Source organism: Panthera uncia, unplaced genomic scaffold (assembly GCF_023721935.1).
Source record: "Panthera uncia isolate 11264 unplaced genomic scaffold, Puncia_PCG_1.0 HiC_scaffold_231, whole genome shotgun sequence".
In the NCBI taxonomy this organism is placed as follows: domain Eukaryota; kingdom Metazoa; phylum Chordata; class Mammalia; order Carnivora; family Felidae; genus Panthera; species Panthera uncia.
Window position 1 is genome coordinate 15,906 of NW_026059031.1, and position 63,948 is coordinate 79,853.

The 63,948-nt window shown below is 36.7% G+C and overlaps 1 pseudogene; it reads right to left on the minus strand.

Moving 5' to 3' along the window:
• Positions 1 to 15,544: 15,544 nt before the first annotated feature.
• Positions 15,545 to 60,597, minus strand: LOC125917730 (ferritin light chain-like; annotated as a pseudogene).
• Between the last annotated feature and the right edge of the window lie 3,351 nt (positions 60,598 to 63,948).

Here is a 63,948-nt window from a genome sequence, read left to right on the forward strand (position 1 = left end):
TTCTGGTGTTGGTGGTAGGAGAGGAGGAAATCCAGCCTTTTTTTGGGTTCCGTGATTATTGGAGGTTTCGTGTCTGCAAGAGAGCAAGGTAATCAATGTTACTGGATATTGATAGAGATCGTGTCACAGTCATGAAGGACCTTACATGCCAGCTGATAGGAGGTGAAGTATATAAAAGATCATTCATTACAAGCTGCAGGATTTTTGCAAAAAAGGGAAATGGAGTATAATCTTTGTATTCATATATTTAACATTCTGACTTTTGATTACCTTAATCAGGTAAAGTCATGTAAGTTTGGTTGAAGAACAAATTGGAGAAGCAGCTGTTCTGGGGCTGGAGGGCAGATGCCGTCAGGTTGCCCGGGACTCTGTTTCACTGCCATCCAGAAATCTCAGCTCTTCCTCTTGACCTCATGAAAACCTCATAGGAACTGTGTTATTCTGGTGTTATTATTTTCTTTTCCGGATATAGAAATTAATGATACGGTAGGCTATGATGTTAGCCATGAAAGCAGGTCCTCTAGAAGATTTTTGCACACATTCTTTGCTAATGCTAAGGATTTGCTACCTAAAGTAATTTGGTGCCACCTGAGAAATTGGTGGTGGAACCTGTACTTCTAAATATTTTGACAAGCAGTTGGCAGTGAAAAGGTGTTGCGTGGAAAATTCGTGACATCACATATATACTTATTTGAGTACATTCTAGTAAATAATACACTAGTCCACTGGCATTCCATCCGGGTTGAACTTGATAAACAAAAATCACTGATGAAAACTCCAGATCCTTGCAAAGATGCTTCTGGATATACTGAGGTCTGTTTTTGCTCAGTGTACAAGGGAAGTTAACGCACAATTGGGAAATGTTTTCTGTGGAGAGGAAGAGTTCAGATGATCAAAAATTCCAGACTATGGAATGCCCATGTTCAGAGGTTGTCAAAACAAATTTTATAGTTACCAGGAGGGAGGTCACTTTCCTCCCGAATTTCTGAGAAGAAATTGCTGCAAGTTTGTAACAAGGTATTATACTGTTGTTTGCAAATTAAAGGAAAAGGAAAGGCTTATTTGGGGGCATAATAATTTATTCAACTAAAAATAAGATAACATTTTCTTCAGCATTAAATCCGCCATAAAATTCTCTGGAAGTATGTTGAAAGCCTTAGTGAAAGTAAGAAGAAATAGACATTAAAAAAATGTTCTCTTTTTTCTCTTGCCATAGACTATGAAGACAATTCTGAAAAATATCAGCAAAATAATAGTTTTTATATGTGTTCATATCAAAATAAGAATTTTAATTTGGACTATATGCATATATACTATGTTTAAGGCTATGTTCCACCTCAATAAAAGAAAAATTCTGCCCTCGTGAGTGTTAAGTCACCTCTCCAAGTCCAAGACCACAAGAAAATGTGTATATTAAATTTGAGCAGGCTAATGGTTATGATTTTATTAGTAACTCAACTCTTGGTATCACTTTCAAAGAAAAAGAGAAAGAGAAAAGGAAGCTTTAACATTTAATATTTACTTGATTCTTTCTCAATAAGTAACTCGAGTTTTTTCTAGAGTTTCTAAAATTCTGTCCCAAGTACTACCTAAGGCCCGGGGCCCAACTCAGCGAAACTGTGAGGTCTTGCCACCAATTGTGCCAGAGTCTGGAAAGTTGGCTTTAGTATTATAGATAATACTATAAAATCTCAACCCCAATACTGAATGGTAACATTTTGGTTGAAACTGTGCTTAGTAAACTCGGGTCTAAGAGACAGTATAAAAGAAAATCAACATCAGGTGGTTTAATCATTTCTTCTTATCTGTATTTTTTCTTTGCTTTGTCTTTCTGGGAAAGAGAATCATGTAAAGATGAAAACATTTAATGAGGTGAAAATTTTATGTATGTATGTATGTATGTATTTATTGAGAGGGAAAGAGAGAGAGCAACTGAGTGAAAGGTAGAGAGAGAGAGAGAGAGAGAGAGAGAGAGAGAGAATCCCACAAGGGGCAGAGAGAGACAGAGACAGAGAAGCGGGGCTGCCCTGAAGCAGGGCTCATGTTTTTTTATCCAAAGCGGGGTCAAGCTCTCCCGACGTGGGACTTGAACTCACCAACCGTGAGTTTATGACCCGAGCCAAAGTCAGATGCTTAACGACTGAGCCACTTAGTTGCCTGAGGTAAGAATTTTAAGGATAGCTGTAATACAGTTTGAATCTGAACATTCCTTGGATATATTATATGGCCATACGTAAATAATACACAGGTTGACGTGCATCTGTGGCATTTCTAATTGTTTCATCCGTCTGGGTGGATATGACGTTTCTTCCCTCACCTGTTTCCTTCAAAGTCAGAAGAACATTAGAGGAGCCCGCTGTTTTTCTGACCCAATTCTACATTAAGAATTCCATATAAAGGCGCATTTGGGTGGCTCAGTCATTAAAGCATCCGACTTCGGCTCAGGTCATGATCTCAGGGTTCATGGGTTCGAGGCCTGCATCGGGCTTTCTGCTGTCAGCACAGAGCCTACTTTGGAACCTCTGTTCTCTTCTGTTTCTGCCCCTTCCTGGCTTGAGCATGCACTGTCTCTCAAAAATTAATAAACATAAAAAACTTTAAAAAAGAATTCTGAATAAAGAATAAAATGAGAGGTTATACATTGGCTATGTGGATTTAACTCCAGGAAGAATGATTTGGGCATTGTAGATGTATAGTGTATGCATTTGGAAAGTCATTTAATTTCTTTAAGCCTCAATTCTGCCTAATAATAAATATAATAATTATAAATAATTATAAAATATTTATAATTATATTTATAATTATAAAATAAATATAAAAAAATAATAATTATAAAATTAGCCTATTTTTCTCTTTCAGCTATGTTCATTGTGTCAGTTCTTGCTTTACTCCACCTGAGACCCCATAAATGTGCAAGAATGTGTGAGTGTGTGTGTGTGTGTGTGTGAGTGCAGAGTATAGAGTAAGAATGATTACTCAGTAATCAAATGGAAATACATAAATGAATATATACATCCATATATATGTGTACTATATGCATAGCGTGTGTGTGCATGTGCGTGTGTGTGTTTACACTATGTAATCAGGTAATTTACATTGACTTATACGATGTAGTCACTGATGGGTCATATTAACTCGCTGTGACATTTCTAAATTAGAAAGTGTTTGCTGTGCCAATAGTAAGAGAAACTGAGCTGTGCATGCACACTGATCACCAGGAATATTGGAGTGAAGATACGGTGCATGAACTAGAATGATATTTCTATGCCATGTGACCAAACTCTGAATTCTATAAAAGAATATGAAACTGCACCTCTACCCAGAGAAAAGACTGCAATGAGATTCCAACCAAGAAAAATGTATCCTGGCCAAGGGAGGAAAAATGGCCCATAGCACACTAGCTGCTGTTAAATAAATGTCATGCCTCTATTTTTCACAGATGAATGAATCACAAATTGACTTAAATAAAATTATGCATAAGGCTTTGTTTTTAAGATTGTAAATAGTTTGCTCAGTTGATGAGATAATTACACATAGTGTCTATATTAGAACAAATACGTGAATCTTGCAAACAGAATTTTTTAAAATTAGAGCAGAAAAGGAAATTTACCTTTCTTCTCTTATGTATATTTCAGGGATAAAAGTAACACAGAGAAAAAAGAATTTTGCTTCATAATATGCTGTATTCTTTCAGATAGGCAATAAGACCTAGAGCTGAGCGCATGTGGAAGTAATGGCAGTATTATTAGGCTATCTCCCAGGACACTATTTTTTCTACTTCTTTTAATTAAACCATCTTATCAGTTCCTTTATGCTTTTCCAAAGAATAAGAAATAAAAAAGCAGAAACCCTAGCAGTTTATCAGAGTGCTAGTGGATACGTATTTCTCCTCCAGTTACCACAGATTGCTTTTATATCTGTAATAGCATTTCCGTAGCTTAAAATATAATTTAATGACACTTCCTTATGATAGATGGGAAAAAAAAATGTTTGCTTAAGTTTTCATCCCTTTCTGCTTCCTACTTGATATTTTCAAAATTCCAATAATTTGCATCAACCTGGTTGTTAAGATTTAACTTTGAAAGTCCTTGAAATTTCTATAGGTTTCCATAATACGATCTGTGTCATAATTAAAGAAAATAGTTTATTTTTCATGTTTTTTCAAAATTATGTAATATACAAACACAATAACTTAAAGAAAATTATAACATTGGAGATAAAACTGACCAGCTTCTACCTACCCACTTCTTTTTTCTTTTGATACAATCGTATCTTAACTGGTATATATTATTTTATTAAAAATAAACTTGTAAATGAACATATATGTTGGCATAGAGAATTTATAATATTGTTTTATGTGATTTACACATTTATATCAATTGAATTCTGTTTTTGCACTATTGAACAACTCTTATTTTTATGCAAAAATTGCTTTTAGATTTATCTATCTATCTATCTATATCATCTTTTATTTACCCAATTTTCTTCTGATATATGCTTAGAGTGTTCCCAATATTTTACTATTACAAACATTGTAGCAATGAATATCTATGTACATTTTCATTATTTTATGTACTGGTGATTTCTCTAGAATAGATACTAACAAGAGAAGATGTTAGGTCACTTTTTTTTTAACAGTAGTCACATTTTGAACTTTTTTATGTGTTGCCTAATTGCTTTACAAATTGGTTGATCAATTTCCATTCTTAGGGAGAGTATCTGTCAGTAGTTAGACTATAATTATAGTGACTTTTTTCCAGCCCGAAGGACAAAAATATTATCTCCTTTTTTTTTTAATTTATCTGGTTATCAGTGGTATTGAGTGTCTTTTCATTTACTTATTAGAGTTTGATTAGGTTTTCTAAAGTTGTAGGTTCATATACTGTCTGTACTCTTTTGTTGGGTGATTTTTTTTTTCTTATTTATATCTAGGGTTAGAGCAATTATTTACAAGTCATTTGTGAGGCAAGTATTTTGTCCCAGGCTGGTTTGTTTTAAAACATGAAATTGACTTATTCTTAAAAAAAAAAGTTTTTAGTTACATTTGCATGTCTTTCTCTTTGCTATTGTGCTTTTCAGTTCTTTTAAAAGAAAGCCTTCTGTCTCTCATTGCTGGCAGTTTGCTTAAGAGCTCAGTTTCTGAGGCAAGAAATTTGAATGCTTAATTCAAATCCTAATGCAGTCCCTTATTATCAGTAAATTTACTAACCTCTCTGTTCCATAATTATCCTTTTCCGTAAATTGAATAATAAAAAATGATAAATGAATTTCCCTCCCTACTAGGGTTATTGATAGAATTAATGTCCGTATGGCACTTAAGAGTGTCTAAGATATAGCGAACACTATAGAAGTATATTATTTTATAATCATTTAAATGTTTCATCTCCCATATTTTAGGTCGTTAATTCATCTGTAATATACTTTTGGGTATGTTGTATTATAGTCATATAAGTTTATTTTTCCCGTAGGGATGATCAATTTTCCTAACAGCATATTTAACTAGCTTATTCTTTAACCACTGCTTAGTGCGTCCTATTCTGTTATTCCTTACCACCTATGCATAGATCAATTTTGAGTTCTCTATTCTGTTCCAGCAATCTATTTGTCTAGTACTATGGCAAGATCACACTGCTTACATTTTTAAAACTTTACAAAATATTTTGATATTGGGCGGGGCACTGACTCTTTGCAATACTGTCTTTTCATGAGTGAATATGGTAGATTTCTATAAAACTTAAAAAAAATTAGGCATGAAACTTCAACTATGAATTATGGATATTATGGGATAGAAGTGCTGAGAAAACTTGTCAGACACCTAGTCCAACTCCCTCTTTTGACAGATGAAGAAACTCATACTGACAGAAGTATAAAGCTTATATTTCAGGATCATTAAGGTAGTTAACGATTTAGGACATAAACCTAGATGATCTGATTTACTTAATTTTTTTTTTTAGTCATGTATTTGGCTTAACTCTCTTGCTTTTTATTTAATATTCCATTACCCAGTACTGAGTGAGAGGGTCTGTGCATAGCAGATGAATAAAATCTATCTTTACCACTGAGGAGCTCAGAGTGGAACAGGAAGAGATGGCGGAAGCTGACAGACACTTTCACTGCTACCTGATAACTAGTAACAGAGACTACGAACAGGAATCTAGCCAGGAGCAAGCAATCATTTGTGGAGTCATGGGAAAGGAGGTATTAGTTAATGTGCATATTAAACAATGGATAAGCTTTCTTCAAGGAGAAGGTTGGAGGGAAGGAATCTGAGCACACCAGGAATAACATCATGGCTGCATCGATAAACATGCTGTGCCCAGAGTTAGAGGAAATTTGTCCAAAGAATTAGGTGACATGTTGAAGACAGAGATCAGCTTGGGCTAGATGAAAATGCATAGAATGCCTTTTAAAAAGAGTTTGATTTTTTTTCTGTAGTCATTGAAAAGATACTAGATATAAAGACAGTGATGTAGATTTGCAGTTTAGGAAAATAGATGTGGATTGGAAAGAAGAGACCATAGGTGGAGGGGTAAGTAAGAAGGAATTAGATCATGGAGCGCCTGGGTGGTTCAGTGGGTTAAGCGTCTGACTTTGGCTCAGGTCATGATCTAGCCATTCCTGAGTTCAAGCCCCACATTGTGCTCTGTGCTGACAGTTCAGAACCTGGAGCCTGTTTCAGATTCTGTCTCTCTCTCTCTCTCTCTCTCTGCCCCTCTCTGACTCACACTCTGCCTCTCTCTCTCTCTCTCTCAAAAACTTTTATTTTTAAACATTAAAAAAAATTTTAAAGAAGTAATTAGATCCTTAACTAAGGCATTTGTAATAGAAACGAGGGAGATTGTGTTTTGATAATACCACTTATAGACCTTGAGAGTGAATAGAGTGTCTGTGTAGGGAAGTGGTATTTGGCTTTGAGTGAACTGTTATTTAATAAATTAGTAGTTATAGGAAGAATAAATTAGGGGGAAGAAGGGAAAAGAAAAATGAGATTCATTGAACACAGATGAAATGTGGAGTACCGTTGAGCCTTTTCAGGGTTGCAGTTCAAGTGGGCAACTGGCAAATTGGATCTGGAGTATTCACCTGGGGCACAGGTAGCAAAGAGCTGGATTTGAAATCACGGATGACTGGCATTGCCTCAAAGAAAGGGTTTAGATCAGTATGAAAAGTGACCTGAAAATGGAATCCCAGGAAAATCCTGAGCCCATAAGGGCCAGACAGAGGAGTAGAAAATAATTAATAAAGGCCGATCAGAGGAGTAGATGGAGTAACAGGGGAGAGTGCCATTGCATGAGCCAGGTAAGCAACAACCATAGTGTTTTCAGCTCCCCTTTTTAAAAGGGCTCACATTTTATGCAGTGAATGTATCTACAATGACAAATTCATTGACTCAGACAACCTGCACAGCAAGTTCCCTTTAGAGTCCCGTGTTTTGAATTTTGGGACATTTTAATTCTAGGCTTGTTCATAAGATGGCCATAATTTATCTTCTCAATTCCTTTCTCTTGTAGCAGTAGAATGTTTCATTTCCTTTAATAATCATGCTTCAGACTTTCAGTCTTAGCCCACGTTACCGAGTAGCACATATTTTTTCCTATTCAATTTTCATATTTGATGTAGTCACATAAGGGTACTATAAATAATAAATATGTATATATCTATATAATATGTCTACATCCCGTGGATGACATTCCTATTGTCATTATGTTACCGGTAATTTATGCCTTCCTACAGATGGAGGAGTTCTGGTGTGGCACAGCTGAGCAACTTTCTATTGGTAGCAGGGGTGGATGGTAGAACCTTGTGGGTTTTTAATCCAACAGACCGTGCTGTCTCTATTGCTCTTTTCTTGGTCATTGGGTATGTAGCACCATCACTCCAAGTACCTCCGTCTTTATGCAATTAGAAGCACACTAATAGACACAAAAACCTTCATTACCCAAAAGTGCTTAAATCATTTCCCTAATAGCTTCTCTGCAGTACAGCGAGAAGCCAGTGCTGGGCAAGGGCTAAACATCTTAAAGTTTCTGAAAATACCCATTAAAAATTTCAGACAATTTTATTTCTCTCTAATGAATACGTGTTTCAGCACATTCAAAATCACATTACCCTATTTCTTCAGGCAAACCTTACAGGCAAAGCCCCCACAGGCAGACCAGCTGAGAAACAAGGCTCAGAACCTTGGGAGATACACAGCCCTTTCCCATTGCCTGCTGGGTTGTTACTTGAGAAATTCACTAAAGGAGACACTTCAGGGCTACCAGGTTGGATGGCTTTTTAGACAATTGTAATTCTCCGTTATTTTGTTCAAGAACAGCCTGTTGTTATTTCCTCTCTGGTGGCAGGAGCTGATTAAGTCAGCCTACACCGGTACGAATTGCTGACCTGCTAAATCTCCTCCAGAACATTTCTTTGCTTTGCCATTTGTTTTGATATTCATGAAATTGTTGGAATTGTGGTTATAATAGTCCCGCTTGGGCTAGTTACCTCTACTTAGTCATTTCAAAATGGTCTCCTTTTCCCATCTTGTAAAACTCCTGAAATTAAAACACCCTGGGTGCTTCATATGAGAGTGGCAGACCAGCTCTGGTTAAATCTAGGTGTGGTGTGGAGAATGGCAGCGAGAGGGGCTTCTGCTCAGCTCTGCCAGGCCATCTGTAGTGGACATCTGCTCTATTTGCCTGCCCAGAATCCATTCTCCCTTTTCTCTGGTATCAGCATCTAGGTGATTTTTCTTTCTGGTGAAAACACCCCTGCCCCTGTCTTGATGTAGGTGATTTGTGTGAGGTTAAATTTTCAGCTTCAGGGCAGTCATGTGACCAGGCACCAGGCAGAAAATGAGGGGACCAGTTCAAGGATGGCAGGCTTACTGGTAAATCTAAATGTGTGCTGACTGTACCAAAAATACAAGAAGGATACCTAACTTGTAGGGTTAAAAAATGGTACAAACACTGGTCAGAAATTACAGATTCAAGGAGAAAGTAATAGAATAGATTTTACGGAATCGGATTTTGTGGAATATATAGGCAACTGGAATAAAACAGGTTTGTGGTGAAAGTATTCATGGGCTCAAGGTTGGTATTTCTTTCCAACTTTGCGTGGTTTCTTCTAAACCTAATCCATTTTTAATCTACTTTTTCCTCACCCATATGTTAGTTGATATAGCTAGCTCATTAAGAGTGACAACATTTAAAAATTTTTCTATTTCCCCATTATGCTTTATATATCAGCTTGCTTCTCTTAGAAAGAAAGCAAGGAAAGAGGTAGGAATATCTTTCTTGTCTTTTGTCCTAGGAATCCCCAAATTACTCTACGAAAAACCCATTCTTGGTGCCCCTCCCCACCCTACTCCAGTCAGTAGTTTGGGTTCAGAAGACAATTGCTTTTATTTCAAAAAGTTCTTGGCGTGGGTGTTTTTTTGGTCTCACTCAATTGCTTCTACTTGGTGACTTGTTTATGTGACCAATTGCAAGACTCCTCTCTTCTCTGGGCTTCTCTTCATAAGGTCATTAAGGTCAGTGTTCTCCAAGGGTACTTCTAACTCAGGAATTCTGTGATGGTGATGCAGAGGCTAGCAGTCAGCTGGCCTTACCCATACTTGTGGAACAAGAAAGGGGAAACACTGCTTAAGTGTTAGGTGGACACTTGTTCTGGAGGAATGTCTTGCCGTCTTTGGTGAATTGATCCACTCACTGTTTAGATTGGAACTGTTTTTTTTTAGTGGTCACTACACAAAAATGCCTGGCCTAAGTGGTATCCTTTCCATTAACAAAGAAGAAAAACTACAGGAGCCAAGAAAACGAACTTTCATACTTTGAAATGCAATTTTTTAATAAGTAGAAAATGTTGTGTGCTTTTGGCTAGCCTGGGACTAATATCTGGTTTATATGATTGATTACTAGAACATAATCACGTTTCCCTCTTGAGTTCTTTGGAATCAGGCTGTTCTCATTATCTTAGGTAGAAACACAAGCAAGATTTGAGATATAGTTACAAAGACAGACTATACAGAACTTTCTTAAAATGAATCTTACATTCATTTCAGAATTGGAAAACTATTGTTTTTTAGGATTTAGTTTGTTTGCTAACTAAAACCATCAGAAATATTCATAAAGAAGAGAGATTTCAATAGGTAGTCGGATTGTTTGAGTGGTAGACAATGTATGAGTCTCAACATTTGCATGATAAAGTGAAAGGATACCAGCTTCATTTATGATATTTGAACCTACATTTAATAATTGCTGATGTTTGCCGAAGTTAGAAATTTTTCCTTAAAATCTGTGAATAGCTTTTCTCTTCAAATACTAAACAACTTCAGATAATGAATCAGATTTGGGAAAGTGGAGAGAACCCTACTGTGCAGTGGGCACTCAACAGCAGGCACTCATTAGGTTAAATCAAATGATTGAACTTTAATTCAGTCATAAGTTCAAGGCTTGGCTATTGCTGGCTTCATAATCCTGGAGAAGTCACCAAGCTACCCCAAGTCTCAACTTCTTAATCTGAAAGTGTCTATGACTTTCAGCGTTTTCAAGAGGATAGAGAATCATACATGTGAAAAGGATTTGAAAGCTATATATTGCTATATACATTAAGAATATTAATATATGTCTGTATAGCCAGATGTGTTTGGAATTCAAATATCTTTACATTTTAGAAAAGTAATGTAGTCTATTATGTACTACAAACAGCAGAGAAGAATAGTGCCATTGGATAATCAAACACATTAATAAAATATTTCTGCAGGGACATTTGTGAATATTCATACTAGGTAGGACAAATAAATATTATAAATGAGTTTATATCAATGTAAGTGAGGTTAAATGGGTTCAGACTGCATAAGGGGTTTCAGACTGCCTCAAAATTAATTATATATTTTTTCAATTTTCTGATTTTTGGATATCAGAATTGCAGATAAGAGACTGGGTGAACTTCCATTGACCACTGGATGACTCATTAAATATTATCTCTAAACTTTAAATAAAGAAGGGATTGGAGAATTGTAGCTTTCTTGTTTCAGTGCATGTATATGGCTATCTCTGTCATACCAGAAAGACATCTCTATGACTTTTTTTTTCCTTCTTATATAAAGTCTATGTTTTTTTTCTCAAAGTTTAAAAAAAAAAATTGATGCAGCTAGTATGAGCACTCAAATCATTCCCCCAAATATAATTTTTTAATAAGTAGAAACTGTTGTGTGCTTTTGGCCACCCTGGGACCAATATCTGGTTTATGTGACTGGTTACTGGAACAAAATTATGTTTCCCCTTGAGTTCCTTGGAATCAGGCTGTTCTCATTGTTGAATAGGTCATGCCTTGCTTGAATTGCGCAGCTCTGGTATAGAAACACAGTCTCCAATTGCTTTCATAGGATTCCACTGGCATCCTTTGGTAAGGATGGGTGACATGAAAGCTTTTAAGTTGATGCTCCATAGACTGATATATTATTTTCTGCTGAATCCATATAGTATTCAATTCAGGTGCAGAGAAGAAATAGAAATATTCCAGGACTAAGTGAAGAAAATGCAAATTAATGTGACAAGCAATGGTAAGGAATAAAGTGAAAAATTATATAAAACCTAGTCAATCAATTATATATATTTTAACAATTACAGAGTAAGGCAAAGGGCATACACAAAATCTTTAGGTAATGGCACGGGAAAACTCACAGACAGATGAAGCTAGTTAAATAATGTAATCACTTCTGCTTAGACGTAAGAAAATAAAGAGACCAGAGGGTATGCCTGAAATATTAATCTATGCAATTGACATAGAGAAACTATGGAAATCACATCATAATTGAAGAACATACATTAAAACCTCTAGACATTTATAAGTTTTATTCTTGTATGCTGATAAAAGAATACAGAGTTTAGAGAAGGGACAATTGCAAGCAATTGATATGTACCACACAATAATCATAGTACTTATATTATCAGAATATAATTGTTACCTACTCTGGTCCTTGGGCTCTCCAAGCAATAGAAATTGGGGCCAAAAGGGAATTTCCAGGCAAAGCAGCAGAAAGGAGACAGCATAAAGGAAAGTGTCCTTCATGCTGGCTCTCAGAACAAAGGCCTGGGAAATTTGAAGAAGCTAGTAAGGCAGGAAAAGAGTGACATCTAAGCATATAGGACAGGTAGAAATACAGGAAGTTGGGTGCACTGGCAGAGTGGACAGAATATGCATTGTGTGCCTCATTTGCCTGTTAAACTCCACCCCTGGTCATAATTTTCAGTATTATAATACAGAGAACATCAAGGAAACGTCAGTCCTGCGGTCCACCAGTCTTTGTAGTTGAGTTCCTCCTTTGGTTAACATTCTGCTTCCACATTCCTGCAAGATATGTTACTCAAGAGGCACTGGGTTTCAGCTCTTGAGGAATGCTGGATTTTGTGGTTAGGGTTGAGGGGACTCTAATCCAGCCCCTGCTCTGTCTCATGATATCAACAATGATAATTAGTAAGAGAAAAGAAAGCTATAAGCCACCATATTGAATTTTCTTTGATCTTAGGAGATAGCAAGCCTTGGATTCTGAACAGCCAGTATTACACTTTTCCACTAAACAGATTTTAGATACTTATGTTCTAGGCTGAGTTGCCACTAATTATTATGTGATTTGGGAAAAGTCACCTTTTATCTCTAGACCTTTCTTTCTTTCTTTGTAAAATAAAGAGATTAAACTGTATTATCTCTGAGGTCCTGTTTATCTTGGAAGCATCAGCTTAAAACACAGTTTGAAAACTCTCTGAAGCACCTTAGAACAATCAGGTATCAGGAGAAGGAGGCACTTTTTTTTTTTTTTTTTTTTTTTTTTCCAGTGCAGATGGGACATGAAACGAGGGGATACAGAAATAGTAAAGATTCAATTTCTGGAATGAGACTGAAGAAACTATTAGAAGCATGTAGAACGGAGCAAATGCAAAACCTTGGTTTCTAAAGACTGTTTTGTTTACATGGACTATACTCAGATGTATCCCAGCTCACTCAGATCTTATTTATTTTCAAGGTCTTACCCAACCCTCCTTCCTTGATTAAGCTTTCCATGACTTTGTGCTACCCCCTCTTTGTTGCTTTATATTTCATTGCCATATTATATTTCATGAGTGTTGGTAGATCTTCTCTCAAATTAGGTTTCACATTTTGTGAGGGTAGCACTATTGATGTCAGGATGACTTCAGAAGAAAATAAGGGATATTCTGCACGCTTCAGGCAGGCAACAAGAATCTGTAAACATAAGTGTATCCCCTCCATCTGAATTTCTTTATTTGTCTAAAAAAAGAACCACTCACAGAAACCTTCACTTAGTTTTAGTCTGATTTTTATCTCCTTCAACATTCCTAGTCGGATGCAGACCCTTATTATTCTGAGTATTTGGAGGATGTGATTTAAAGCTGACACATAAGGTCAGACAGACAGTCTAGAGGTCATCTCAGTCTGGATATCTTATTGCCACTAGGGCAGAATGAAAGGAAGAGTATTGCTTTTACTAATTAATGCAAACCTTTCTTGTCACTATGCTTTGAGTCATATAAACACAATTTAGACCAGAAAATTCATTTGTTCATTCATTCATCCAACACAGAGCACTTTTTCTGTGTGTGCAAGTCATTCTATTAGGCATCTAGGGAATATTCATTTGCACACACCATGATCCCATCTTCAGGAAGCTACCTAGTGGTTCAAGAATGTAGGTCCACTCCAGTGTGGAGAAAACTGTAAGTTTCTGTAGAAGTTTCCAATACAGAGGTCTCTGATGAACAAGGATAATTTTTGTCCTTTACTAGATGCAATGGCACTTTCTATCATAGATGGCATTCCAGGTAGGTTTACAAAATGCTTTTACTTATCGACTGATATGCAGAGAGAACAAAGCATTTGGGTATATGTGGCAGTTTCCCCAACCACTATTGCAGATTTAATTTGAGTTGTAAGGGGAGAAACTTTCGGTAAAGTTAATCTGGTCTCAAGTTGCTGTGATCACTTACATAATAAAAAACATAGCACTTCTCAAACTCAAATTTCACCAATCAAATCCAATTACCACCTATGAGTGATATGACTGATTTCTCTCTGGGCTAGTTTGCATCCTCCCTTTAGGGTTTATTTTTCATTTGGTGCATTAAAACCTTGGCCCTGTAAAATAACTATGGGTTCTTTCTATTTTGAATCTGTTACACTGAAGCTTTCCTGTAGATAGGAGACTTAAAAAAATTTTTTTTTAATATTTATTTATTTTTGAGAGAGAGAGACAGAGCTTAAGCAGGGGAGGGGCAGAAAGAGAGTGAGACACAGAATCTGAAGCGGGCTCCAGGCTCTGAGCTGTCAGCAAAGAGCCGTCAGCACAGAGCCCCATACGGGGCTTGAATTCAGGAACCGCAAGATCAGGACCTGAGTCGAAGTAGGATGTTTAACCGTCTGTACCATCCAGACACCCCAATTGGAAACTCTTTTAAGGTTGTTTGGTTTAGCAGAAAAATCAATGTATCATCTGTTTTATGGTCTTTAATACATAATAATGTAGTAACAATTCATATAGCTGCGTTCCTTTGGCCGTTACTTTCTTGCTACATGCGTGATCCTCTTGTCCCCACCTTTCTCTCATTCCCAACCTGTACCTCACTTCTTTAGAATTCTGCTTTATCCTTAAAGCTTTTCTAAATCCTGTGGCAGGATACAGGTAATAACTCTATCCCACATACAGCATTATAGCTCTTGGCATATCTCAAGTAGCGTATCACCACAAAGTAAAAACTGAAAGACTGTCTTTCCTATTTAACTTTGAGTATTTCCATTTATCTGTCTTTTTCTGACAATGTCTGGATATTTAGTAATTCTTACTTGTGGATGAAATCTGTTTAGAAGATCTGTTCAGAGGGACAGAACGTAGTCCTCCCTGGATGTTTTCTGTAATACAGCAACCAGATGTATTCATATCTAGATTTTTTTTCATAACAGTGTTGCTTAGAGGAATGTGAGCTTTCGGAGAACCTGCATGGCTCAGTCTGTTCAGCGTCTGACTCTTGATTTCAGCTCAGGTCATGATCTCGTGGGTTATGAGATCAAGCCCCTAGTGGAGCTCCGTGCTGAGCAGGGAGCTTGCTTGGGATTCTTTCTCTCCCTCTGTCTCTGCCCCTACCCCACGCTCTCTCTCTCAAAATAAATAAGTACACTTAAAAAAAAAAAAAAAAGGAATGTGAACTGTTAATTGATAATTCAAAAGAAAGGCCCCAAAATATTTTTTTATCCATTAGATTTTATTATTATTATTATTATTATTATTATTTTTAACGTTTATTTATTTTTGAGACAGAGAGAGACAGAGCATGAATGGGGGAGGGACAGAGAGAGAGGGAGACACAGAATCTGAAACAGGCTCCAGGCTCTGAGCTGTCAGCCCAGAGCCCGACGCAGGGCTTGAACTCACGGACCCCGAGATCGTGACCTGAGCCGAAGTCAGACGCTTAACCGACTGAGCCACCCAGGCGCCCCTAGATTTTATTATTTTTTAATTTTTAATTTTATTGATTGGCTACAAAAAGATTTATTGTTTCCACTTGGCCCACAACCTGCCAGAGCGCTTCAGGTTAGTTAAAAAGCTGCTGAGTAGCTCCCAGGACAAGCTCAGGCCCAAGCCCTGGCACCTTGGGGATGTCAGAGGGGCCCCTCTAAGGTTGCTGGGCTTCAAAGACTCCAAGTCGTGCTTCAAGGTTGGCCTTTAAAGGAGCCGCTCGCCAAACCCAGGCTGGGGGCCAGCCAGCTTGCAGAGGTTAGTCAGGGGATTGTTCATCTTCTTGATGAGTTTCACCTGCTCCTCTAGGACGTGGTTCGACAGGAAGTCATAGAGATGGGGGTCTGCGGGGGCAGAACCCAAGGCATGCAGAACCAAAAGAGCCTGGTTTGGGTTATTCTCCAGAACCAGGGAAGTTTCCATGGTGTCCAGGGTGTTACGCCACTCATCTTGGGATGGCTTCTGCACGTCCTGGAAGAGGGCGTGGAGCCTATACTGGGCTAGTATCTTCCAGAGACTCCCAGCGTGCTTGTGCTTCTCCTCAGGGCCAAGAGAAGGGGCCCACACACTCCAGAGCTGCCCTGTGGTGGTAGAAATAGAAGCCTGAGACAGGTAGGTGTAAGAGGCGTGCAGGTGCTTGTTAGCCAGAGGGTTGAAGGCACCCTTCCCCTTGGTGGAACAATTCTGGCAAATCTGAAAGTTGAAGCAAGAGACAGATCCACAGGACCGCAGAATGTGCTGCTTTTATCCATCCCATTTTAAAAGCAATACTATCTGTTGAGAAAGAATAAATACTTCAATGTTTTATTCGGTTTACATTTTTAAAAATAATTTTTGATTTCTCTTAAACCTGATGCAACATTTTGTGAGTTGACTTAAAAACAACAAGTTGTTGGTTTCATTTTTGTAACTGAGTCAATGTACTTAACGCACTAAGAAAAAAAAGTAGAATTTAATTAATTACCATTAGTAGCCTATTTCTGAATTTCAGTTGGCTGACAGCTTTTTAATGAACGGATTCACGTTTTGCCATTTTTCAGAGGTACAGGCAAAACTAACAATCACACACAGTGCCAAGTCCTAAGAATTCACCAGGGACTCCTATTTTTAAAGAATGTTACCTACATCTTTATCTGGGACATCACTAAATGTTGCCTAGCTAGCTGAGTAGCTTGTCAAATATAATAAATAATACTCGACTTATTTTTATTAAAAAATCACAGTTCATTTTTCAAAAATGAAAAACCATCTTGATATTAATTCATTGCTAAGCATAGGACAGAGTGATTTCAAATTAGCATAAAGGCACTTTGTTCAATATGTGTCCAACCTGAAAAAACTGGGCAAGTTCACATTTGATGTGAGGAGAGGCGCAGTTGAAAGAGGCAAGTTCTTTGTTAACATGTAATATTTAAAATCAACCAATATTTTGATACATTGAAAAATTTCTGAAATGCAAGTCAGAAAATTTTTCTGGAAAAAATATAAATTGTATTTCAAATTTAATACTTTAAATAATCCCATGGTCCTTTTTATCCTGTGGCTCGAACAACTCATTTCACTCCTAATTAAGTTCAACAAAGTACTGACTTCTCTAGGGAGAACACAGGTGTGTTGGGAACAACTTTGAAAATTTAATTTTTATGGAAGAAGTATACTTTTTGTCCTTTGTATGTTTCCTTTCACTAGAGATATTTTTATTACAGGTGTAGAAAAGCTAACGGGGGCCAGGCAGCCTGACAGAGAGTACTCAACTGATTTTTCTTGCTGATTACCTTGACATATTTGTTTATATGTTCTATTACATAACACAGAAAGGACTTAAAAATTTGTTTTAAAAGAAAATACTGCATTGCTTCCAACATTTATTTATGCGGTAAAGATGTGGGAAGAAAGATGAAAATCTACTGCGTAACAAACATCCAAGACCTTTGGGCTGGGTGAGATTCACCAACCACTCACCACGTTGGCCTCCATTTTACTGTGTGCCATCATGGAAGTTACCTTTTGGAAAGAAAAAACTTCTGTGTATATGGAAACTGCCAGAGTTAATTTTTAAAATTGTACAAATGAAATAATTCAATGAAATTAATTCCATAAATGCCAAAAACTCTTCTAGGTGGGAGAAGATGGGGAGAAGATGGAGAAAATCTTTAACTTCGCAGGCACTATTTGAGAACTTTTTTTTATTTCCAGTGAAAAACGTGTATGTGCCTTTTTCCAGGCTGAAAAGTTTTATTTTTTCATTTTGTGGGGCTGATATAAGCAATAAAAAAACAAACAAACAAAAACTACGTATGACTGAAGAAAAAAAGAGAAGTGCTACAGAGCTACATTTTAGTAGTTAGGCTGGTCTCAGGAGTTACAGAAAGGAATCTTGAAGAAGTATGTTTTAAAAATGAGACCCAAATAACACATCCAGGTTTATACTGTGCCAATTAAGCCGAGCTCTAACTACCTTTCCAAACGTCCCCTTCCCAGCATTGTTCTGGATTGTGGATGACAACAAGATGAATTTGCATGTGATTTGGCAGCCAGACCTGAGAGAACCGGTAGTGTTTTATGTTTTGGAGGTTGGTCTGGGATGCTGAGCGCGTGGCAGTGTTGGCTTCCTTTGTTGGCAAGCGACAACATGCAGACCTACAGCTCCTTTCTCTCCTGCTGGATTTTCTCCCGTAAGTTCTCTGAATCCTGAGCCAGGCATGTGAGCAGATCTGTGCTCAGGGGAGTCAGCTTTTCCTGCAGGGCAATCCTAGCATTGAAGCAGATAGCAGAGGCACTAGAATCAGGTGCACATTCTCATCCTGGTGGTTCTGATTTCTCATTTTTTTCCCCTCCATATTCAGCTTTTCTGTCTGACCCCTAGCCCAAGGGAGTCATACTTCTTCAGGCTTATCGTCAAGCTCAGAGACAACAGTTTTGCGTGGACTTCTTCACCACCTCTACTCCTGCTTAGCATTGAATTCCTATACTAAGTTCTTTATTCAATATTATTGGTCATGGTCCTTATCTCTAATGCAGCTCATCTGATTGAACCTTCAGTGTCACACACAGAGTTGTGTAAAACAATGCATTGCCCAGTGTCTGGAGGTGAGGGAGACTAGGAGAGAGACAGAAGAGATCAATACGATGCAGGTCATTGAACACCTTATAGATCGTGATGGATTTGTATACATTTTATAGAATGAGTCTCTTAGCAGGTAAGATGATCTCTTAACTTCCCCCTCCCACCTCCTGTACCTCACCTTAAAGATGGCTAATTTATGACCAATAGACTCTAAGCAGAGAGGTGTGTGCAGTTTTTAGCAAGTAGGCTTAGAATGAGGAAGATACCATTTTACGTTTTAGTGTTTCCTTTTCCCTGTGGGCTAGTAGGTAGAAGAGATGGCTGGAGTTTGAGCAGTTGTCTTCAACCCTAAAATGAAAGCTATATGCTCAGACTGGTGGAATAGGAGGATGGAAGGAGTCTGAATTCCAGTCTTTTTGTGAAGTTCTTTTCTGTCCTGGAGTTCTTATATCCAAACGTTACACAATAAAGAAATACACATCAATTTTATTTTATGCACTGTTGTTTTGAGTTTGAGATCTCTAACTTAATCGTATATGGTAAATAGGGACATTTTAAGTAAAAATTATATACTTAAAGTATATAGCATGATGTTTTGATATAGGTATAGAGTGAGATGATATGTATCTAATTCATGTATCTATCAAGCTAATTAACATATCTATCTCCTCTCACAGTTAACTTTTTTCTTTTCTCTTTTTTTTTTTTTTGTGAGAGCATCTAAAATCTACTCTTGGCAAATTTCTTTATTCAATACAGTAGTATTAACAATAGTCATCATGCTGTACATTAGCTCTCTAGAACTTCTTCATCCTACTAAACGGCAATTTTGCATCCTTTGACCAACATCTCTTATTTTTTTCTCCCACCTCCCTGCCGCTGGTAATTACCCCTCTACTCTCAACTTCTGCGAATCCATTTTTTCTTTACATTTCATATAAAAGGGATATCACACAGTATTTTTCTTTTTGTGTCGGTCTTATTTCACTTAGCATAATATCCTCCGGTTTCATCCATATTATTACATATGGCAGGATCTCCTTTTCTAAGGCTGAATAATATTGGATTGTATGTATATACCACAGTTTCTTTATCCATTTATCCATCAACAGCATGTAGGTCACTTGTGAATCTTGGCTATTGTGAATAGTGCCACAGTGAACATGGAAGTGCAGCTATCTCTCTGAGGTACTAATTTCATTTCTTTTGGATATGTACCCAGAAGAGGGATGGCTGGGTCATAGTAGTTCTAATAGGGTTTTTTTTCTTAAGTAGAAGGAGAAAATGATGATTTCCATTACAACCCTGAAAAGAAGAAAGGAATTCAGAGTGAGTTAGTTTGTAGGTAAGACCAAGGATTTGGGAGCACACATGCCTATTTTCCCAGTGACGTAGAAAAGTATGGTTAGTGACAAATTTTGTCTGAGAAGCCACGTGGTGGAAGTGAAATTGTATAAATTTGTTTCAGACAGACTTGGGTTTAAATCCTCCTCTGGTACAGAAAAGGAAATGCTAAAATGGATTGAAGATAATGCCTGAACTATGACTGACTTAAGTTTGTAATAAGCATTGAATTGATTCTTACAGTGCCTGGTACATAGTAAACTCTCAATAAATATCAGCATCGCTAATATACGGCCGATAGATTTTTGTTAACAAATTATTACAATGATAACATGATATTAAACAATCCCTCTGAGAATTAAGATGGAGAAATTCAGAATGCTGAGCCATTTCCCTCTTAAAATCTCCTGTCTATATTTCACAAGCATTTTTTTTTTTTTACTTTTTTTTTTCTTTATGTCTGTTGAGTCAATCTGAGTTCAGGTAACAGAAAGTACTCTAGGCATTCCAAGCAGAAAAGTATTCAGAATATTAAGTGATTTCAAAATCATTGGTTGCCTACAGAAATAAAAGTCAGGAAGTCACCACTCCGTTTCTGATTTTAGGAACATACACTACTATGGCTGCAACCCTGAGGTCAGGAACTGGATGCTTTCTTGACCACGCGATATCTTAGCTTCCCCATCCCCATGAATCTGGTAAGATGGAGAAAATCATGGAATCAAGCTGCTCCCCCAGCCCACTTGTCCAACTGCACCGTTCGAGGATAGTCCCCACTTCCGTGACACCTTCCAAATGTGTTAAGATTAATCTCACTGAAAGAACCTAAACTGTATTGAGAAGCCTAGCCAAAGGGAGTTTAAGAAAAACAGCTTTAGGTTTCCCGTCACACTTAGGGTTAGGGGGAATAGAAGAGTATAGAAATGGATGCCAAACGGAAATGGACAGTATCTAGCATGTGAAACATCCCTGTGTAGCCATTAGAATGGATAAATTAAGAAGATGAACAGTACAAGTTTTAGAGAGGATGTGGAGCAAGTGGAATTTTCATACATTGTTGGTGGAATGTTAAATGGTACAATTTGGAAAACAGTTTGGCAGTATTGTATAAGGCTAGTGACATACTTACCATGCAACCTAATCGTTCCAGTCCTATGTACTTACTCAAGAGAAATAAAATGTGTTTCCATACAAAGACTTGCAAACTGCTCATAGCTGATTTATCATAGTGACTCCAAACTGGAAAACAGCCCGAGTATTTCTTAATAGCAGAATGCATAAGCATATTGTAGAATACTCATACACTGGAATACTAATCAGTAAATATGAGGGATGCATTCCTATAATAAGCAATGACATGACCGGATCTCAGAAATCATTAATGAAAATAATCACGAATGAAATAAGCCCAAAACAGAATTATATACTGCATGATTCCATTTACAGGAAATTTTATTTTATTTTGTTTGTTGTTTCTTTTAAATATGAAATTTATTGTCAAATTGGTTTCCATACAACACCCAGTGCTCATCCCAACAGGTGCCCTCTTCAATGCCCATCACCCACCCTCCCTTCCCTCCCACCCCCCATCAACCCTCAGTTTATTCTCAGTTTTTAAGAGTCTCTTATGGTTTGGCTCCCTCCCTCTCTAACTTTTTTTCGCCTTCCCCTCCCCCATGGTCTTCTGTTAAGTTTCTCAGGATCCGCATAAGAGTGAACACATATGGTATATGTCTTTCTCTGTATGATGTATTTCACTTAGCATAATACTCTCCAGTTCCATCGACGTTGCTACAAAAGGCCATATTTCGTTCTTTCTCGTTGCCAAGTAGTATTCCATTGTGTATATAAACCACAATTTCTTTATCCATTATGAAATTTTAGGAAATATCAGTCCAATCCATAGTTTAGGCAACATATCAGTGACTGCCTGTATCTGAGGGTATGGAGGAGATTGATTGGAAATGAACACAATAGAACTTTTTTTTTTTAATTTTTTTTTTCAACTTTTTTTTAATTTATTTTTGGGACAGAGAGAGACAGAGCATGAACGGGGGAGGGGCAGAGAGAGAGGGAGACACAGAATTGGAAACTGGCTCCAGGCTCCCAGCCATCAGCCCAGAGCCCGACGCAGGGCTTGAACTCACGGACCGTGAGATCGTGACCTGGCTGAAGTCGGACGCTTAACCGACTGAGCCACCCAGGCGCCCCAAAATGAACACAATAGAACTTTTTTGGGTAATGGAAATGTTCTATATGATGATTATCATAGTGGCTATAGATGTGTATACATGTACAGTGCTCATCAAAGTCAATATTTAAAATGATTTTATTTTATTTTATGTAATGCATATCTCAATAAAGTTAAGTCAGAATCTGTAAAGGGTCTGAGGTTTTACCTAACTCTATCTGAACCATCTTTTTAAAAAAATTTTTTTTTAACATTTATTTATTTTTGAGACAGAGAGAGACAGAGCATGAACGGGGGAGGGTCAGAGAGAGAGGGAGACACAGAATCTGAAACAGGCTCCAGGCTCTGAGCAGTCAGCACAGAGCCCGACACGGGGCTCGAACCCACAAGCTGTGAGATCATGACCTGAGCCGAAGTCGGACGCTCAACCGACTGAGCCACCCAGGCGCCCCTATCTGAACTATCTTAATCAGTTTGGGCTGCTATAACAAATTAACATAGACTGTATCGATTAAACAACAGAAATTTATTTTTCACAGTTTTGGAGGCTAGGAAACCCAAGATCAAGGTGCCAACATTCTGGTGTCTGGTGAGAGCTCTCTTCAAGTTTTGAAGATACTGTCTTCTGATTGTGTCTTCACATGGTGGGGATCAGAGAGAGAGAGAAAGCTCTCATGTTTCTTCTTACAAGAACATGAATCCTATTCATGGGGGCTCCACCTTCATGATCTAATTATCTCCCAAAGGTCCTACTTCCTAATATTCATAAAAAATATAAATCTTTTGATGGGGGAGGGGACATATTCAGTTCATAACAATATATATAAAATCACAAGACACCTGGGTCAGAGACAAAGACAGTTCATTAGTAATAGCAAAAGCATCAGCTAGAGGGATGCCTGGGTGGTGCAGTTGGTTAAGCATCTGACTCCTAATTTCCACGCAGGTCGTGATCTCATGGTTGGTGAGTTGGAGCCCTGAGAGTCCCGGGCTTTGCGCTGCCCATGCGGAGCCTGCTTGGGATTCTCTCTCTCCCTCTCTCTTTGTCTCTCCCCTGCTCACATGCACACACTGTCTCTCTCTCAAAACAAACAAAAAAAACCAGAGAAACAAACAAATGTAAAAAAATAAAACATCTGCTAGAGTAACTTCATAGCACCAGTTCCCTGAGTTCCAGTCCCCACAGGGTGATGTGCTGGAAGTCAAATGGTATCTTTACATGCAGAATAAATAATGGGATTAATCCTAGAATTAGAAAACTCTGAATATGTACCCAACTGCTGGTGAACTGAATCTAGTTTTGGAGATAGAGACCTGATCTTTTCTCTTGAATATAGGAGATCTTCTCCAGAGAGAAGTCTTTATCTTCACCACTCTGGAACATCTCAAGAGACAGAGATATCTGTAAACTTTATGATCCTGCAATGCCACCTTACATAAAAAATTCTTAAATTGACTGTAAATGCTTTTGCTTAGAAGACCTAGATCATGCGGAAATGTTCTATATGTATCTATATTCATAGATAATTATTTCCCAACATAAAGTTTAAAAATTTAGAGCACTTGTTGGGATGAGCACTGGGTATAATATGTAAGTGATGAATCACTAAAGTCTACTCTTGAAACCAATATGCCACTATATGCTAACTAACTTGGAAATAAATAAATAAATAAATGGGAAACACAATCGGCTGTAATAATTGACCTGAAACATGTTCTGTTAGTTCAATAAAATATTTCAAAGAATATGTATGATTTTAAATATTACCAAGTTGACTTCAAGCCAATTGTTTGTGTTTCATGTTCAGGAAATTCACATTACTTAATTATTTCAAAATGAAGTTTAGAACATTAGAACTTTGAAAATTCTTTGGATCAGTCATTAATTTTATAAATAAATTCTTTTTCAAGTTGTAATTTTTTACAGAATTAAAAATGTCATCATACATTTTTTTTTCCCTGTATGATTTATTTATTTATTTATTTTTTTAATATATGAAATTTACTGTCAAATTGGTTTCCATACAACACCCAGTGCTCATCCCAAAAGGTGCCCTCCTCAATACCCATCACCCACCCTGCCCTCCCTCCCACCCCCCATCAACCCTCAGTTTGTTCTCAGTTTTTAACAGTCTCTTATGCTTTGGCTCTCTCCCACTCTAACCTCTTTTTTTTTTTTTTTTTTCCTTCCCCTCCCCCATGGGTTTCTGTTAAGTTTCTCAGGATCCACATAAGAGTGAAACCATATGGTATCTGTCTTTCTCTGTATGGCTTATTTCACTTAGCATAACACTCTCCAGTTCCATCCATGTTGCTACAAAAGGCCATATTTCATTTTTTCTCATTGCCGCGTAGTATTCCATTGTGTATATAAACCACAATTTCTTTATCCATTCATCAGTTGATGGACATTTAGGCTCTTTCCATAATTTGGCTATTGTTGAGAGTGCTGCTATAAACATTGGGGTACAAGTGCCCCTATGCATCAGTACTCCTGTATCCCTTGGATAAATTCCTAGCAGTGCTATTGCTGGGTCATAGGGTAGGTCTATTTTTAATTTTCTGAGGAACCTCCACACCGCTTTCCAGAGCGGCTGCACCAATTTGCATTCCCACCAACAGTGCAAGAGGGTTCCTGTTTCTCCACATCCTCTCCAGCATCTATAGTCCCCTGATTTCTTCATTTTGGCCACTCTGACTGGCGTGAGGTGGTATCTGAGTGTGGTTTTGATTTGTATTTCCTGGATGAGGAGCGACGTTGAACATCTTTTCATGTGCCTGTTGGCCATCCGGATGTCTTCTTTAGAGAAGTGTCTATTCATGTTTTCTGCCCATTTCTTCACTGGGTTATTTGTTTTTCGGGTGTGGAGTTTGATGAGCTCTTTATAGATTTTGGATACTAGCCCTTTGTCCGATGTGTCATTTGCAAATATCTTTTCCCATTCCGTTGGTTGCCTTTTAGTTTTGTTGGTTGTTTCCTTTGCTGTGCAGAAGCTTTTTATCTTCATAAGGTCCCAGTAATTCACTTTTGCTTTTAATTCCCTTGCCTTTGGGGATGTGCCGAGTAAGAGATTGCTACGGCTGAGGTCAGAGAGGTCTTTTCCTGCTTTCTCCTCTAAGGTTTTGATGGTTTCCTGTCTCACATTCAGGTCCTTTATCCATTTTGAGTTTATTTTTGTGAATGGTGTGAGAAAGTGGTCTAGTTTCAACCTTCTGCATGTTGCTGTCCAGTTCTCCCAGCACCATTTGTTAAAGAGACTGTCTTTTTTCCATTGGATGTTCTTTCCTGCTTTGTCAAAGATGAGTTGGCCATACGTTTGTGGGTCTAGTTCTGGGGTTTCTATTCTATTCCATTGGTCTATGTGTCTGTTTTTGTGCCAATACCATGCTGTCTTGATGATTACAGCTTTGTAGTAGAGGCTAAAGTCTGGGATTGTGATGCCTCCTGCTTTGGTCTTCTTCTTCAAAATTACTTTGGCTATTCGGGGCCTTTTGTGGTTCCATATGAATTTTAGGATTGCTTGTTCTAGTTTCGAGAAGAATGCTGGTGCAATTTTGATTGGGATTGCATTGAATGTGTAGATAGCTTTGGGTAGTATTGACATTTTGACAATATTTATTCTTCCAATCCATGAGCAGGGAATGTCTTTCCATTTCTTTATATCTTCTTCAATTACCTGCATAAGCTTTCTATAGTTTTCAGCATACAGATCTTTTACATCTTTGGTTAGATTTATTCCTAGGTATTTTATGCTTCTTGGTGCCACTGTGAATGGGATCAGTTTCTTCATTTGTCTTTCTGTTGCTTCATTGTTAGTGTATAAGAATGCAACTGATATCTGCACATTGATTTTGTATCCTGCCACTTTGCTGAATTCATGTATCAGTTCTAGCAGACTTTTGGTGGAGTCTATCGGATTTTCCATGTATAATATCATGTCATCTGCAAAAAGCGAAAGCTTGACTTCATCTTTGCCAATTTTGATGCCTTTGATTTCCTTTTGTTGTCTGATTGCTGATGCTAGAACTTCCAGCACTATATTAAACAACAGCGGTGAGAGTGGGCATCCCTGTCGTGTTCCTGATCTCAGGGAAAAAGCTCTCAGTTTTTCCCCGTTGAGGATGATGTTAGCTGTGGGCTTTTCATAAATGGCCTTTATGATCTTTAAGTATGTTCCTTCTATCCCGACTTTCTCAAGGGTTTTTATTAAGAAAGGGTGCTGGATTTTGTCAAAGGCCTTTTCTGCATCGATTGACAGGATCATATGGTTCTTCTCTTTTTTTTTGTTAATGTGATGTATCACGTTGATGGATTTGCGAATGTTGAACCAGCCCTGCATCCCAGGAATGAATCCCACTTGATCATGGTGAATAATTCTTTTTATATGCTGTTGAATTCGATTTGCTAGTATCTTATTGAGAATTTTTGCATCCATATTCATCAGAGATATTGGCCTGTAGTTCTCTTTTTTTACTGGGTCTCTGTCTGGTTTAGGAATCAAAGTGATACTGGCTTCATAGAATGAGTCTGGAAGTTTTCCTTCCCTTTCTATTTCTTGGAATAGCTTGAGAAGGATAGGTATTATCTCTGCTTTAAACGTCTGGTAGAACTCCCCTGGGAAGCCATCTGGTCCTGGACTCTTATTTGTTGGGAGATTTTTGATAACCGATTCAATTTCTTCGCTGGTTATGGGTCTGTTCAAGCTTTCTATTTCCTCCTGATTGAGTTTTGGAAGAGTGTGGGTGTTTAGGAATTTGTCCATTTCTTCCAGGTTGTCCAATTTGTTGGCATATAATTTTTCATAGTATTCCCTGATAATTGTTTGTATCTCTGAGGGATTGGTTGTAATAATTCCATTTTCATTCATGATTTTATCTATTTGGGTCATCTCCCTTTTCTTTTTGAGAAGCCTGGCTAGAGGTTTGTCAATTTTGTTTATTTTTTCAAAAAACCAACTCTTGGTTTCGTTGATCTGCTCTACAGTTTTTTTAGTTTCTATATTGTTTATTTCTGCTCTGATCTTTATTATTTCTTTTCTTCTGCTGGGTTTAGGCTGCCTTTGCTGTTCTGCTTCTATTTCCTTTAGGTGTGCTGTTAGATTTTGTATTTGGGATTTTTCTTGTTTCTTGAGATAGGCCTGGATTGCAATGTATTTTCCTCTCAGGACTGCCTTCGCTGCATCCCAAAGCGTTTGGATTGTTGTATTTTCATTTTTGTTTGTTTCCATATATATTTTAATTTCTTCTCTAATTGCCTGGTTGACCCACTCATTCGTTAGTAGGGTATTCTTTAACCTCCATGCTTTTGGAGGTTTTCCAGACTTTTTCCTGTGGTTGATTTCAAGCTTCATAGCATTGTGGTCTGAAAGTATGCATGGTATAATTTCAATTCTTGTAAACTTATGAAGGGCTGTTTTGTGACCCAGTATATGATCTATCTTGGAGAATGTTCCCTGTGCACTCGAGAAGAAAGTATATTCTGTTGCTTTGGGATGCAGGGTTCTAAATATATCTGTCAAGTCCATCTGATCCAATGTATCATTCAGGGCCCTTGTTTCTTTATTGACTGTGTGTCTAGATGATCTATCCATTTCTGTAAGTGGGGTGTTAAAGTCCCCTGCAATGACCACATTCTTATCAATAAGGTTGCTTATGTTTATGAGTAATTGTTTTATATATCTGGGGGCTCCGGTATTCGGCGCATAGACATTTATAATAGTTAGCTCTTCCTGATGGATAGACCCTGTGATTATTATATAATGCCCTTCTTCATCTCTTGTTACAGCCTTTAATTTAAAGTCTAGTTTGTCTGATATAAGTATGGCTACTCCAGCTTTCTTTTGGCTTCCAGTAGCAAAATAAATAGTTCTCCATCCCCTCACTCTCAATCTAAAGGTGTCCTCAGATCTAAAATGAGTCTCTTGTAGACAGCAAATAGATGGGTCTTGTTTTTTTATCCATTCTGATACCCTATGTCTTTTGGTTGGCGCATTTAGTCCATTTACATTCAGTGTTATAGAAAGATACGGGTTTAGAGTCATTGTGATGTCTGTATGTTTTTAGCTTATAGTGATGTCTCTGGTACTTTGTCTCACAGGATCCCCCTTAGGATCTCTTGTAGGGCTGGTTTCGTGGTGACAAATTCCTTCAGTTTTTGTTTGTTTGGGAAGACCTTTATCTCTCCTTCTATTCTAAATGACAGACTTGCTGGATAAAGGATTCTCGGCTGCATATTTTTTCTGTTTAGCACACTGTAGATATCGTGCCAAGCCTTTCTGGCCTGCCAAGTTTCAAAGGAGAGATCAGTCACGAGTCTTATAGGTCTCCCTTTATATGTGAGGGCACGTTTATCCCTTGCTGCTTTCAGAATTTTCTCTTTATCCTTGTATTTTGCCAGTTTCACTATGATATGTCGTGCAGAAGATCGATTCAAGTTACGTCTGAAGGGAGTTCTCTGTGCCTCTTGGATTTCAATGCCTTTTTCCTTCCCCAGTTCAGGGAAGTTCTCAACTATTATTTCTTCAAGTACCCCTTCAGCGCCTTTCCCTCTCTCTTCCTCCTCTGGGATACCAATTATGCGTATATTATTTCTTTTTAGTGTATCACTTAGTTCTCTAATTTTCCCCTCATACTCCTGGATTTTTTTATCTCTCTTTCTTTCAGCTTCCTCTTTCTCCATAACTTTATCTTCTAGTTCGCCTATTCTCTCCTCTGCCTCTTCAAGCCGAGTTGTCGTGGTTTCCATTTTGTTTTGCATTTCGTTTAAAGCGTTTTTCAGCTCCTCGTGACTGGTCCTTAGTCCCTTGATCTCTGTAGCAAGAGATTCTCTGCTGTCCTGTATACTGTTTTCAAGCCCAGCGATTAATTTTATGACTATTATTCTAAATTCACTTTCTGTTATATTATTTAAATCCTTTTTGATCAGTTCATTCGCTGTTGTTATTTCCTGGAGATTCTTCTGAGGGGAATTCTTCCGTTTGGTCATTTTGGATAGTCCCTGGAGTGGTGAGGACCTGCAGGGCACTACCCCCGTGCTGTGGTGTATAACTGGAGTTGGTGGGCGGGGCCGCAGTCAGACCTGATGTCTGCCCCAGCCCACCACTGGGGCCACAGTCAGACTGGTGTGTGCCTTCTCTTCCCCTCTCCTAGGGGCGGGATTCACTGTGGGGTGGCGTGTCCCGTCTGGGCTACTTGCACACTGCCAGGCTTGTGTTGCTGGGGATCTGGCGTATTAGCTGGGGTGGGTAGGCAAGGTGCACGGGGGGTGGAGGGGCAGGCTTAGCTCGCTTCTCCTTAGGTGATCCACTCCAGGAGGAGCCCTGTGGCAGCGAGAGGGAGTCAGATCCGCTGCCGGAGGTTTGGCTCCGCAGAAGCACAGAGTTGGGTGTTTGCGCGGAGCGAGCAAGTTCCCTGGCAGGAACTGGTTCCCTTTGGGATTTTGGCTGGGGGATGGGCGGGGGAGATGGCGCTGGCGCCTTTGTTCCCCGCCAAGCTGAGCTCTGCCGTCCGGGGGCTCAGCAGCTCTCCCTCCCTTTGTCCTCCAGCCTTCCCGCTTTCCGAGCAGAGCTGTTAACTTATGACCTCCCAGACGCTAAGTCGCGCTTGCTGTCGGAACACAGTCCGTCCGGCCCCTCCGCTTTTGCCGGCCAGACTCGGGGGCTCCGCTTGGCCGGCGAGCCGCCCCTCCGCCCCGGCTCCCTCCCGCCAGTCCGTGGAGCGCGCACCGCCTCGCCGCCCTTCCTACCCTCTTCCGTGGGCCTCTCGTCTGCGCTTGGCTCCGGAGACTCCGTTCTGCTAATCCTCTGGCGGTTTTCTGGGTTCTTTAGGCAGGTGTAGGTGGAATCTAAGTGATCAGCAGGACGCGCGGTGAGCCCAGCGTCCTCCTACTCCGCCATCTTCTCCTCTCCTGTCATCATACATTTAATACAGGAGAATTTCTCTCTTTTTTGCATGTATTGCCTCTTGTGGATAAAGGTTATAAATTGTAAAGGAGCATTATTAAACACATGAAAATATTGCAAATATTGTTTGCCATACAAAAATTTTTGCATAACTAAAATCATGCACTTTGTATTCATTCGACACCTCTTATTTAATGGAATGCATAGCTTGTATCTAGGTTGATACCTGGTTCTCAGGGCATTGTCCCTAGAGCTGAACTGGATAGTCAGGTTGCTGGGGACTCTTTAATTTGCAGGAGTAGTTCTGGCAGCTAGAAGCAGCATAGCTTGGATTAAAAAAAAAAAAAAAAAAAAAAGGCTGGAGAATCTGGATTCTTTTTAGGTGAGCCAAGGTTCAGAGTTGAGAAGTAAAATCACAAATGTCAAATTTATGGATAAAGAAAGGATGAAAACTTGCAGGTAATTTAATAAGTTAGTGACTGGTGTATGTGGGAGTTAGGGGAAATAAGGTTTGATTATTGGTTAGGGCAAAATGAGAGTAAGGGTGTTTAGCACAACAGTTATTTGGGATAAGATTGTATGCCTGATGGTCTCCCCTACGGATGCAGCTGTCCTGGCTTATATGGCAGGTGAACAGCTTTGTGGAGTCCCAAAGAATGGACGAGAAGCCTAGAGCACAGTGCCAATGGGGGAATCAAGATAGGAGGGCTGTGTGATTGCTCTGTCTCTCCTTTGGGATTCTGAGGCTGAATTAAGCTTGGGGATAATAACAAACTGGAACCTAAAACATCAGTATGGGTAGATTGGGAATGTATAAGAAGAAATCAAGATCCTAAGGACTGTTGGAATACTAGTTGGCACCTTTCTACTTACAAAAAGAAACCAGCAGACTCTGAGAGGAGATGGTAATGGAATCATGGATAAAACATAAACTTGAACGATATCATAGTTATTTATTTGAACTTTTTTCTGACCACAATGGTTGACAGTTCTGTATAATAATAATAATGATATGAGCGTACTATTTTCGTGGCATTTACCATATCTCTGGTAATTTTCAAACCATTTTACAGCTATCAACTCACCTGATTATTATAAAACCTTGTCATATATGTACTGTTTTCTAAATGACTCACTGTACAAATGACTAAACTATGACATGAAGAGATTAAGTAACATGCTCATAGCCACAGAGCTAATAACTAAAAGAATCATTATATATTCCCAATGTGTAAACTCATTGAAGGAACTACCTGCTCGTAGACATCTTTAACTGTTAAAAAAAAAAAAATCTCAGCCCAGTTTATATTCACAATGTATAAGGTTTGTCTTTTAAATGAGATTCCCATTTAGAGAAGTACAGGATTGTCCATGCTTCATTCTCTTCCGATTCTGGTAGTCTTGCTTCCCAAATGGTTTCTGATTAGTTTATAACTAGATGTGACTATCAAGGCATTAGACTCAGCCTCTAATTGACTTATAGTTCTAAGACTCAGAAAGAACTGAAAGAGTGCTAGATTTCTTTCGTAGCCAGGAGCTACTAAAAATTATATAGTATTGGGATTGTTTTTGTTTTTGTTTTTGATGCAGTATTAAGCGAGGCACCTAAGAGCATGGGCTTCAGAACCAGGCTCTTTAGTTCAAATTCTGGCTCTACCACTTAGAGTTATTTAACTTCTCTATGCCACAATTTCCTCCCTGGTGCTGCAGTATATCTACTTTAGGGGTTTTTGTGTGGATTAAATGAGTTGATATAAATATTGCATTTAGAACAGTACTAGATACATAGTAAGCATGTAATAAATACTCCATATTGTCATTATTTTTATCTTCATATTCTGTGAATGGGTTCTACCCTACTGGGACCAATAAAACTTACATTTCAAACCTTCTCTATAAATGTTATGAATATAAGAATATAATAAGGATTTTGAGAATACCTTGTAGTTTTTTTTATTATTCACAGGATAGGATTCAATAAGCTTCTCATCTGGCTAGTTTGTTCTGACTTTGAGACTTCCTGACTCTTGGAATGCACCCAGAAAAACAATGGGTAATATCTATTAGTTGGAAGCACCCAGACTAAATGTGAGCTGAACAGTTCTGTGTGAGCCTTTACATGGCCTAGTTTTATAATTTCTGTAAAGTATGACACTGTTGCCAGTGATTCATTTAAAAGACCTGGGGCGCCTGAGTAGCTCAGTCAGTTAAGTATCTGATTCTTGATTTCAGCTCAGGTCATAATCTCATGGTTGTGAGACTGAGACCTGTATTGGGCTCTGTGCTGACCATGGAGCCTGCTTGGGATTCTCTCTGTCCCTCTCTCCCTTCCCCCTCCCTGCTTGCATGCACTGTCTCTCTTGAAATAAATAAATATTAAAAAAAAAATGAGACCTTGTCTGTTAGTAAACTTAGGTATATTACTGATTGTCTCTTCATTAGCTAGCCAGTGGTTAATTGAACAAATCCTTTACTGGATGAGACAACCTTGGACAAAGCTGTAGTCAGGTGATACTAAGATAGGCATTCATGAGAGCATCTATCGTGTAAATAGGCAATGGGAAGGGTCATAGGACAAACAGCACTCTCATCTGAAGTCAGGGGAAGGATGCAGGATCAGTCCAACAGCAGGGGTTCACATGCTTTTGACAACTATTGGACCCCACACAAAAGACCTTTATCTGAAGATTTCAATAGCCAGTTACTTATGTTCCCTCTCAAGAAAGATATGTAGATCTATCCAGATATACCAGAATTGTTTAGCAGGTGTTGCTAAGAGTATGCATATAGCTTCTTGGAAAAGCCTAGTGCTAAAGAATCAAGGTTAGAAGCACTCATTCTGCAGACAAAGTACCTATTCCTCCCAGGACAGAGAATAGCCTAAGTTGACCAAATGACCATGATGACAGAAATACTGTACTGAGTGGGGCCTCTCCCTTCATGTACATGATTAGGTCACTCCAGGACTTCCAAATCTGTGCCAGTAGCCTCTCTTCAGTTTAGATAGAAATTTTTGTTTGTTTGTTTGTTTGTTTTTAATTCAGGGGCCAATAGGCCCTACAGCTGCCTGTCCCAAGGAAAGAAGAGGGTTTCAGCCTTCTCCTTTGCTGGGTGGAGATTTTACCAAAATACCAAAGAATATGACCGGGAAGATAGAACAATTAATAAACCAGATGTATAACTGGATTAAAGCATTTAAATCTGCATAGAAAATTGAAACAAAGTCAGGGTCAGAGATTCACACAGTAAAATTTGCCTCCAAAAGTAGATGAGATGTTAATAAGAGGACTATGATAGATGAAAGGATAATGGGATGAGAACAAGCAGGCTATTTTTTTCCAAATCAAATCAAGACTGAAATTGTCCAGTGAATATGATCAATGAACATGGTCAAGCTAGGTAATTTAGTTGAACAAACTAAAGCAACCCTAAATACTCATGCCCCCAAAATTTGTTTGTTTACTTGATTAGTAAATGAATTGGAAAATTGTTACTATGTCGCTTTTATTGCATGTTACTTAGACATAGCTCAGTAATGGCATTACCATTACCCAGACAGTAATGGTGTTTTTAATCATCTGGACATCTTCTGCAACCTCCCCTAGGCTCTGATGGACAGACAAGGTTAAGCATTGAAAACACTTGCTCTTTCATGCCTAATATAGCAAAGTTCTTGGATCACTAATTCCTAATGATTTCACAGTGTAACTGAGCATAAGCAATTGACTGGAGAGATCAGTATTAGCTTTGGGTTTCTTTACTGCCTCCTTTAAAACTATTTTTGTCAAAGTACAGTAAAATTGTGGGAAGAATCTTACATACACATTAAGCAAATCATTTGTACATGTGAAAGAAGTACTTTGTGATTTCATTATATCACAGTCCCTGAATCATAATTAGGAGAGAGAGATAACTATATTTATTGTTAGAAATACAATGCTTTCTGGGTTAGATTTGCGTTGATTTGGCTAACCTATTTGGCTGATTGATTTGTCTCTCAAGTTGGTAATCAAATCAATTAACCTCTGACTCTCATTTTCTAAACATTCCATCAGCCACAGACATGCATAAAGAATGCCAAGGTCTAAAATCAGAGATCTACCTTATTGCCATCAAGTAAGTCAGAGACAGGCTTTTGGCCACTTAAGATATTTACACAACTTAGAAATAAGAAATGCTCAATATATTGTTCAGCCTGGAGACATACTGCCCTCTAGTTAAGTTGGTTAATTCCTGGAAAACACACTTCTTGGAAGATGTAAATAAATACACTAGTTTTTCTTAACAGACCATTACTCTTAAACATAATGAATCACAAAATTCTGGCTCAGCAGCCCTTCTCTGCCTTTGTCCAGACCTAGCAAAGGTTATGGGAATACTCTCCCTTTTCATTGCTTTCCTCTGTTTTCTTCTTCGGTCTCCGTCTGTGTTTTGTGTTCTTCTGATTTACCAGTTATCCTTAGCTTAGGAAATTTCTAAATGTAGATTTGTTTGCTTTTTAAATTTATTTAATGTGTTTTATATAATAGAAAATAGTTGATAAAAATGGAGACCTGTGAATATTGGAATTTTCCATAAAACTGCATCTAATTGCAACCATTTGAGAGCAGATAATTTTAATAAGCAAAAAGTAAATGTAAAGTGGTGTATACTTCTAAAATATACATAGTCATATTCTTTTGAAGCATACTGTGTAAATAGAACTAAGTTGGACAAAAACATCTGACATAGAAAAAAATGTTAAAAAATACAACGTCGGAGGAGGTTGTTTGGTTGTTCAAATTACTTCCAAAGGTGTGTAACATTTGGTTGTGGTAACTGTTTAGCAAGACCTGACTCTTAAATTTGAGAATTTGACTAAATTATACACCAGAGGCCAAAGATATTGCTAATTAGGAGCAATATTTCTACGGACCATAATTATCTCTTTTCTTATGAAGGCCTCCTTGGACCCAATATCTTAGAACTTGGGAAACCATGTTTGCAACCACAGAGGGTCAAGTGTTTTGAAGATAAAATTAGGCTACGGAATAGCCTATTTTAAACCATGCTCCCTTCTCAATACAGAATGCCTCTTTGGAGACTTAAATGCCCACATTTCAGTGTATCTCACTATTGTTTGCAGATGGGATGAATGAGTGGACATACAGTGAATCTCAAAAAATAAAATGGAAACTCTAAAAGGAGCGTTTATATCACCTGGCTTTACTGTTATATACTCCATGCATACTACAAAAACTCTTTATTACATTATCATATCAGATGTATTGCTATATAATTGATTATTTTATCATTTTATTTGGTTGACAGGTTTGTTCACCTTGATTTTACTAAAGGGATTTCAAAGTTCTTATTACCACATGAATGTAAAAACTCTGTACTCCTATGAACATAATGTACTCATTATGCAGATGCTTATGATAGAAGTGTTGGTACTTTACAGTAGATCAATGGAATCTTGAAGAAAAAAGAAATCCATGTTATAGTTGTTATGTAAACTAAAATAAGGAAAGATGTGGGCTAAAACATAAGATAGGCTCAGAGTGAGCGATAGAAAAGAAATTACATGATGATTTAGAATATACAAATGGCAGAAGAAGGTGTTATCTGGAAATTTGGCAGGTTCATGACTTAGTATATTTATTTCATAAGTTTTTTCTAAGTTTTTATTTATTTATTTTGAGAGTGAAAGACAGAGAGGGAGAGAAGGGAAGAGGCAGAGAGAGAGAATTCCAAGCAGGCTCTGCTCTGTCAGGGCAGAGCCTGATGCTGGACTTGAACTCATGAGATCATGACCTGAGCTAAAACCAAGAGCCAGGTGTTCAACTGACTGGACCACCCAGGTGCCCCTATTTCATAACTTTTTATGAAAACAAAACTGCAATCAAATAATATACCTATTAATATATTGAGGATGAAAAAAAGGGTAGTATCTTAAAAAGTGGAAGAAACTTGCCAGAACAGTTAAATGTGTTCAGATTCTATTGCCTTAAGGATAATCAAACACATTTCCAAAAATAAAGTTGTTGATGGTAGGAAAATACTGTGAAGAATTTTATGACTCCAAATTAGGTAGCTATAAATTAAATATTATATCAAGAAAGCTTACTAAGTTGCAAATCCAGAATGGTACTAATTTCTTTAAAGATTTCCCATAAAGTGGGACCCTGGGTGGGTCAGTTGGTTGAACGTCCAACTCTTGGTTTTCGCTCAGGTCATCATCTCATGGTTCGTGAGTTCGAGCCCTGTATCAGGCTCTGCACTGACAGTGTGGAGCCTGCTTGGGATTCTGTCTCTTCCACTCCCTTTGCCCTTCTCTCTCTCTCTCTCTCTCTCTCTCTCTATATATATATATATATATATATATATAAAATAAAATATATATATAAAATAAAAAAATAAAATAAAAATTTCTGGTAAAGTGAAAGCATTCACTTTAAGTGAAGTAAAGGTACAGACAGTCACAAATAGAAGTGGTTTCAGCCCTACCTGGATGACAATTATTTTTTGTTGTAGACTGCCTGACAAAGTATTTTAGGAAAAGTGGTCACATAACAAGTGGCACTTTATTTAGTCGGAGATAATTTTTGTAAATTTTGAAATATACTAATTGGATGTGTTTGTGTCGTGTTCGCACTGTAACAATCAACAAAACCATGAGACAAACAAAAATGATAGACTACACTAAATGACATCATTGAAGGTCTGATTTTATTTGTGTCCCACCCGAGAGAGTTTATATGGAAGGTAACAGGAACTATGACATAAGAAATCAGGGAAAGTCACACTCATTGCAGGTATTGATTTTCACAGGTTTTACTGAGATAATGAAAGTTCTAAAATATAACTGCCAAGATTAATAGTCTGCTAGTTGCAGATATCAATTGGTTTCTTTCTTCTTCTGTTCACAGTAGTCTTCTAGTTTTATAGTTACCCAATATCTACTCTATTTTTCAGCACCATCTCTTCTTGTACATTTGAATTTCTACTCTTAACCCCTTATGAAATATACCTAATTTTGACATTCAATCAAATTTTGAAAATGTGTGTTAAATCAATTTTTCTAATCTTGTAAAAGATTTTTTGTCATCTTAAAACTGATATGTCCACATATTCCTTTTAACTATTAAGTGGTTTGCAGGAGTAAAAATAGGGAGGGGGAGGAAAAAATGGGCAATAAACAACTTGTCAAGTAGAAAAGTATCAATTTCATCCACAGAATTATGTACGCTAATAGAATTAAACAACAAAAGATAACAAAAACAACTACCATGCACACTTTTTGACACTTCTCATTTTTCCTTCCAAGCTTTTTCTTATCCTTGATAGCCTCTCTACTCCTTTACCCACTCATTTCCCAGGAAGGTGGGGGAGGGGATGGCTCCCGGGAAAAAATAAAGTGCACATATCACCTCATGTCAGCCCCCCACTATTTTTTTTAATGAGAGAGTTTAACTTCTTTATTTTCTCTTCCCTTATCAGTATGTCAGTATTAGCCAGGTAGGCTTTTCAGCTCCCTGCACTATGCTCGGACCTACATGAAACATGCCTGTGCTGGTTCAGCATTATTGTCTTTAGGTGGATAAGTCTTCCTACTTCTGGTTGATTCTCATATGAAACAGTTTCTGAGATGCTTATGTGGCAGTGAGGAGGTGTGTTCCTCATATTTCTTTCAAGAGAGACTGCTGTGGGGGTCAGAGTTGCCTAATTGCCTCAGCTGCCATCATTTGAGATCCATCACCATGTTCTGGCCAAGGTCAGGTTTCCCTTGGACTGCTGGCCAATAACTGAGAATAGAATAGTGTTTAGAATGAGTTTATCAGGTTAAGTTTATTGCCACCTAACAATAATTTGTGTTCTAGTGTATTTGAACAGGAGATAGCTAAGTTTAGATAGTGCTTAAAGGAGTAGCCAAAGGTTAGTCTGGTCTCTTGTTACCTGTCAGTAGTAAGAAAATAAGAAGGGAAAAGAATTGTCAAAAATTGCATTACAGTATTCTGTTAGAAACCTCAGCCTATCTAAGGAAAATACTATTTCCCAAGCAGTTTACCTCAGGTCAATCTCTCAAATGGGGGTGAACTCATAAAAAGCCCAGACAATATTATTTAGCTTCTGTTTGAAAGGCAAGGCCAGTGCCTTATCTCTATGGCTCTGCCCCTCATGTGCTCCTATGTGAGTCAGAATTGGGTTCAATATGTAGTTAGAAGAGATTAACAGTTTCATATGTCATCTCCCACTTCTGCGATGACTCACTCATTCGACCTATATTTTGGAGACAAAAGTGATTCTGTCTTTAAAGCTACATCTTTCTATTGCCTTCTGTGTATTTGTTCACTTGTCTATGAGTGAAACTGAGCTATTACTTTTGAGCAAGAGTCATGTTAAAGGGATATGACATGGTCACCTGCTTTCACTTTTCATACGATGATTTAAGTTTCTGGAAGTAACCTTTGTCTCACAAATAGTGGAGACTTTAGAGTAGAGCTCCTCTGCAGTTTACATCTCTTTCCTTGAATGACTCAAAGAAAGAAATAATCTTTCTTTTTCCTTTTAGTTCCTGTCAAACCCAGGTAGATGGACATAGTAGATTATACACCAATTTGGTAGTCTATAGATGTTTGCCATTTATTTTCTATCACATAGCAATGGTTTAGGCAGTCAATTAAAATCCTCAGTATGGAAAGTGAGGGATTCCTTTTTAAGAAAAGACTGCCTTCTGCAGTAAGACATTATGAAATATAAGTTATTCTTAGTATGGGGTGGCTTATTATTGGTGTGGATATTCTATAGGTCAAACCATCTCTCCCGAATATCTTAAAAACTTCATAAATAAAGTTTAATCAAAAGTGTGTCTGAGCTGGCTCATGTTATGAGAGTGTATTGTTAGCAGCTCTTCCTAACTGCATGATCAGTCACATCACACTGTAGCTTAAAATCAGCCAAACCACATAAAAACCATCAAACACTGTAATTTAGGACTTTTGTCTCTTCCTTGGAATGCTGGTTATTAAATGGTTAATTTATCTTGTAATTAGTATTACCTTGTGCAAAATCACAACCATTATTATTTCCTCATCCACAACATTTTTGCAGATATTGCAACAAATGGCTCCTTTATAAATTTAGAACACAATGTTGGAGAAAGAAGCTATACAGTCTTATTTTCTTGAAACTCTCTTACTAGTTCATTTGGATCCACAATAATGTTTTAAAGGACTGTGGAACAGAAAAATCTTGATGGTTGCCATGTGAAATAAGTGGCTTAGTTCCCAAATATTGCTTGAATTTTGTTTGTTTGTCTAACTAGCAACTTCTGGGCAGGAATGAGGTCTCCACTGAAAGTTAACTTTCTCTTGGGAACAGATAATCCTGGAGAAAAAGAGAACCAATTTTCCTTTGTTCTTTTCAAGAGCAGTGGTCAAGGTTGGAGGAATGAAGTGGTTCTTAATACAGAATAGCATCAATATTGTAGTTTGTCTTCCCACACAACTTTCTTAGCTGCAATCTCGAGTCCTGCAGAGAGGACGTGCAAAAAAATAGACCTACTAGAAGAAGACATATCTACGAAAAAAATGCATTTCAGAGCTTGAGGGCAAATCATACTGGGACCAGGAGCTTTGGATATAATGAAAGACAAGTCATCTGCTAACTCTTGAAAGAAGATGTTGCACAGTTACAGCAGCATCAGGCATGGGTGCTCTATGGGCAAAGGTCACTGCCCTCAGTAGCAAATCAGGAGCCTCAATGCAGACAATAACAAGCACTAATAACACTAGCACCCTTGGGAAGCATGGCATCTTAACTAATGTGATCAAATTTATTATCGAGTGCGTAAGTGAGAGCATGAGAAGTCAGAGTGTAAGGAACTTTATATAAAAAGCAGATGTGAGACATCTTTTGGAGACTCCAAAAACTGAGAGGAGAGATTCCCCTAATTCAAGGAAGGTTACAAATGGAGAAATAGTAGTTTCAATTGAACTCTATTTTGACCTTTAGGTTGCTGTAAAAAGCATGGATTATCCCTATATAATATATTGACATATTAGAGGGCCCTGAAAGTTAGTCAATGAAGAGGACAACCTTGTTTGTATTATGTATAGCCATATCTTCAAGGCCGACCTGTTTAAATACTAAGTCCTTAATACATTTATATTACTCTCAGATTTTGATTTATTTGTTTCAAATGTCCTATGACAACTAATATTCAATAAGGGTACTATATAATTTACTATATAAGTGAAATTATAAGGTAGATGCAGTCCTTATCTTCCATTGCCTTTTTTCTAAAATGAATCTTATAGCTGTATTCTCTTAATATGTTCCTATGCAATGCCTTGATGCTTTCAGGGTACACAAGGATATTACAGGAATATTTCATGTGTATATATATATATATGTGTGTGTGTGTATGTGTGTATATATATATATATATATGTGTGTGTGTATGTATATATATACACTCACACACACACACACACACACACACACACACATATATATATATATATACTTATACATAAATACATTAAGTGGGAACCAACTGTGTCTGTTTATGGCTGCAGAGTAGGACCAATCAAAGAAGAGAGACTAATTTATAAAAGGACCCCTTGAAATAGCTTGGTGAATTATACTGTCACCTGCCAAGTCATCCAACCAGAAATCTGGAAGCTGTTTTAGCCTCCCCACCCTCTACTACATGCACCAGTTAATCAGAAGCAAGACGGACCAATTCTATTAACACGGCAGATACCTACTACAAGCACCCTTACCTCCCTCAACTATGGCAGTAGCTTCTTTGCTATTGTTCCTGACTCCACTCTTGTCCTTCCCACAGTGCTGTCATACTAGCATGCAAATCTTACTCTCCTGTTCAAATTTGACTTCAACAGTTCCTTCATCATTCTGGCCTTCATTCTCCTTCACTTCTTTGGCTTCTATATTCCAAGAATAAATAAGCATTTGCAGTGCCCATTCCACATAAAACTTTATCCTGATTTTATGTTATTTGTCATGATTTTTTTTTACTAGATTTTGAATTCCTACCCTTTGTCCATTTGTTACACACTTATACTTTTCCCAAGACTCCATCCTGCTTCCATTTCATCTTGTACCTTCTCCTCATCATAATTACATCTATCTTTTAGTGACATTGTTGGCTTACATGTTTTTGTTTTCTCTGAACTCCTTGAGAACTGGGACATAGTCTTTTCATCTTTGTGTTACTCATATATGGATCAAGTCCATACTTTCAACTGCAGATGGGGATAAAATGGCCTTTACCTCCTTTATCTTAAAAATTAAATGGATTAAGGGGTGCCTGGGTGGCTCAGTTGGTTGAGCGTCCGACTTCGGCTCAGGTCACGATCTCACGGTTCGTGAGTTCGAGCCCCGCGTCAGGCTCTGGGCTGATGGCTCAGAGCCTGGAGCCTGCTTCCGATTCTGTGTCTCCCTCTCTCTCTGCCCCTCCCCCGTTCATGCTCTGTCTCTCTCTGTCTCAAAAATAAACATTAAAAAAAAATTAAAAAAAAATTAAATGGATTAAAACAAAGGAAACCTTTAGAAAACTGCCTACCGTATACTCATACATGGGGAGGCTCATATTAAAATATGTATGTTTTCTCAAATATTCACTTGAAACTCCAAAAGACTTTTCAGAGACTTTTAATAAACTTATCCTAAAATTCACATGAAGAATAAAGTTCCAAAAATCATGAAGAATTTTGTGAAGAATAATAAGAAATGGAAGTTAACTCTAGGTAACAATTATTTAAAAATCTATAGTAAGTAAATCCAGGTAGTTTTACACAGGGCGCTAGACTACTACAATAGAATACATAATTAATAAATAGAATTGACATAAATATAACAGAGGTAGTATGACATCTCAGTGGGAAATTGGTGGACTCTTCAATAAATGATCTGGATTAGAACGATTGAATATTTATATAAAAATAAATGTTTTCTCATATTTCAACCAAATCTGGATACATGAAATATCCAAACATGAAAATCAAAATTGAACATAACAAAATCAATAGATGTGACACTTAAACTGCTGGAGAAGTATTTCTTTAATGGTAATAGTATTACCACCACCACTACTAATAATAACAGTTATAATAATCACTAATGCTCACTGGGAGAACGGTTTCCCTTGTTTTAAGGCCTTGTTTTAAGCACTTGGCATGTGATAATTCAATCCTCATAATGACCTTAGAAGTAAATTCTATCACCACTCCTATTTCCAGATGAAGAAATGGCATTCAACTTGCAAAAACATTTCCCCAGTATGTGGCAGAGATGGGTTTTTAATCCTGACAGGCTGTCTCCTGAATGCATGCTCTTTAATCACTATTATATACAAATTACAAGCCACAAAGGGAATATGAACCAATTTGATTTCATTAAAATTAAAAACATTTGAATAGCAGCAGCCATAACAAACTACCAATTAAGAAAATATATATGCAATATCATGGATATTAAATAAAAGTCTTGCATATCAATAGGAAAAAAAACCAAAATATAGGGAAAATATAAACATGCAAATCGCACAAAAGGAAACCTCAATATCCAACAAACATATGATTAACTTTCCTAATGGTGGGATAATTTAAATTAAAACCACAATGAGTACCACTTCATGCTCAAGTTAGCACTATATTTTGGCAAAGATTGGGAAGAAGTAGCAAATTAATATGCAGTGCTGGTGGAAGTGTAAATTGATAGAACAATTTTGGAGAGCAACTGTCACTACCTAGTGAAATTGAAGATATGCATAATCTACAAACCAAAAATTTTATTTCTAACTATTTCTAAATGAGAAATGTGTCCTCATTTATAAAAGACAATATGTATAAATATGTTTATTAAAACAGTATATTTAAGAGTCTTAAAAGTACAAATAGCCCAACAATCCCTTAGTAAAGTAAGCTGTAATTTCTTCATTTTGGAAAGCATACTAATTAATATAAATTAGATACATCTACATATGTGACTATGGTAAAAAAGCAAACTGCAAAAAGATGCATATGGCATGATATCATTTATATAAATTTTAAACCATGTAAATGTTTTTAAATATAAAACATTCAATGAGCATGATATACACAATTCATAATAGCGTTGCCTTTTGTTAATGGAAGGAGAAAACTTGGAAGAGAAGAGTAGGGTGTTAGCTACATCTGTTATATTTATTTCTAAGTAAAATTTTTGAAGTAAATATTGCAAAATTCTAATATCTGTTAAATCTGGGTGGTAGGTATATGGGAGCTATCATACTATTTTATAAATTTTTGTACTTCCATATTATTTAGTGCATTTCAGTATATACTTTACTGTGCTCTGATATTCACCATTAACATTTTAGAGAGAACACAAATATCCCCCAAAATAGGGGGAAAAAGAAAAATATATATACCTGTTGACTAGGTACATGTTGTTTTTCTTCTTCTGTGGCAGAGCCAATCAGGCTGGAAAAATGTTGCTTTATCACAGCTAGTTCCTTCTAGTCCATTACTGCGTGTGAGTCATCATTCATTAATTTTCTTAAAAAATATATGTTGACAGTTTGCTATTTGCCAGGTATTGCAGTAGTGTATATATACAGCCTTTGACTTATCAGACTTCTAAACAATGTTGTATTCATGTGGATATACTGAAATATCAGGGGAAGAATCTGAATAAGTATAGTTTAAAAGGCAAGACTTTTTCCTCCCAAGTTTTTTGTATTTTCATTGGCGTCCTGGGGACAATATCTATTAGAGACTGTACTATAAAACTCGATAAGCCCTTACACTGTCTGCCACAAAACTCATTATTTGTTGTCTCTAAACTCAATTAAGTAGGACTTTTCCTCTTAATATATTTATTTGTTTCAAAATTTTAATAGTTTGCATTGTATTTATAATGAGAAATTATTTATGTTGAACTCTGATATTATAGTTGAAAATTTGAGTATCTGACATAAAGAAAAAAGAATTAGACTATAGCAAAATTAACCTCTTCTATCCCTCTTACCTTCCCATCCTGCCCTCTACTCTCACAATATGTGAGCCAAATAAATAGACAGAGTTACTAGCCAGTTACAAATACAGATAAAATTTGGTGTTTTTAACTAAGAATAAAAATCTTATGATGTGCCAGTATGAAACATAAAATCAATTTCTCAATGGAATATTAAGGGTAATGTTAGAGAATTTGAGTCCTAAACCATTCAAAATTCAAGTGATGTCATAGGCTTAGTTCCCTGGAAATGCTCTTGGGCAATATACCCATCCAAAACAAAACAAAACAAAACAAAACAATAACAAAAAACAGGAAGGCAGAAATTGACAGGGGAGGAAGCTGATCAGCAGTCCATTTACAATGGAGGCCTTAGGCAATCATATTGCATGTTCTAGGGCTGACATGCCCTTTTAAAGATGCCTCACATTTAAGTGTTCTTTCATCAGCCAGTCACTGGCTATGGCCACATTCTGGGGCCAAGTGTAACCTTGAGCAAATTATTTCCCTATAACCATGAGGGAAGTAGCTGTTGAGCTGCCAGTAGCTAGGAGACATATTCCTGGTAGCTAGGAGTTGGGTACATTGACCATGAATAGGGAATCTGAGTGGAGCACTGTTTTTTCACATGAATAATTTCCATGTTCATGCCTACCCTATCTTCCATCTTTCTTCAAGAGGTAGGAATTTGATTGGGTGAGATGTTCAGCAATGAGGCAAGGCTCAAGAGTAAGTTAAAAAGAAAAAAAAAGAATGTTTTATAAATTACATGGAAATAGGGCAAATGAGTTCAAAGTTTTGTTTTTAAAACCTCATCAGAATATTCGCTCATCAACGTGACTATGTCAAAGCAACTGCTTCAACATGGTTACCCTAAACTGCCACTTTGAAGTATCCCATATCCCCAAAAGATATGTCACAATAAGTACAGACCCCAAAGACAACACAGAGATGGGGAGAACAAGGACACATTACTGAATATAGATGTCAAATTTAATTAAGCTTTTTCCTTGATCTCAGTGATTCTCTGTTGAACTTCCTGAATTTTATGGTAAAATTCTTCTACCCTTTGATTATCAGGTAGAATTTTTCTGATGGATTTTCTCAAAGAGTTTAACACTCTTCCTATTTCATTTTGAAATGAATAAAATATTTATAGAATAAGTGGAAGAGCTTTCATAGGTGATAAAACCAGGTGTCTAGATTTATTTTAATTTGCAAATACCCAAATAATGATCATATACTAGCTTGCTGATTATAAAAGTTTTATTGCAATTAATTCCTACTCAAATGAAATACCTACAGATGCTTATGTTTGACGAATCGGTATAAATTCCTAAACAGTACCTTATATTAAATTAGTTTGTTCAAATTAATGATTCTGTGATTCTAAGTCTAGAATATGGACTAATGGAAAAAGCATTCATTTTGAAATCAGACAGACTTATGTTAAATTTGAATGTATCATTTATTACCTTTGTGACATTGGGCAAGTCATTTAACCTCTTTTCCTTGTTTGTAAAAATGTGGGTAATTATAGAACCTATTTTATAGAGTTTTTAACTATACACAATACCTGGCATAGGAAAAGACTCAGTAAATGATAGTTGTCTTATTTTTATGAACAACTTAGTTAAAAGTAAGTGGGGTTGCACCATCATCTGGATTTTAAAAAAATATATTTTGCAATTTAATATGTCACATGTTGATAACATTTTTGATAAGCCAGTATAGAGTTAGGTAACAATAAAATGTTCCATGAAAATTTTCATTTAATCTAATTAAAGGAAAAAATACATCAACTGTAGATCTTTGGCAAGGTGGTGGCTATATACGTACTACAAAAATAAATGAATGTAGATATTGTCAAAGCAAAAAATGCACTAGGTAAAGTTAAAGAGACAAGGAAGATTTTGTTCAAAACTATTGCAATAGGGGAGAGAAACCAGAACACAGTTTGAATTCAATTCCACTGAAAAAAAGAGTGGGACGATTTTTAAGCTCTATGGTGAGAGGAAGAACACAGGCCATCTGCGTTGTTAACTGTCTTTATCCAAGGAAAAGTAAGCTACCTAGTATTTTTTTATGACAGGAGGTAGTTTTACAACCAGGAGCAGAACGTGCACCAGAGTTAGGCTTTTACACCTTGTCTCACCCCCCCTACCCCGGCACAGAGACTGGGAAATAGGAATGCTCTCTTCTTGGTGCTTACATTTCAAAGAGAAGGTCCTAAGTCCTGAGAATAACATTTCTAGGTTATAAAACTGGCAAGAGGATTTTAAAAAGTTTACATCTTTGAGAAGCAGAGAAAAATCTACAATTATTTATTATTATTATTTTTTTAAATAAATGCTTTAAGAAATGGGAAATCAGGCCAAGAATCAGGAAAGAGCCAGTCTGAAGCTTAAAGAAATATTAAAAGTTGTCTTGGTCAGGGATGTCTGGGTGGCTCAGTCAGTTAAGTGTCTGACTCTTGATTTTTGTCTCAGGTCATGATTTCATGATTCATGAGTTTGAGCCCTGCATTGGGCAGTACACTGTCAGTGTGGAGCCTGTGTAGAATTATCTCTCACTCGCTTGCTCTCTGCCCCTCCTCTGCTCACTCTCTCAAAATAGATAAATAAACTTAAAAAAATGTTGTCTTGGTCAATACAGAGAAAGCTGTCTTTGAGAAAAATCCATACAAGACCTAAAAGTTCAATTCTATTAGCAAATTTAAAGAAGTTATTTTAAAAAATCTCGTAACTTCTGTATCTCACTCATTGCACTTTTGTGATTCTCAGCCCTGTTCTTTTAATGGTGTATATTAAGAGAGGGTGGGAATCACACTGTATTATTTTTCCCACTTTTTTACTTCCTAAGTATGACTATAATACTCATATTCTAGTAGGAGTTACTCTATTAAATATTTTAAATGGCAAAAGAAGTTTGATCAGATTTGAATGTTAAAATGAAAGCTAAATTGTTTTTATAAAACAAGTTGAAAAACATTTGAGATTTTGGTCTTTTTTCTCTTAACAGGGAAAAAAGAAGATGGTGGAGTAGTATGGGGACCCTGAGCTTGTCTCATCCCTGAAACACAGCTAGATCAGCATCAAACCATTCTGAAAACCAGGAAATTGATTTGAGGATTAATGTAACAATCTGCATAATTTGAGCAAAAGATCCTGGCAGCTTCTCTCAATGAGACCAAAACACACTTAAGATTTAGCTCCCTTTATTTGATTGTTTTTTTTTAATTTTTAATTTTAATTTTATTAATTATTTTTTCTTGATGAAAGAATTCACCCCAAAAGAAAGAATAGAGGAAATGACAGCCAGGGATTTAATCAACCCTGATAAAAATAAGATGTCTGAACTAGAATTTAAAACCACAATTATAATAACACTAGCTGGGGTTGAAAAAAGCATAGAAGATACTAGAGAATTCCTATCTGCAGAGATAAATGACTAAAATCTAGTCAGGCTGAAATTCAGTTTGCTATAACTGAGATGCAATCTTGAATGGATGTCATGACAGTGAGGATGGACAAAGCAGAGCAGTGAATCAGTGATACAGAAGATGAAATTATGGAAAATAATGAAGAAGAATAAAAGAGGGAAACAAAGGTAAAAGATCATGATACAAGACTTAGAGAACTCAGTGAATTATTACAGGATTAACATTCATATCATAGGTATCCCAGAAGATGAAAAGAGATAAAAAGGGTCAGGTTTATGTGAGCACATTATAGCTGAAATCTTCCCTAATCTGGGGAAGGACATAGACATCAAAATGCATGAAGCGCAGAGAACTCCCAATAAATTCAACAAAAACCAACTATCACCAAGGCACATCATAGTCAAATTCACAAAATACACAGACAAGGATAGAATCATTAAAGTAGCAAGGGAAAATAGTTCTTAACCTATAAGAGAAGACAGATCAGGTTCACAGCATATCTGTCCACAGAAACTTGGCAGCCAGAAAAGAGTGGCAGGATATATTCAATATGTTGAATGGGAAAAATATGCAGCCAAGAATTCTTTATCCAGAAGACTGTCATTTGGAATAGAAGGAGAGATAAAGAGGTTCCCAGACAAACAAAAATTAAAATAGTTTGTGACCACTAAACTAGTCATGCAAGAAATTTTAAGGGTTACTTTGAGTGGAGAAAAAAATTTTAAAAAAGACCAAAAGGAAAGAGGCTAGAAAGAATCAGAGAACATCACTAGAAACACCAAATCTACAGGCAACACAATGGTACTAAATTCATAATTTCAATAATCACTCTAAATGTAAAATGGACTAAAGGCTTCAACCAAAAGACATAGGGTATCAGAATGGATTAAAACACACACACACACACACACACACACACACACCAAAGCCAAAAAAAACAAAAAAACAAAAAAACAAACAAAAACAAGATCCATCTATATGCTACCTATAAGACACCTGCAGCAACTTGGGAGCACCCAAATATATAAATCAATTAATAGCAAACATAAAGAAACTCAATGATAATAATATAATCATATTAGGGGACTTTAACACTGTACTTACAGCAATGGACAGATCATCTAAGCAAAAAATCAACAAGGAAACAATGGCTTTGAATGACACAGTGGACCAGATCAACTTAACAAAGATATATTTAGAACATTTCATGCTAAAGCAGCAGAATACACATTCTTCTCAAGGGCACAAAGAATATTCTCCAGAATAGAATACTGGGTCACAAATCAGCCTTTAACAAGTACAAAAACATCGAGATCATACCATGCATATTTTCAGACCACTACACTATGAAACTTGAAATCAACCACAAGAAAAAATTTTGAAAGACCACAAATACTTGGAGGTTCAAGAACATCCTACTTAGGAATGGATGAGTTAACCAAGAAATTAAAGAAGAAATAAAAAATTACATGGAAGCCAATGAAAATGAAAACACAATAGTCTAAAACCTTTGCGATGCAGCAAAGGTCGTCATGAGAGAGAAGTATATAGCAATCTAGGCCTTCCTAAAGAAGGAAGGAAGGTCTCAAATACACAACTTATACCCAAAGGATCTGGAAAAAGAACAGCAAATAAAGACCAAAACCAGCAGAAGAAGGGAGATAAGGATTAGAACCGAAATCAGGGATATCAGAGAAATAAACAAACAAACAACAGATCAACAAAACTAGGAGCTGTTTCTTTGAAAGAATTAACAAAATCAATAAACCCCTAGCCAGACTTGTCAAAAAGAAAAAGGACCCAATAGACAAAATTACAAATGAAAAGGAGAGGTCACAATCAACACTGCAGAAAAACAAACAATTATAAGAGAATATTATGAGCAATTATATGTCAACAAATTGGGCAATCTGGAAGAAATGGGTAAATTTCTAGGGACATATAAACTACCAAAACTTAAACAGGAAGAAATAGAAATTTTGAATAGTCCCATAACCAGTAAAGAAATTGAATCAGTAAATCAAAAATCTCCCAACAAACAAGAGTCCAGGGCCGGATGGCTTCCCAGGGGAATTCTACCAGACCTTTAAAGAAGAATTAATACCTAGTCTTTTGAAACTGTTACAAAAATAGAAATGGAAGGAAAACTTCCAAACTCATAGTATGAAGCCAGCATTACCTTGATTCCAAAACCAGACAAAGACCCCACTAAAAAGGAGAACTACAGACCAATTTCCCTGATAAACATGCATACAAAAATTCTCAGCAAGATACTAACTAGCAAACTGGATCAAACAACACATTAAAAGAATTATTAACCACAATCAAGTGGGATTTATTCCTGGGCTGCAGGGGTCATTCAATATCTGCAAATCAATCAACATGAAATATCACATTAGTAGAAGAAAGGATAAGAACCATATGACCCTGTCAATAGATGCAGAAACAGCATTTGACAAAATAAAGCATCCTTTCTTGATAAAAACCCTCAGGAAAGTGGGTATGGAAGGAACGTACCTCAACATCATAAAGAGCATATTTGAAAGACTCACAACTAATATCATCCTCAATGCAGAAAAACTGAGAGCTTTGCCCCTAAGGTCAGGAACACGACTGGGGTGTCCACTCTCATCATTGATATTCAACATAGTACTGGAACTCCTAGCCTCAGTAATCATACAACAAAAAGAACCAAAGGTATGCAAATTGGCAAGGAAGAAGTCAAACTTTCACTCTTCCCAGACTACATGACAACCTACATGGAAAACTCCACCAAACACTGCTAGAACTGATGCATGAATTCAGCAAAGTCGCAGGATATAAATCAACATAAAGAAATCTGTTGCATTTCTATGCACCACTAATGAAGCAGTAGAGGGAGAATTCAAGGAATCAATCCCACTTATAGTTGCATATAAAAACCATAAGATACCTAGGAATAAACCTAACCAAAGAAGTAGAAGATCAGTACACTGAAACTACAGAACACGTATGAAGGAAGTTGAAGAAGACACAAAGAAATGGAAAAACATTCCACATTCATGGATTGGAAGAACAAATATTGGGGTTTTTTTTGTTTTTTTTTTTAATTTTTTTTTTCAACGTTTTTAATTTATTTTTGGGACAGAGAGAGACAGAGCATGAACGGGGGAGGGGCAGAGAGAGAGGGAGACACAGAATCGGAAACAGGCTCCAGGCTCCGAGCCATCAGCCCAGAGCCTGACGCGGGGCTCGAACTCACGGACCGCGAGATCGTGACCTGGCTGAAGTCGGACGCTTAACCGACTGCGCCACCCAGGCGCCCCACAAATATTGTTAAAATGTCTGTACTACCCCAAACCATCTACACATTCAATGCAATTCCTATTAAAATAACACCAGCATTCTTCACAGAACTAGAACAACCGTTCTAAAGTTTGTATGGAAACAGAAAAGACCCTGAATTGCCCAAGTAACATTGAAAAAAGAAAACAAAAGGTAGAAGCATCACAATGCCAGACTTTAAGCTGGATTACAAAGCTATAATCATCACAAAAATAGACACATAGATCAATGGAACAGAATAGAGAACCCAGAAATGGACCCACAAATGTATGGCCATCTAATCTTCAACAAATCAGGAAAGAATATCCAATAGAAAAAAGACAGTCTTTTCAGGAAATGGTTCTGGGAAAACTGGACAGCAACATGCAGAAGAATGAAACTAGACCACTTTCTTACACCGTACACAAAAATAAACTCATAATGGATGAAAGACCTAAAATAAGACAGGAAACCATCAAAATCCTGGAGGAGAAAACAGGCAACAACCTCTTTGACCTCAGTTACACCAATTTTTTCTTGACATGTCTCCAGAAGCAAGAGAAACAAAAGCAAAAACGAACTATTTGGACCTCATCAAGATAAAAATCTTCTGCACAGTGAAGGAAACAGTCAACAAAACAAAAGGCAACTGACAAAATTGGAGATGTTTGTAAATGATGTATCAGATAAACGGTTAGTACAAAATCTATAAAGAACATCTCAAACTCGACACCCAAAAAACAAATAATCTAGTTAAGAAATGAGCAGAAGACATGAATAGACACTTTTCCAAAGAAGACATCCAGATGGCAAATAGACACATGAAAAGATGCTCAAAAGCACTCATCATGAGGGAAATACAATTCAAAATCACAATGAGATACCACCTCACACTTGTCAGAATGGCTAACATTAACAATACGAGAAACAATATGTATTGGTGAGGATTTGGAGAAAGGGGGAATCCTTTTGTACTGTTGATGGGAATGCTGATTTGAAAGGGCATATGCATCCCAATGTTTTTAGCAGCACTATCAACTATAGCCAAATTATTGAAAGAGCCCAAATGTCCATCGACTGATGAATGGATAAAGACGTGGTGTATATACACATATATACATTTGGACACACACACACACACACACACACACACACAAAATGGAATTATCACTCAGCCGTCAATAAGAATGAAAACTTGCCACTTGCAACAACATGGATGGAACAAGAATGTATTATGCTAAGTGAAATAAGTCAGTGAGAGAAAGACAAATATCAAATGATTTCACTCATATGTAAAAGTTAAGAAACAAAACAGATGAACATAGGGGAAGGGAATGAAAAATAAGATAAAAACAGAGAGGGAGGCAACCCATAAGAGACTCATAAATACAGAGAACTGAGGGTTGCTGGAAGGGAGGTTGGTGGAGGGATGGGCTAACTGGGTGATAGTCATTAGGGAGGGAACTTGTTGGGATGAGTCCTGGGTATTATAATGTAACTGATAAATCACTAAATTCTATTCCTGAAATCAATACAATACTATATGTTAACTAACTTGAATTAAAATTTTTAAAAAATGAAAAAATAAACAGAGATAAAAGAAAAAATAGAAAAAAATGAAACAACTACGGAAAAATTATATTTTGGTTTTCTAGGAAACTCAGTTTGCTAAGACAGATTATCTTCATGGTATCTGAATTACTTAATTTAGGGTGCATTTGACACCTGTCACAAAAACAGTTAACTGAGGCACAGAGCTAAAACATGTAAAATTGTCTGTGTATTTTCTAAGTTTACAATAATTTATAAGAATTATCACAAATAATGTGGATTTTTATATTAAGGAATAAATATTAGTAAATGTAATATATATATTTATATATTTATGTATAAAACAAATCATGGGAACATATATAGAAAATGAAAGCGATGCATGTAACAGAGGCATGAAAGGTGGAAAATGGAGAACAATTCACTTAAAATACATTCAGATCATCCAAACATTGCTATATTAATTCTTGAACATCCGCAATGTGAAAAATTATGACTTCTAATAATAAATAGGAACTAGATCTTAAGGTTTTTAATGCATTGGGAATAAATGAATTCTATGGTGCTAAATATATTATTACAATAGCTTGTTTCTCTGTTGCAATTTTAGAAACAAAGATAGCTTTCAAAAGAGGTTTATTGTTGTTAGTAAAATCACAGACTTTTTCAAGGCTGAAATGATGATGGAACTGAAATTCTTGGCAAATAATTTAAGATCAATGAATAATATAGTTAAAATTGAAATGAGAACTGCGAGATTTTTACAGTCAGAAGGATTCAGAATAGTGAGAGGAGTTGCCATAATGTCTACTTTATATGCTGGGTGGTAAAATGAAACGCTGAGAACTTACTATAGGGTTATTGAACATTTTCCTGAGATTTCCCTTTTCTTTTTTTGTCCTTGACCCTTCACCTGTATTATTAAATCCACATCGACTGCTTCCCAACCTGCTCTTCTCCCTAAAGGGTGTTATAGTCTCCTTATCATTTGACTATCCTTTTTTAAATTTTTATTTATTTATTTATTTATTTATTTTTTATTTTATTTTATTTTTTAACATTTATTCACTTTTTGAGAGACAGAGACAGAACACGAGCAGGGCAGGAGCAGAGAGAGAGACACACACACACACAGAATCCAAAGCAGGCTGCAGGCTCTGAGCTGTCAGCGCACAGCCCGATGCGGGGCTCGAACTCATGAACTGTGAGATCATGACCTGAGCCAAAGTCAGATGCCCTACTGACTGAACCACCCAGGTGCCCCATTTGACTATCTTTTTGAATATCATATCCATTTTCTTTTTAAGCTTTTTTTTTTAATGTTTATTTATTTTTGAGACAGAGAGTGAGCAGGGGATGGGTAGCGAGAGAGGGAGATACAGAATGAGAAGTAGGCTCCAGGCTCCGAGCTGTCAGCACAGAGCCCATCACGGGGCTCAAGGTCACAGAGTGCGAGATCATGACCTGAGCCAAAGTCAGACGCCTAACCGACTGAGCCACCCAGCTTCCCCTATCATATCCATTTTCTTATACAGAAAAGAAATTGGGAGAAGAAAGGAAGAAAGGAAATCTGCCATTATTAAACTAGAAAAATAAAGAGATATTTATAGAAAATCCTCAATAAAGATATTGAAAACTCTGAAAATTTTTTTTTGCTTTATAAAAACACTTTTATTGAAGTAATGCACATTTCATTCACTATGCAGACAAGCCCATATAGTAATCAGAGGAAGCTCCATCTAGACACTGCCTCCAGGATTTCTAATGGTGTACATTAATTTTGTTGGTTTTGGGACTTTATAAGTGGAAGCATCCAGTTCTTGTTTATTTATGTCTGGCTTCTTTCAATCACTCAACATTATGCTTTTGAACATAATTTCGAGCTTTTGTAATACTGTCCAATTGTGTAAACATCAAAATGTGTTTATCCTTTAAACTATTGGTGTATTTTTTGGTGTTTCCAATACAAACTCTTATAAATAGTATTACTATGAACATTCTAGTACTTGTTCGTTTGGTTTTGTTTTTTTTTTTTTGGTTTACATATGTACACATTTCTGTTATATGTTACATTGGGTCATGTGGTATGTACAAGTTGAGCAGTAGTATACAAGTGATTTCCCATAGAAGTTTTACTGATTTACATTTGTATCAGAATCTATGACAATTTCAGTTACTCCACATACTTGCCAAACATGTACTTTTAGTCTTTTAAAAAACTTTAGCCATTATGATAAATGTGTACTGATATAACATTCTGATTTTCATTTTAATTTCCCTATGACTGCCCTTAGACAGGTCTATTAGCCATTTGTATATCTTCTTTTATAAAATATACTTCAAGATCTTTGTCATTTTTCTACTGGGTTGTTAGTCTAAGTTTAAAGTGTACAGGATGATGATTTGACTTAAATATATTGTGAAGTGATTACCACAATAAAGTTTAGTTAACATCTATCATCTCATATTGGTACACACACACAAAAAAAATTTAAAAATTTAAAAAAAAGTTTTTTTTCTTTGTGATGAAAACTCTTAGGATCTATGCTCTTAAACAACTTTCAAAAATACCATAGAGCAGTGTTAACTATAGTCATCATGTACTTTACAACCATTGAACTTATTTATCTTATAACTGGATGTTTATACCTTTTGACCATCTTCCTTCAATTCCCCCTCCCCCCACCCCTTCACTTCTGAAAGCACAAATCTAATCTCTTTTTCCCTTCATCTGTTGACAGACATTGAGGTTGTTTTCGTATCTTGGCTATTGTGAATAATGCTGCGCTGAACATGAGAGTACAAGTATTTATTCAAAATCCTGATTTCAATTTATTTGTATAAATACCCAGAAGTGGGGTTGTTGGATCATATTGTAGTTCTATTTTAAAACTTTTGAGGAGCCTCCATATTGTTTTCTATAATGGCTATAGCAATTTATATCCCCATCAGGGTTTCCTTTTCTTCATCCTTGCCAGCACTTGTTATCTTCTTACTAGAAATTGATCTTTTCCAATTTTATATTTTTTCATCATTCAGTCCTGGTAGGCTGTATGTTTCTAAGAGTTAATCCATTTCTTTTATTTTCTTTTATAATTTATTGGCATACAATTTTTCATAGTAGTCTCTTATGATCTTATGTGTTTCTGTGGTGTTATAGTTTCTTCTCTTTCGTTTCCTTATTTTGTTTTCTCTCTCTTTTTCTTAATCTATTTATAAGTTTGTTAAATTTATCTGTTTAAAAAACCAACTCAGTTTCATTTACATCTATTATTGTTTTTCTAGTCCCTATGTAATTTATTTTGGCTTTAATCTTTATCATTTCCTTCTGCTAATCTTGTTCTTAGTGTGTTCATCTTTTTCTGGATCCTAGATGTGTAAAACTAGGCTTTTTGAGACCACCTTCTTCTTCTTCTTCTTCTTCTTCTTCTTCTTCTTCTTATGTAATCATCATTGCTACAAACTTAGGACTTATAGGACTGCTTTTTCTGCATCCCATAAGTTTTGGTATGTTGTATTTCCATCCTGTTTTGTGGGGTTTTTTTTTTGGTCTCAAGGTACTTTTTGATTTTCCTTGTGATTTCTTCCTTCCTGTTATTTCAGAGCGTGTTGTTGTTTAATTTACACATATTTGTGAATTTTCCGATTTTCCTCTTGTTATTTCATACCACTGTAGACCAAAAAGATACTTGAGATATTTAAACCTTCTTAAAATTTTTAAAGACTTGTTCTGTTATGATCTATCTTGGAGACTATTGCATGTGCACTTGAGAAAAATGTGTATTATGCTGCCTTTGGATAGAATGGTCTGTATGTCTGTTAGGTGCATTTGTCTGTAGTGTTGTTCCACTCCATGGTTTCCTTATTGATTTTTCTGTCTGGATGATCTATCCACTGTTTACAGTGGAGTAATAAAGTCTACTATTATTGCATTGCTGTCAATTTCTTTCTTTAATTCTTTTAATATTTGAGTTATATGTCATAGGTGGTCTGATTTTGGGTGCACTTATGTTTACAATTATTGTATATTCATGATACATTAACCCCTTTATCACTATATAGTGTCATTCTTTGTATCTGACATTTTCAACCTAAGGTCTATTTTGTCTGATATAAGTATAGCCATATCTGATCACTTTCATTGACTATTTGTATGATATGTCTTATTCTATCCCTTTACTTTTAACCTATATGAATCCTTAAAGCTAAAGTGAGTATCTCTTTGCTGGTATATAGTTGGGTCTTATATTTTTTATTAATTCAGTCACTCCATATTATTTAATTGAAGATCAGTTTACATTAAAATGATTATAGATAGGTAAGGACTTATTATTGACATTTTGTTAGTGTTTTGTGTTGTGACTATTTTGTACTTCCTTTGTTCTTTTCTTCTCTTGCTGTCTTACTTTGTTACTGGGTGGTTTTTAATAATAGTATGCTTTAATTTCTTTATCTTTTGTGTATTTACTATAGATTTTTTCTTTGTGATTACCATAAAGCTTACATTAAATATCTTATAACAGTCTATTTTAAGGTTATAAAAACTTGAGTTTAATTTGCACACAAAACTGTACATTTTTGCTTTTCTCTACTCCTGACATCTTATAGTATTCATGTCACAATTTACATCTTGTATATTACGTAACCATTAACAACTTGAATCTTGTTATATTATGTAACATTAAGAAATTATCATGGGTAGAGTTATTATAATCTTTTGTCTTTTTACTTTCTATATTAGAGCTAAAAGTGAGATATGCACCATGATTATAGTACTAGAGTATTCTGAATTTAACTGTACTTCATCAGTGAGTTTTAAATGTTCATATGTTTTCTTGGTTCCTTTGTATGTTATAAGTCTTCTCCTGCTTTCAAAATGCTTTGTCATTGCCTTTAAAAAATTTGATGATAATGTGTGAAGATAATAATAATAATTAGTGAAAGCCTCTTTATGTTCAATCTGTTTGGATTTCTTTGGTCTTCATGGATCTGAATGTTCATTTCCCTCCCTAGTTTTGAGAAATATTTTGTCATTATTTCTTTAAATATGATATCTACCCCTTTCTCTTTCTCTGATACTTTTGAGATTCCCAAAATGTTTATGTTGATTCACTTAATGGTTTACCATAAGCCCTGTGGGATTTTTTCATTTCTCTGTCATTCTTATTTGTTGTTGATCTTCTATTATAGTAATTTCAAATTATCTGCCTTCAACTTTGCTGATTCCTCTGCTCTATTGAGTCTGCTATTAAAGCTCTTTACACAATTTTTTTTTTCAGTTCAACCATTGTATTCTTTAGCTCCAGAATTTCTATGGTTCTTATTTATGATTTCTACCTCTTTATTAAACTCACTCTGTTCATGTATTTTTTTTTTTCATTTAGCCATATATCTGTGTTATATTATAACACTGAGCTTCCTTAAGACAATTATTTTAAATTCTTTCTCAGAAAATTTATAGATCTCCATTTGGGAGGGGATCAACCATTGGAACTTTATTTTGTTTTTGTTTGTTTTTTGGTGGTGTCATATTTCCTTGGTTCTTCATATACTTTGAAGTCTTGCATTGCTATTTTCACATTTGAAGAATCAGTCACCTCCTCTAGTTTTTTTGACTGGCTTCAGGAAAGAATTTCACCAGTCTGCCTGACTAGAGGTTCTGGTGGTCTGTCTCTCAGACCTTTTCTATGGATGTGTCTGCTCCATTGCTCTTGTTCCCTCTTTAGGAAAAAGTCTTATGGTTTTTATGTTTTCTCTTAATCTCACAAAGCCAGGCCAGGTGTTGATAGCCTTATAGTTTCTTTTTCCTGCGGAAGTGCCTTGAAATCTTCAAGATTTTGCACTTTCTCCCAATGTCGTAGAGTCAAGCCAGCTGATAATCATTATGTACTGTCTTTAGGAGCTCACAAGTGCCCTCTGTGGAAGCTCATATGCCATTTGTGGGGGTCCATGGGTGAGGAGAACTATGGGGTCACAAATAGAGCTCTGAACCAGTTAGTAGGATCCATAGTAAGTTATAGAGATTATGTACTAGTTGCTGTGAGTCCCCACCCTTTTTTGTTACTTCTAGGGTTTTTCATTTTCATCTATGCTTGTAGTCCATTCTGTTAATTAGGATATTTTTTCCAATTACTTTTAATTATTGATTTATTTGGAAATATATTATTATTTCATTAGTTATCTGCATTTGGCCCATTCTTATGTTCCTTTTCAACTTTTCCTTTTGCTTTCTTTTAGATTGATCAGATTTTCAAAAAATATGCAATTTTTAAACATTTCATTAAAATGCTACACATTCTATCGCTATTATTGTATGGTAACTCTAGAAGTTGCAACATTGTCCTTGGCTTATTACAGTTTAATACAGAATGTGATTTTATAATTTTTCCGATAGTGCTAGAACTTTAGAAGTTTTAAGCCCCATTCTTATCCTCTACAGCTCCATGTAGCTACTTAAAACATTGTCAGTGTCTCTTTTCCCCATTAGAGACTTTCAGCCTAGGAAAGCCTGAAGTGTGGACAAGTGCATAAACCTTACACAGAGGATTGCCGAATGCCCATAGAGAAAAGACACAGCTGGTAATCACCAGCTTATCTTGAAAAAGTTCCATTCTTTCTGGCATTTTAGTTCATCTAATAATCCTCCTTACTTACAGAAATCCCTGAAACCTTTAATACCTGAGTTTTGTAATTTATCCAGCTATCTCTAGGAGTGGCAGGGAGAGCATTGACCTATGATCTACTACATCATATTAGGAGGTGGAATTTCTTTTTTCTTTTTCTTCTTTTTTTCTTTGCTCTTTTTACATCATATAACAAGTAAATCAGTATTCCAGATCATATTCTCTACTTTTGGTTTCCTGTTATTTATATTCTATGTCAATGAGACTTTAGATGAAAATGAACAACAAAGGTCATAAGCTGGGATAAATTACCACCACCTTTAGTATGGATATTATATAGAACAGTAGGTGCTTTAAAAGTCCCACTCTATATAACTGCTTTTAAAGCAAATAACTTTTGCTATCAGTGAACAAATCTAATCCAATGCGTGTGAGTATACAATGCATTTGATTTTGCACATCAGAAAATTGTATTGAGAAAATAATTCAATGGGGCACACGGGTGGCTCAGTTAGTCAAGTACTGACTTCATCTTGGGTCATGATCTCACAGTTTGTGAGTTCGAGTCCAGCATCGAGCTCTGTGCTGACAGCTCAGAGTCTGGTCTGGAGCCTGCTTTGGATTCTGTGTCTCCCTCTCTGTCTCTGCCCCTCCCCTGCTCACACTCTGTCTCTCTGTCTCTCAAAAATAAATAAACATTAAAAGAGAGAGAGAGAGAGAGAGAGAGAGAGAGAGAGAATAATTCAAGATGGCTAAAATATAGTAGTGCTTCTTGAGTCAAAAATTGTTGAACAGACTCCAGTAATCAGTAAAGTGAACTATAGATTTTCAAACGAAGAGGACTGGAGACCTAGTTTATTTTATTTGTCATTCCATTTTAGAGTTTTAAATAAGTATGAATCATGATCACATTTTCTTTTTAGAGAAAGCATTGTGGATTACTATAGATAACTGTATTCTAGACAGGCGAAACATCATGGCATGTGGCTATATGGGTGAAAAACTTGGGATTAGTAAACAATAAAGCTTTGGGCACTATAAACAATAACATGCATGGTGAGAGGTGGGGTTTTACATTCTTTCTTTTCTTGATGCAAAATGGAATGTAATATTCTAGCCTATGAGAAAGAGAGTCATGTTGCCTTTTTTCTTTTTGCAAAAGTGAAAGTTTATTTAAAAGTAAAAACAGAAAATAATGCTACTAGAGGAACTAAATAAAAAGAAGAAATTAGCCTTTCTCATTATAACTCCTCCCCCATATCTTGACTCTATCTTGATATCCCAAAGTCTGCAAAAGAAATCAACCCACTTTGGTATAGAATTAAATCTGGGGTCCAAATTTTTCTCAAAGAGTATGTATTTTTAATTTTTCCAAGAACCTAAGATCTTAGGGTTAAGTCAGAAAATCTGTGCGTGTCTGTATGAAGGCAAAAATATGTGTTGAGATTTTGTAGAGCCTGATTTCTCCCTTGTGGGAAAATTTGGGAAACTGTACTAGGGAAGGCATCTTTACTTGTAAGCAGATCTAGAAATTCTTTGAGATGCTGCATTCTGGCACAGATAGAAGTACTTCATCATGTTCTTCTGAAACAGGCTCCTGAGATGTTCCAGCTGAGAAGTACTGACAGTTCCAGCAGGAGAGCTTCCTTATATCCCACATCCTTGCCAAAACTACAACTGCCAAACACATTACTTTCCTCACAGTTAATTTTTGGACAATGATTTTTGACTTGGGGATATCAAATACATGGAACAGGAGTGTGAATTCTACACCCAGATTAAAACATTCATCTCTGACGACAGCAATACTCTGTTATAATGAAAATGGTGATGATGTGGCTTATTTTTACCCAGTGGTTATCACGTACCAGGCTGTGTGAGGCACTTCATACATCCCATCGGCTTTCATCTTCATAACCAACACTGTCTGATAGTATGTTAATTAAATTGAATCAGTCATGAGGGGTAGGAAACACAAACTAACAATGACTTACACAAGTAGAAACATTTTTCTCACTTAAATGTGCCACAGCAGAAGGTTGTGATCATCATTAGTGTTCTTCAGTAATGTTTCTGATTCTTCTCCTTTCAGGTACTGGGTACGACGATACCTCTCCATACCCTTGGTGTTAGACGTGGCCATCTGACTTGTCTTAGCCACTTAATTATGAGTGGAAGCATTGTGTCATTTCGGAGGGGGACCCTGTAAGATCTGATGCATACTTCATTCTCTTGTCTTTCTATTGTCTCTGAAGATGAGAGTCCAATGCGGTGAAGTTTTCATCAGCTTTGGTCTCTGATTCAGGTCAAGATGAAGCAGAGCCTTTTATTGACCCAAGATGGAAAAGTATCAAGAGTAAGAAATGATCCTTTCTAATTTAAGCTACTCGGGTAATCTTTGCTGACGTGGTCATCAGGAGCAGGCATGATGCTCTATGGTGTCAGGGACCCAGGATCCATGTGTCTCACTGCTTTAGTAGGTGTGACTTCTATTCTCAAGCATGCCTTATGGTCCAATATGGGTGCTCCAGATCAGATCATAATGTCTGCATTGCAGCCAGTTAAAGTGGGAAAAGGATTAAGAAAGGTATTTTCTTTTCTTTTTTTTTTTTAAGAATGCTTCTTAAAAATTAGAGCCATCTCCTCCACTTACATTCATTGGCTATAACTTACTGATACAGCCACACCTATGAGGAGGCGAGTCTGACAACTGTCTTTTTTCTTTCTTTCTTTTCCCAAATGAGTGACCATACATTCATTCAGTTAAAAGTTAGGTTTAGTACTTCAAAAGAAGAATTGGCAATGAGAGAAAAGTAGCAGTCTCTCCAAAGTAGTTCCTACATTTTAAAATTGTTTAATTAATTATTTATTTTTTAAATGTTTATTTTTGAGAGAGAGAGAGAGAGAGAGCATGGAGGAGGGGCAGAGAGAGAGGGAGACACAGAATCTGGAAGCAGGCTCCAGGCTCTGAGCTGTCAGCACAGAGCCCCACTCGAGGCTCTAACTCACGAACCGCAAGATCATGACCTGAGCCACTCAGCCGACTGAGCCACCCAGGTGCCCCTACAATCACTTCATTTTAAATGAGAAAACAGGGACCAAGAGGGGTTAACAAAGTTAAGATCATATGGCTAGTAACTAGTCGTATCTGATTAAGAACATACGTAATGTGACTCCAAAGCCCGTGTGTTAATACAATGTTATGCCACTTCTGTTAATCTGTAGAAAATACATTCTTTATTTCAGTAGCAAAGAAAAGTTCTATGGGATTTGAATTGATTTGGCTTTTCTATTTTCTTCCCTTGCCTTCACACTTGGAGAGAAGATGTGATGGTAACTGCTAGTCCTGATATTAAGTAGGCCAGTTTTTGAAATTCACAGGTTAGAAGCAGAAGGAGCTATGTCAGTCAGGTCAATCTGTCTTCCTCCGTGGCTATGCCAATTCTGAAATACCAGTTCTGGTGACAGTCCGTTTGTAATGAATGGGCTTAATGACTAAGGACGGATATAAGTATTAAAACACAATTTTGAATCTTAGAGCTCATATTTTAAATAACCATTTAAAATGTAAATTCCATTTCAGAAACAGATATATTTTTAAATAAAAATCCAAACTGACTCACAAGCCTGTTTAATACTTTGTCTACCGATTTTAATAGAGTGTGACTGATGCTCATAATTCTTTATAACTCTCTTCCAACATTTCTTGTACTAATTCTATTTCTTCCCTATTTATAAGCTATATTTATCAGTGTTTTCCAGATGTAGCAAAGGACTTTTTCTCATTGTTCAGCGAATTAATCAGGAAAACTTTAGTGAAAGATTATATTAATCGTATTAAGATATACTAAATGATTATTTAATTGCCATTTAAATTATTCTGGCGATAATCCATTACCTGGACTGAGAATTCTGTTGTTGGGTTTAAACCTTGAGTACATTTTATACATTTAAATATAAAATTATGAAAATCAGTGACACCATATAAATACAGCTCATTTCTTACTAGAGATGCTGGCTGTATTATATTGCTGTACATAAAAATACATGTAGGAAGCTAGAGAGAGAAGATAGGAAATATATGCAGAGAGAAAAATTACTTGTTTTTTCTTAGCTTCTGAAAAGTGTCTGATGCTGTCTCAGTAATTATTTTTGCTAATGTGACAATATTTTGATTCTTAGAGTAATACAGAGGCTGGTAGAAATTTTGCACCTTTTATATCTTGTCCTTGGTGACCCTCTCTGGACTGGAAGAAGAACATGAAGCTATTAATTAAATGGTCAGTGACTGTACAGCGTAAGTTGATTTATGACATTAGAAGGTACATGAATTCCATAGCTCAGCCAATTACAAAGTGGTTTTCTTTAATCTTCATTTACAGGAATTTCTCTCCAGCTTGGGCTAGTATTTATGGCATACTGCCTGATGCAGCAGCCGTCATAAGCCCATCAGGGGTGGGAGTACTGAGTTGGCAGTCTAGAATTCCAGAGCAGATGTCAATGGGAAAGGCATTTAGGAAATGGCAATTCACTAAAGAGCTGTCACACTGAGATTTCTTCTGTGAGTGCAGTTCAGTGTTCACTCTGATTCTGAGGAATAGGAATTATATCAAGAAACAAACGCAGCACCACAATTCATTTTAGTATTTGTTAACATTCTAATAAATTTTAATAATTCTAATAAATTCCCACAGGAGCTATCTTATTGAAATATAGCGCTTCAACTAAAATTCCAATCATTGGGTTTAAACTGACTTACCAGAGGGCGAAGAAGATGGCGGCGTAAGAGGACGCTGGGCTCACCGCGTCCTGCTGATCACTTAGATTCCACCTACACCTGCCTAACTAACCCAGAAAACCACCAGAAGACTAGCAGAACGGAGTCTCCGGAGCCAAGCGCAGACGAGAGGCCCACGGAAGAGGGTAGGAAGGGCGGCGAGGCGGTGCGCGCTCCACGGACTGGCGGGAGGGAGCCGGGGCGGAGGGGCGGCTCGCCGGCCAAGCAGAGCCC